Source organism: Moschus berezovskii, chromosome 22, assembly GCF_049115385.1.
Source record: "Moschus berezovskii isolate FMDL1 chromosome 22, NW_MosBer_1.0, whole genome shotgun sequence".
Taxonomy (NCBI): domain Eukaryota; kingdom Metazoa; phylum Chordata; class Mammalia; order Artiodactyla; family Moschidae; genus Moschus; species Moschus berezovskii.
Window position 1 is genome coordinate 61,548,444 of NC_142481.1, and position 67,059 is coordinate 61,615,502.

The 67,059-nt window shown below is 58.3% G+C and overlaps 4 protein-coding genes across 6 annotated transcripts; 2 read left to right on the plus strand and 2 right to left on the minus strand.

The window, feature by feature from the left end:
• Positions 1–310: 310 nt before the first annotated feature.
• On the plus strand, positions 311–34,606 carry BCAR1 (BCAR1 scaffold protein, Cas family member). 3 transcript variants are annotated; one of them, XM_055413116.2, is made up of 7 exons: positions 311–388; positions 22,422–23,009; positions 27,397–27,558; positions 27,915–28,031; positions 29,020–30,120; positions 30,967–31,056; positions 33,652–34,606. In XM_055413116.2, exons 1-7 carry the CDS (start codon positions 326–328, stop codon positions 34,162–34,164), a joined length of 2,634 nt encoding a protein of 877 aa, XP_055269091.2. In that variant the 5' UTR covers positions 311–325; the 3' UTR covers positions 34,165–34,606. The 3 variants fall into 3 exon arrangements, with proteins under 3 accessions (XP_055269091.2, XP_055269093.2, XP_055269092.2); XM_055413118.2 differs by lacking the exon at positions 311–388 and adding an exon at positions 1,375–1,538; XM_055413117.2 differs by lacking the exon at positions 311–388 and adding an exon at positions 13,144–13,301.
• A 937-nt stretch (positions 34,607–35,543) lies between these two features.
• LOC129547367 (chymotrypsinogen B-like) lies at positions 35,544–39,328 on the minus strand. Its single transcript, XM_055413246.2, has 7 exons — positions 39,262–39,328; positions 38,144–38,247; positions 37,979–38,058; positions 37,519–37,597; positions 36,989–37,169; positions 36,160–36,293; positions 35,544–35,705 (listed from the first exon to the last, which is right to left on the minus strand). Exons 1-7 carry the CDS (start codon positions 39,311–39,313, stop codon positions 35,544–35,546), a joined length of 792 nt encoding a protein of 263 aa, XP_055269221.1. The 5' UTR covers positions 39,314–39,328.
• Positions 39,329–39,843: 515 nt separating this feature from the next.
• Positions 39,844–43,196, minus strand: LOC129546278 (chymotrypsinogen A). Its single transcript, XM_055411146.2, has 7 exons — positions 43,034–43,196; positions 42,152–42,255; positions 41,954–42,033; positions 41,349–41,427; positions 40,813–40,993; positions 40,601–40,734; positions 39,844–40,005 (listed from the first exon to the last, which is right to left on the minus strand). The coding sequence occupies exons 1-7, from the start codon at positions 43,194–43,196 to the stop codon at positions 39,844–39,846; spliced, it is 903 nt and encodes a 300-aa protein (XP_055267121.2).
• Positions 43,197–50,238: 7,042 nt separating this feature from the next.
• Positions 50,239–54,829, plus strand: LOC129546279 (chymotrypsinogen B). Its single transcript, XM_055411147.1, has 7 exons — positions 50,239–50,290; positions 52,268–52,371; positions 52,483–52,562; positions 52,664–52,742; positions 53,002–53,182; positions 54,070–54,203; positions 54,668–54,829. The coding sequence occupies exons 1-7, from the start codon at positions 50,239–50,241 to the stop codon at positions 54,827–54,829; spliced, it is 792 nt and encodes a 263-aa protein (XP_055267122.1).
• The last annotated feature ends 12,230 nt before the right edge of the window (positions 54,830–67,059 follow it).

Genomic DNA, 67,059 nt, shown 5'->3' on the forward strand with positions numbered 1-67,059 from the left:
TGCGCCTGTGATGGTCTTTCCGGGAAAGCAGTCACAGCGGGTCAGTTGGAGGCACGGATGGTTTTGGAGATTGTGGCCCAGCCGCACCCCTCTGCTGGGTTTCCGTTTCCCAGTACCCAGGCCGGGAGAGGACACAGGAACAGTGGGCGATAAGAATTCAGACAGAGTGGGAAAGAAAGAAGGGGCGGAGCCGGGCTCCAGCAAGAAGGCGGGGCTGGGGCAGCAGCGGGGCGGCGGGCGGGCTGGGGGTGCACCTCTGAGACAGCGCGCGGCCGGGCACCACACTGACCTGCGGCTTCCAGCTCAGGAGCCCCGAGCCAGCTGGATGCGGGCGGCTGGGCGCAGACAGGACCGCCTGCCAGAAACACACAGAAGGCCCTTTGAGGAGGTGGCAGCTGTCACCCCAGACCCCCCTCTGCTTGCTGTGGCCCTTCCTGCCGCCTCTAGTCCGGGAAGGGCCCCCAGGGAGCGGGGACAGTTTGTATGTGGTGGGCAGCAGAACAGAGTGGTCAGACCGCCGGTACTGCCTTCTGGTAGCTGAGGGGGCTCAGAGCCTCAGCCTGTTAGAAGTAACCGGGGGGTGGGGGGGACAGCAAGGCCCACCTTGCGGGGGTGGGGGTGGGCAGCTAGGATTCTCAGGTATGTGCCCAGACTTGGGCTTGGGCACCAGGGCAGCTGTGCAACAGCTGAAGAAACTGGGGGGTTAACCCAGAGAAAGGAAGGCTCAGACCCTGGAACGTCTGTCTTCGGCGTCTGAAGCCCGGGCTCCAGGGCAGGGTTGGCCCTTTAGCGGGGATAAGCAGGAGGCAGGATCCTCCCCAGAAGCCAGGCCAGCTCTGTTCGGTGACCTGGATCAGCCAGGCTGTTTCCGGGGGATCGGGCGCTCCGCATCCTTGGGGAGGAGCAGTCAGGGGGGCGCAGCGCCAGCAAGGAACGTCGGGCCTCGCAGCCTGGGAGCGGGGTGTACGGAGTGGGGGTGGGGAGGGGGCCCAAGGCCTTCAGCGGGAAGAACAGGAAGGGTTTCTAGGAGCCCTGATCCGCTGACTTGCAATCGTCCTCAGACACAGGGGCTGGGAGCCCGGCCAGACAACCGGGCAGGCGCCCAGTACCCTGGGCTGGGCAAAGTGGGGGTGGGGGTGGGGTGGGGTGGGCGTTCGGGCTTCCAGAGCCGGCAGGCAGGCAGGAGATGGTGCGCCTCGAGATGGTCCCCGACGGATGGGTAAAGGGCGGAGACCGAGCCCCGTCGCCGCGTTGGGCCGACAGAAAAACCCCGGGTCCGGGGTCCTCTCCTTTAACGCGGCCGCGGGCGGGGGAGCCCCGAGGGGGAGGGGCGGCGAGGGCGGCGCATGCGCGGCGCGGGCTGGGCGGCCGGACGGTCCGGCGGCCGGGAGCGCGCAGGAGCCGGGAGAGCGCCGGGACCGCGCGCCGGGACCGCCGGGACCGCGCCGGGGGCGCTGAGCGCGGCGGACCGAGCGCCCCGCCTGCCGGCGCCGCTGCCCGCCCGGGCCGCGGGAGCGGCGGCCAAGATGTCCGTGCCGGTGAGTACCGACCGCCGGCTCGGTCCGCTCCTGCCCCCGCCGGGCCCGCGGCCTCGCGCCGCCCGGGGCCGCCGGGCTGGGGCCCCCCGGGCCCTCTCGCGTCGGGGACCGGGGGCAGCCGGGGGCGGCTCCCCGAGGCCGGCCTCCGGGCCCCCGCCTTTCCCTGCGCCCTCTCCCTGGGGACCCGGGTCGGGCGGGGTCCGCGCTGGCCCCCAGGAGTGCCCCCCGCCAGGGTGGCCAGGCCCGGCGGGGAGAGGGCCCGGCCGCTCCCCGGGACGCACTCCAGGCGGCCGGGCCGGCTGAGGGGGCGGGGTCCGCGTCCCCCAACCGGGGGTCCGCCTGGGACCGCCGCCCTGCGGTGCTCAGGGCCCTGCCCGGCTGTTCCTCTCGGAGACCTCTCGCGCCCGGGCCGGCTTAGCGGTGGCGATCTGCGACCACCCTTCAGAACCCGAGGATGCACTCTCTGGGAAGCGTACCTCTGCCCCTGAAGCCCCCAAGGGTGCAGGGCCTCACCTCTTCTTCCCCCCTAGCCGTGGGGCTTCTTTTCTCACCTGGCACCCCCTCCTGCTAGCCCAGCAGGCGGCTCTGGCGACCCCACCCCGGGCTCCACACAGGCCGGTCACCTGGAGGCCTCCGAGCCCCGCCTGCGCGGGTGGCCAGTTGTCCCGGCCACCCTTGGTCACCAGGCCTCAGGTGCAGCCCCCAGCCCGCTTTGCAGAGGCACCCACTAAGGTTGGGGCTGCTTCCCTGCTTCCTGCCGGGAAGAGGGCCTTGTGCTGTAAAGCCCTGGCCTCCAGCCATTGTTTCTCTGCGGCCTTCAGGGGTTTTCCCTCTGACAGGAGGGGGCAGTGGTCCCCGGGTGCCTGTCCACCTGGCCTGTCTGTGGAACTGCTTCCCACTTGGGGGACCCCATCTTCACGATGAGGCAGACAGTTGGGGGCTTCTTGGCAGGGCAAGTGGCCTTTTAATTAACTACCATAGAGTGCGTGGAGATTACCGGAGAAGAGATGCTGTGTAAGAGCAAAGCATTGTTATTATGGAATTAAAGATCCCAGCTCCTGCCCGCCTCCAGAAGCGGTTAATGCAGAGTTACAGATGAAAAAATTAGGGCTTCCAGACCGTGCTGATGTGAAGCCCCCACCCCCGTCTGTTCTGGTTCCGAGCATAATTGCCTCATCTTTAGGAAGAAAGAAAGAAGACAGAAAAGGCCTGCCAAGTCCTTCTCCTGCTCTGCCTTCCTGCAAGGCTCTGGGTCCTTTCTGGCTCAGGGCATCAGGGCACCTGCCCTCACCCTATTGGACACTGACCGGAGAGACGAGGTGGACCACCTAAGCCTGCCCACGAGCCAGAGTCTCCAGGGCACGAATGAACAGGGAATGGGACTTTTAGGCCACATCAGAGCCTGGATGGCCTAAGTTTGGGAGGTCCGTGCTTGATTTGGTGTGGTTTTCCACAGTCACAGCAGAGGTCTGGATACAGGGTCTGGGATGGCACCCAGACCCCTCGCCTGAGCACTCTGGGCAGCCCTCCTGGGCTCTGTGCCTCCATGGCCCCATCTGTGAGAGGAGAGGGCTGGTGGGAGGGCCAGGCTCTGAGTGTGACTTGCATAGACAGGCACCGCCCTGGACACCTGCGGTCTACCTCTGCCCCGTCCATCCACACTGCCAGCTCCACATCTTTTCCCACACTTTTGCCTGCAGCCGCAGCCCTCGGAGGTTCTGCAGGGGGAGTGGGGGCCTCACCCTCTGTGCGCACATCCTGGGCTATCGGGTCACCCTGGGCCTCTCCTGGGCCCACTGGTGATGTGTGAACTGGTGGCAGTGAGAGATGAAGTTCATTTTTGGAGCAGCCATGACATGTTCCAAAAATTGCTTTCATGTGCTGGTGAGTGGTGAGGCCAGCCTCCTGCTCAAGCCCTGCTCTGGGAACCCAGAATGATGACCGCCCACGTGGTGCTCACAGACACGTTTGGGTTTTAAGCATACCCATTCATTTGGGCAGTCTTTTCCTGGATAGGGCTGACGCAGGCACTTTGGCCCACAGCAATTACCAGATGCTTCAGAATGGGATGGGAGGCGATGGGAGGGGGGCGGGGGGGTGAAGAGGTTGGGACAGGCCAGATTGGACCAGGAGGGACCTCCTGAGAGTCAGAGCAGGGGACCTTCCAGGGATCAGCTGGTCTCACTCCATCATCTAACCCACATGCAATCTGGGGTTTCCCTGGTGGCTCAGACAGTAAAGAATCTGCCTGCAATGCAGAAGATCCGGGTTTGATCCCTGGGTCAGGAAGATCCCCTGGAGGAGGGCATGCAACCCACTCCAGTGTTCTTGCCTGGAGAATTCCATGGACAGATGGTGGGCTATAGTCCATGGGGTCGCACAGAGTCAGACACGACTGTATGACTAGCTGGGGCCCAGAGAGAGGACGGCATGCAGGGTCCTCCCAACTCCTTGCCTCATATCCCACCTGTGCCCCGAGCTGAGGGCAGAGTTCACACAGAGAGGTGCTTCCTGGATGTTCTCTGACATCTGCCTTCCGTTTGGGCATGGCTGCTCAGCGCCCAGGCCTCCTCCTTTCTGTGGGCAGGCAGGAAGAATTTGGTAAGGGAAATGGCTACCTCACTCACCCGAGACCCCTGGTGGGCACTGGCATGATCTGAATTTAGGAGTAATACTGCCCCCCAGCACTGTCAGGTAGGAAGCCAGCTTCCAGCTGGTAGAGAAGTTGTCTGCTGCCTGTTCCTGCCTCTTGTGCCCTGTCTGTGAAATGGGCACAACCGCTCCAGCCTCTCCTCTGCTCCTGTATTAAGTGAGGGACAGGTTCTTTCAAGGAGCGAGGTGCTGAAGTGTGTAGAGCATTCCCTGTGCCGGGTGCTGGGCTCGAGGAGGCCTTGTTGTCCTGCCAGGTCGCACGGCCACTGGGGGATGGGGCTAGGCTGGGAACCGAGTCGGGCGGCGTCCAAAGCCAGCCAGCAAGCGTGGCCTCTGTAATTGTGGGGGCTGTGGCCTGCTGAGCTGTGCAGAGGCCAGGGCCGCTGAGAGAGAGCCCCTCCGCTCGTGGCTTTCTGAACATGAGTTCGAGTCAGCCCTTCAGCACCCATGGGATGTGGCGCTTCTGGGGCTCCGGGTGGCCAAGCAGCTCTCTGGGGCAGTGCGACAGGGTGGGGTCAGCCTGTCGGGAGATCCACGGAGCAGGAGTGGCACCTCATTGAGCCTCTGCCAATGGTCCCAGGGTGCCCTTTGTACCTGGCTCTGTTGTCAGTTGCTGCCACCGCTGGAGAGCTGGCCAGGGGACCAGGCAGCTCCGGCCTGGGCAGCCAGGCCAGTAGCGGCGGGGACCTGGGAGAACGGGTGCAGAATAGAGCAGTGGAGCTCGGCAGAGCCCAAGTTCAAGGTCCTTGATTCAGGCTCCAGAGTGCCAGGCACTTCCCTCCCGCCCCGCCACTCCCACTGGCCTGGGGCTCTGCGGGAAGTGACCTCCGACCCCGCCTTGCTCCCGTCCCTCCTCTCTCAGCAGAGGGCCCCCTGTGGGAAGCCCTCCAGGATTCCCAGCGGTGGTCTTGCACTCATCAGGGGGTTTGCCTCGTTGCTGTCAGGCTCCTGGGGCAGGACTCGGGCCCACCTGGCTTCTCTCTGTCCAGCTTGCTCTGATCGCCTGCCGAGGAGGTGGTCCCAGGAACACCGATGATCCCCGGCCAGCCCCCACAGCCCAGGGTCTGCGTCTCTGCGCAGGCCCTGGAAGCCCGGCTGGGGGCTGATGGGGCCCCAGAGAGTCACTTCTGGAGGGATGATGTTTGGTGGGTCAAGGGCCGGGGCTCCAGAATGATGGGGCAGGGTCGTCTGTACCTTGAGCGAACCCCTGAACCTCCCTGAGCCTGTGTCCTCTGTGTTCTGGGGATTATAAGGGCATTGAGTTCTTAGGGTTTTATGAGATCTTGGTGAGGTTTGCAGAAAGCTTTCGATAAGTTATAGTAGCTACTGTTGTTGAGGTTATTATATTTATCCTGCCACTGGTGGCTGGTATGGTAGCCAAGACCCACTCCTGGCTCCTGCACAACCAGTCCCCTGCCCCCGTAATTCTCCTTGGCCTGCCCAGTCTGCCTCCAGTAGCCCTTTTTTTGTGACCTGTTCCTGCCAGGGCTTAAGCAGTGGGTTGACCCTGGCCACTCCCCTGCCTACCTGTGGGACCCCTGTCTCTTAGCCTTGGATGGACAGGTACTTGCCCTCACCCGGCAGATGGAGTGCCCTCCATTGGGGCCAACAGTGGGCCCACCATGCCCCAGGCTGGCTGGATGCCCTGCCCTGAGTGCCCCCAAGAGTGGGTGCCATGTAGCAGGAGGTGGAAGCTGCTGGATCGGTGGGCGCTGGGCTGATTTCAGATGTGGCTGGAGCAGCCTGCTCAACATGGGACAGGTGGGGTCCTGGGTGGGAAGGAGACACGTGGTGTGGGTCCTGGCCCTTCAAGGAGGGGGCTCTAGTTTGTAGGTGAGGCAGGACTGCAAGGCTAGGAGGCGGCCCCTCCTCACCCCCCTCCCGTGGCCCAGCAGGCGGTGTGCCCCCTGCCCTCAGCTGCGCCTCCCCAGCCTCTGATGGGGCTGCATCACAGCTGCTTGCTTTGATTGCGTCCTAGTCTCACCCCGTTGTTGCTTCGGCTTTCTCTTAGTTTTCTGGACCACTGTCTCCCTCTCTTCAAGACAAAGATTTGAGGACATGTCAGGGACCTGGGAGGTGGTGATGGTGCCTGCTAGGAGAACTGGTCACAAGTTACGGCTTTCTAAAGTTAATCCCTTCTCTAAGGGTGTATTTTTTTTTTTTCAGTAATTCAATTTTATTATTTAAACCCTACCAAATTCCAGTAAGGATTTGAAACAGAAACTCTGAAGGACAGAGTTTGGGATCATCACAAAATCCAGAACTTTGTAATATATGAGGAAGGTAGGTATACAAATTTAACTTGAATGTCCCTGATGGCCAGGGCAAAAAGGGTAATGCGGTGGGTTTAGGATTGCTATACCTACTTTTGGGTGTTCCTAATGCTCTTTATTGTTTCCTCTGTGATTTGTATTATTTTTCCAGTCGAGACTCTCTTAACTGAGAAGGTTTTCTGTGTAGTGAAATGGACAGACGTTAGGGGCCAGTTGGATAAATTTTGACTAATGTAGACCCCGTGTAGCCATCAGTTGAATCAAGGTGATGGGACTCTCCATCATCTCAGAAAGCTCACAAGTGCTACCTCACTGTCCAGTGTGCCCCACCCCTATAACACGGTCAGCATTCTGGTTTGTTTTGTTTTTCTTCAAAAGGAAAAACTATGATTACCCCGTGGCCTTTCTTAGGAGATGCATTTTTTATTGGCGTGCAGTTGGTTCACAGAGCTGTGTTAGTCTCTCCGGTGGTCAGCATTGAGATTTCTCTCATCACGGCAAGGTTTCACCTATTCTTGAACTTGATGCAAGCGGAAGCATATTATAGTGTATACTCTTTGGGGTCTGACTTCATTCAGCAAAACGATTTTGGGATTCTCACCCACAGGGTATGTATCAATAGTTCTGTCTCTGCTGCTGTGCTGAGCAGTCCACTTCTGACTCTGAGTTTATGTCCTGCTCTCTTGCTGATGGATATCTGTCTCTAGTCCTTGTGTGCTGAGGGCTTTTAATACTGGAACATACTAGTGGTGGTAGTGGTATAATACCCTATTTCAGTATTTCATAAAACCTGATATCCAGGCCTGTGTGCCTTGAGGCCTGCCCAGAGGTGTCTGTCTTCCCTAAAATGCTGAGTTCCCCAAAGTAGCATGATTGTTCAGAGCGGTGTGACGTGTGCCTTCTTGTCCACAGTCCTCCCCAGGTATCTGGGGCTCGAATCGCCTCTTCCCAGGTCCGGTACCCGCCAGAGCTCCTGGTGGGGAGAGGCTTCTAGGAGGAGATGGAGCTCTCTCGGGAGCGGCCCCTGTCTCTCCACCCTACCTGGTCTGGACGGATTCCTGGGCTCCCCACTTTGACCCTGGCTGCCCGCCAGGGTACCCTGCCAGGAAGTCACTCTGCAGGTCCTGAGGACACCCGGCCCCTCAGGAAGCTGCAATGGGGGAGGCTGGCCTGAGAACCGCTCCTACTCCGCATGCTGCGCTTCACACCCAGGGAGTTGTTGGCATGCCTGTGCTGTTTTTTTCAAACCTTGACTTACTTTTCTCTGTATAATGAGCCTGAGCAAAAAAGTCACACGCTGCTCAGATGCCACCTCGTCCGTGAGGACCCCTGGCATCTGTATGAAGAAGCCCCTCTCTGTTCCCTGCTGTCTGTGTCGTTCTCCCCCAGACATTCCTTGTCTCTCCGCTTGCCCCCTGCACCCACCCTGGACATTCCCCAAGGACCAGGGCTTGTTTGCTAGCAGTGGTGTCCCAGTGGGGAGTGGGTGCTGGAGGATGTGTCCTGATAGACCCTGTTACAGCCACACCCCAGTCCCTGGGCTGAGGGGAGACTTTGCCCGCCTCTCCACAGTGGCTGTAGGGGTCTGGGGGCACCTGGGCTTTGTAGAAAGGATTTTGCTGCAGAACCATTCAGGGGATGTGGAAACGCAGGGCTGGGGGCGGTGGGGAGTTTTACTAGAGGGCACTTGTGCACGAGGTGTGGGTGGTGCCCGGGAGCGTGCCTGGTGGGGCAGGGCTGGTGTGTAAGGTGGAGGCATGAGTGTGCCTGCAGCCTCCTGGCCAGTGGTTACATTAAACATCTGCCTCCCAGAGGCTCTGAGAGATGCAGTGACCCTGGAGGGCCCCACACCGTATGGAATCAGAGCTCCTGGCCTACAGGCCAACCTGGATGAAGACTGGTGGACCCGGGGCGCGTGGAGCCCCCTGTAGGCTGGAGCAGGTGCAGGCGGAGGCGGGGCACCCTGTGCGGCCCCAGCCCCGGGGGCCTCCGTAGCTGTGCTTCTCTGCGTTCCCGCTGGCCTGGGCTCCCGGGGTCCCCTCCTGTGACCCCACCGGCCCCCCGACCCCGACTGATGTCGGGGCCATACCGCTGCCTCTTGGGGGCCACGGTGGGTATCGGCACCTGTCCTCCAGCAGAAGCAGGTGGGGGCGGCAGATGGCATGTGCAGTTGCCCCTCCCCTTGCCCTCGTGCTGGGGCCGGTTGCCATGGGAGAGGCAGGCAGATGGCAGGCTGGGGCTGCTGACCACACCCTGGCCCTGCTACCCAGGCTTCCCGCCAGAGCTCAGCCGCCCAGCTTTCCCTCTGAGGACAGGGGCTTGTCCCCGGCCCTCCCTTTCCTCACCCCCGCACTCCCCGAGGCAGTGTTGAGGGGCTGCTGTGGGGCAAGGACCGGGGACTGGTGTCCCAGTGCCAGCGAGGGGCGAGGGCCCGGGAACTGGGGTCCCAGTGCCAGCGTGGGGGCGAGGACCCAGGGACTCATGTCCCAGTGCCAGCGGGGGGCGAGGGCCCGGGGACTGGGGTCCCAGTGCCAGCGTGGGGGCGAGGACCCGGGGACAGGGGCCCCGTGCCAGCGGGGGACAGGCCTCTCTTTGTGCACACGGAAGTGCGGGAGCTGGTTGTTGGTTCTCTTAGGCACACGGGGAGGGGGTTCAGAAGAAAAGGGGGCACTCAGGCTACTGGGGTCCGCACCCAGGGCTGGGGCAGAGAGACCCTGGGAAGCGCCCCAGTCATGTGAGCAGAGCCCCCTTCTGAAGCCAGCACCTCCCTGCAGGTGCCTCTGCGCCTGCTTAATTTTCAAATTAGAAAAGCAATTAAAAGAATTAGGAGACTGTGCTGCCCTTGAAAGAGCCTGAGATGGGGGAAGGGAGCTGCCAGAAGGTGGGGCGCAGGATTGGCAGGGGTCCAGGCCGTGCACCCCCCAGCCCTGCGTCTGCCCCCACCCCTCTGCCCTGGTCCCGCCCTTGCACCCAGGCCCCTGGGGGCTGACCAGGGGCCCTCTGGGGGGGCTGGAGCCCGCCCCACAGCTGGTTACCACCATAATGACACATGGATGCCCATGGTTTCTCCACCAGAAGCAAGGCTTCATGGCTCCAGCCCCCAGGGTCTGCTCTGTCTGGGGTCCCCTGGGGTGCTCTTCTGTGGGATCACGCCCTGGTAGCAGGTTTGCACTTTGTGGCTCTGTCACTTCCTGGAGGTGTGACGGGGCAAGGCCCTGCCCCTGTCCATGCCTCTGGGTGGGGATGGTTCTGTCCTGGCCCCGGGAGGGCGGTGTGTGGGGCGGCAGCCATGTAATAGCGGTTCTTGGAGCAGCCGGGCCCCCCGTGGGGTCCTGCCCCCTCGCCTGCAGGGCTGGCTCCGGCTCTCAGGCTGCCTTGGAGCCTGCTTGTGTGCGTGGCTAGCCTAGGGCCAGGCATCCACCGCGGCCTTCCAGAGGCATCGTTTCTTCCTGTCCTTGGCGGCTGGCAGCCCTTACCTCCGGCCTCAGGAAATCCTTCCCTGCTTCTGCGCCCGGAGCCGGCCAGCCCCCCTTGGTGCTGCTGGGAAAGCCCAGGCTTAGGAGAAGGTGGCTGTCCGAGCCACTCGGAACTAGCCATTTCAGTCCACGCTTCACTTGGCATCAGCATTTTCTTGCATGATTTTAGCCTTTGAAAGTGGCCATCTTAATAGCTGCACAGGATTCCATCTAGAGGTTCTGGTGGCCCAACCAGTCCCCTGTAACTGGGCATTTACGTTATGTCTCTCTTTGTTTGCTATTATAAATGCTGCCACAGACTTTGTTGGGGCTAAAGTAAGAACTGTTCTTTGTGCTGTGGGTCTGACGTGGAGAATAAGACCCCCTAAAACCCAGAGGGCAGGTGCCAGGTCTCCTCACTCAGGGCCTAGGATCACCAACAGTGCCTGCCCCAGCGGGCCCATGATGGACGCACAGGAACCAGCGGCCTGGGGTGCAGGCCACCATTGGCCCTGAACAGACAGCTGTTCCCCCGGGGCCTGGGGGGACACCCCAGCTGTGAGCTCGCCCACAGCCTGGCGGAGGGGCAGGCCACTAGGATGACCGCGGTGCTCTGGGAGGAGCCTGCACTCTGCCAGCTCCTCCCAGCCCGTCCATCCAGCAGGGTCCTCTCCTTCCTGACCACGTGGTGTGCTCACCCTGCCAGGCTGGCCCTCGTGTGGGAGGGGCGCTCCCTGCCCATTCTGAGCTCACTTGTGTCTGAGGATGGTGCTTGGGTCTCACATGCTTGTCCTTTGGGGCCTCTTGAGTGTGGCAGGGTCCTCAGCTTCCCTGGGCACCCCTGCTCCGCGACCTCCTTTCTGCCCTGCAGGTTCTGAAGGTGCCACAGGGGTTCAGGGTGCGCAGCCCCACTGGCCGTCCCTTCCGGGACTGCAGTCTGGGGGAGGGCAGGGTGGCGGGAAACCGGGTCTCAGCCTCTTCATCTGGAAAATGGGGCGAATCGGGAAGCCTGTTGTGCAGGATCACTGTGGGCACGAGATGAGCATGTGATCATGGAGGCCTTGGCCCAGGGCTGGCCTGAGCGCTGTCCTAGGGGCTGCGTCCCTTGGCCGTGGGCCTGGGAGGGTTTGCTCCCCGACAGACCCCCGGAGCTGCCCAACGGGCTCCCCTCCCCCAGGCCTGGGAGGGGGCACTCCGCTCCCCCTTCAACCCCTCCCCTTCCAGCACAGTGGGGCACAGATCCCGGGGCCTGGATTCCAAAGCGGAAATGCCATTCTGGGAGGCACAGTCTTGGGGGGGGGGAGTTTAAGTGGAAAAGGAGCAAATTTTTGAAATGCCTGGGCCAGAGCTGGGTTCTCCTCCCCCGCTTGCCCGCCCACTTGAGCAGCCCCGCCCCCGTGCAGCCTTAATCCAGCCCCGCGGAGGGAGGGTCTCCGGTCTTCTTCCAGGCCGCTTCCTTGCTCTTCTAAGGCCGGCTCGCACAGGGTAAGGCCGGCTCGACTGGGATGTCCCTGCCCATCTCTGGAGACCTACTGACTGGGTGTGGAGCCTGGTCCCCACCCCACTCCCCACCCGAGTGGAGACCCCGGGGTAAACCTAAGGACCCCCTCCACTCAGCATGGACAGATGGTCACTCACCGCCGGCTGTTCTGATGTTTCCTTGGAAGCCGAGGTGCCAGTCAGGGTGAGGGCAGGGCAGGCCCATGGCTTCCTTTCTGACTTTGGGGTGCCGCCTTGGGAACGAGCAGGAGGGGACATCCTTGGCAGCATTTCCCTGAGAGCTGCTCTTCTGTGGGGAACTGGGCTGTTTTGAAGGGTACGGGGGGCCAGTCCTAAGGCAGGCATAGGGTGGCAGCTTGTCCCGTTCCTTCTTGAGGACTCTGGGTCCCCCTGTGTCCAAACCCTGCTGCTCTTTACCCACACCCTGTGCTGAGAGTTCTGTCCAGTGGTTCCCCAAGCAGTTTTGGGGGAAATGCAGATGTTCGGATTCCCCCCACTCCCAGTTTTTCTGGAGGAGGGGACCTAGGAATCTGTTTCTTAACAAACTTTCCAAGGGATCTATGACCAGCCAGACGTGGGGTGTCCTAGCCCAGCTCCTTCCTTTTATAGATGAGGGAGAACCTGCCCATGGCATGGGCTATGTCAGCCTGAGTGTCGGTGGAGGGGCACTTTTGGGTCTTCCTCGGGCTTGTAAGTGTTTTATAGGCCATGCCCGAGGGTTCTCTACAGGATATGCCCCGCTGCTTCGCTGGCATTCCGAGTTGCCTGATGGTGTCTGCACACTCAGCAAGTGGCTCGAGAAGGCAGCCTGTGGGAGAACCCGAGATGTGAGGCGCAGGAGCGTCCAGGTCTGGAGCCGGTTCTCCTAGATCTCCCTGCAGACAGCCATGCAGCCCTGGACCACGTTCAGGGCTGGTCACAGCTTGTCTCCTGGGGAGGGAAGTTCAGAACCGCGGTGCCCTCCACTCAGCGTCCCTGTAGTGCTTCTCCCTCCCAGTCATTCCCATCAGCATCGCTCCCAGCCCCTGCTGCTGAAACAGGCGAGTTGTTGGGCCAGAGGTGTCAGCCCTGGACATGGCTGACTGAGGGATCTGGGTGGGGGCAGAGGTCCTGGGGCAGCACTAGGAAAGGTGGATTCAGTTCGGAGAAGGGGGTAGATGGACAAGCTTCTTGTCTCGGGTGTGCTGGAGCCTCCCACACACTGTGGTTGTTAGAACACGATGCGCTCTGGGCCTTCTCTCCCCGCATCACCCACAGAGATAGCTGCCGTCCCCGGATTCCCTGCCGTCCCCGGCGTGTCTTCACATCCTGGGGCTCTTAAGACACCACAGGCCTGACCAGAGTCGGTGCGGTGGTGGTCGGAATCTTAGTTTTCTGCCAGATGCGGCATACTCCTCCGGGTGCAGATCTGAGTAGGATTTGTTGGATGGACGCGTGTGAAATGACCCGCGCTGGCTGGCGGGGAAGGCTGGTGCCTCCCGGGCTGTCACGGCCGCAGAAGAGGAGGGCAATCCTTGCAGTCTTCCCGAAAGAGGAAGGCCTCGGCCTTTGAGGAGGGTGCGTGCTCGCCCTCGGTGGACGGCAGGGACAGGCCTTCGGAGCGCCGGGCAGTCCCGGCACCGGGGGCGGGTCCTGCTCGGTGCCCCGCCTCCGGGCCGGCGGGTTATTTGCATGGGAGCCCGAGTGGCCAATGGGTGCGCGGGGCCGGGCGGGGCGAGGCGGGCCGGCCCTGGGCGGCGGCAGTGGCCGGGTAGTCGCTGAGGCGGCTGGACCGGGAGCCGGGCGGCTTCGGGGCGCTCGGGACCCCGCGAGCGCGCGGCGTGGGCGGTTCGCTGTGCGCCCCCGCGGGGAGCCCAGGCCCACCGGACACCATGAACTACCTGGTGAGCGCGGCAGGGGCGGGGCCCGCGCACTCGGGGCAGTCGGCGGAGGCCCCCCGGCCCTGCCCGCGCGCCCGGGTGGACCCGGCGGGCCCGGGCGGGGAGGGGTTAAGTGAGCGGCATTTCCTGCCGGACCCGCGGGTCCTGGGAACGGCCGCCGCGGGGGCATGGGGCCGGGGTCCTGGGAACCCCCTCTGCCCAGCCCGGGCTCGCGAAGGCTGGGGCTGGGGGGGACCGCAGGCCCCCCGCGCCCGCGAGCTGCTGGAAGGACCGTGCTTGGGCGCCGCGGGCCGCAGGGAAGTTCCTGGATCCGGGAAAGTTGCTGGCCGGAGGCCCGCTCCCGCCTGCCGGGTGACCTTGGGCCTGAGAGCCGGGTCTCCGAGCCCCCCCCCCCCCATCGCCTGGAGCAGCGACCCGGGGCCCCTTGGGCCGTGAATTTCCAGGAGGCGGGGTGGTGCTCCGTGTGTTTTGGGGTTGCCAAACACACTCCGTGTGTTTGACGGTTGCCCCTGCCCCACGCTAGGGATCGAGGGCCCCGGGAGCAAGTGCGTGGTCCGCGGAGAAGTTAATAATTAACCTCCGGGTCGTCAGCGTTGGATTCCGGGATCCGGGGCGGGCTCCTCTCGGTTATGGCCTTCGCTCGCTGCAAAAGCGTTGTAGGAGCTGGACGGCGGGCAGGGCAGTCCAGGCCCGCACGGCGGTCCCATCCCGGGCCCTCGCCTCCGCGGGTGGAGCGTGTGAGCCGGGAGGGGTGCGGCCGCCGCTCGCGTGGCCAAAGCCCGGGCTTCCGTCCCTGGGTTGCTGCTGCTCTCGGCAGAGCCCCGGGTGGTGGTGACGGGTTCGGAGAAGCTGAGGTTTGCCGAGCCTGGGGGAGGTCCGGGAGCGTGAGGGGTTAGAGCCCGGGAAGATGTTAGGGTCTCCCATCTCTAGATGGTCTTGAAAACGGAGCTTTTCTCCCCAACCTTAAGAGTCTCAGCTGGGAGGTCCTCTCCGGGTTTGCTGTGCCGGTTTCAGCCTGGCCCAGAGGTGTTCCTCATCCCTTGCCCCCCCAACCCGCCCCATGACCGTTTCCTTTCCAGGGTGGGGAGCTGATGCTGGGGTGGAGGGACGTCAAGGGCTAACAGGCCTAGAAAAGAAGGAGAGGGGGCCCGGGTGCAGGTGGAGCCTGGTAGGAAGGGAGTCTGGGAGGAGCTGTTGGCAAGCCTTCCTGGCACTGGCACCCGCCACCCACTTGACCTCGGCGAGGGGAGAGTCCAGTGGGTGCAGGGTGGAGGCGGGCTAGGGCAGTCTCCAACTCTGCCAAGACAGTCAGCCTCAGCTCCGGAGAGCTGTATGCTTGTGCTATCTTCCCAGGCTTGGGCAAGGGACTGAAGTGAGGGGAGTGCCCCGGGAGTCCTGCCTGAGAGGGAGAGGCCCCCAGACAGCTGCTCCCCCCAGGTGCAGATGGGGGCACTGAGGCCAGAGAAGGACGTTACTGTCCTCAGAGCTGACCCAGGGCATAGTCTCCTGGTGTGGCCCAGCTTGTCCATGTGCTCCCCTCACTCGGGGACTGGGGGAGCTGCCAGCTCTGTGGGGTCTCTCTCTGGCTCCCGCACTGTGCCTTAGTGGCCCCTACCTGGCCTCCGTCATTCTTTTAGGGGGTCCCAGCGCCCGTTTTCTCTCAGCCTGGAGAGTTCTCCTCCATCCCCCAGGAGCCCACGGCCGGCTGGGGAGGCCAGAACCAGCCAGCAGGTGGAAGGGAGTGGGGACAGTGCTTGGCGGGCACTGGGCCATTCTGCGGGAAGATACTGTCCAAGTTCCTCCTCTCTGGGCCCTGAAGGCCCCACCCGGAGCTCCAGGGTGGTCTCCCTCCAGGGGGCGGGCGGGAGAGCCCCTGACTTGCTTGACCTGCTCCCCGTCTCTGCGTGGGGAGAGGGATGAAGTGCTGGCTGGGCTGGCCGGGGGCTCAGGGCGGGGGGCAGGCCCGTCGCGCGCACCCTGGGGTCAGGCCGGGCCTGTTTTGAGCTGGAGAGCTGTGCTCTCTGTGCCAGTGTGTCTCCCTCTCGGCCGCTGAAGCAGGTGCTGCTGCTTTAAGGGCCACTGAGAGTTACCATTCCAGACTGCAGAGGGGGCTTTGAACAGGCTTCATAAGGAGCAGCGCCTCTGCCGCCCCACCTGGGCTGTGCCTCTGCCTCGGCCCTCCGGTGGCAAACCTGGGGGGTGGCCATGGTGGCTTCCCAGGGCTGATGCTGTCCGTGAAGTCAGGGTCGGCCCGTGCCGGCCCTCTGCCGAGAAACCGAATCCCGAGACTGAACAGGCCGGTCTGTCCCAGCCAGTCTGGGGTCTGGGTCACTTCCCTGGGCGGGTGGCAGTGGAGCGGGGCTCAGGGCACGAGGACCATTCCCAACTATCAGCAGGTGGGGTGGGCTCTGGGACAGCAGGCTCTACTCTTATCCCTCCCTGGAGGGCTCCTCAGTGCCCGGGGCCAGGCCCACCTCTCCCTACCGTCTGCTGTGCTGGAGGCTGCAGGCCGTGTCCGCGGCAGGAGGGCCCTCCCTGCCCAGCCTCCAGGGTCCATGCCCAGGACTCCCTGCCCACGGCCTGCTTCCCGCCCAGGACCTGAATGTGGAGGCTTCTGCTCTTGCCACTGTTAACCAAGGCCAGGTCAGGGCACCCGCTGGTCTCAGGGAGCTGCTGGTTGTGACTCCCCAGAGCCGGGTTTCCAGTCTGTGTCTGTGGGCCTGTTCTGGCTGCTGTCGTTAGACGTGGGGCTGAAGGCCCACACCTAGCCCCTGCTCTGTGTCCAGGGCTCGGGCGCTGCCCAGTAGGCAGGGAAGGAGGCACGCCTCCCTTGTTCCCTAAGGGTGGCTCTGGTGTAACGGGCTCACCCATGCTCCTCACGCTGAACATTGAAGACCTGAGCCCAGACCCTGATCCCTCAGTTGTCCTGGGCTTCGCCAAGGCCAGCTGTTCCGGAGTTCCGTCCTAGATGAGGCTGTGGGGACCCCTGGAAAGGGAAGAGGCGCTGCCCTCCCGGACCCCCCAGCCCAGAGCAGAACGGGGGCTTGTCAGGGCTCTAGGCAAGGGGCTGCCCTCCTGGGGGCGTCCCAGGGCACGGGTGAGCTGTGGGCGTGGGCTGCCGTCGGGGCACACACACGTTTTGGCTGTATCCACTGGCCGCAGTCTCCCTGGGACAAGCAAACAGAATACCCCAGAAATAAACTTGGCCCACATTTGAGACGGCCGTGCATGAAGAGAACTAGTGTTTGCTGAGTGAGTGCCATGTGTAGGGCTCTGTGCTCAGGGCCGGGGTGTGTGTCAGGGGTGGGGACAGAGGGGTGGAAAAGGCCTGTGAACTTTTCGCCCCGGCTTCTGTGGACCTGAGCAGTGCCCTGGGGCCTCCCGGCTGCGCTTTGCCACACAGTTGAGGGCTCCTCTGTCACGTCCTGCCCGTGACGCTGGCAGATCAGGTAACTTTTGTGCGCCTCAGTTTCCCTGTCTGCAGGATGGGCGTAGTCCTGGTGTCTCGGGGTGAAGGAGACACTGAGCGTGCAGAAGAGCCGTGTCGTCAGGTCGTCACTGTGAGCATATCAGTCTCTCAGCCGCCAGGTAGCACCACCCCCGAGTCCGGGTTTGGGGACACCCAGAGCACACCCTGGGGCAGCAGGTGGAGGGCACACCCGTCCAACGGCTACTGATCTCCCGGGTGCCTGCCCAATGGTGGCCATGGCCCAGCTGCTCCGTGACTTAGCTGGGTGGGTCTGGTACACACAACGAGGGCCATTCTCAACACCAGGCCGGCCTGCAGGACAGCCTCTCAGCTCCCTGTGCAACAACCAGGCCGTTGTTCTTGGGGTGCTGGCTGCAGGCTGTTGCCCAGGGAGTATTGCTTCGGGCTGGGGGTGCCCCTCTGTCTCCTCCCTCTGGGGCGAGGCTGTGTCAGGGGGCCAACCTGGCTTCCTCTGGCGGCTCCCAGGGAGGCCAGGGCACCGCCCCCTCCTGCGCCCGGCAGGTCAGCAGCCCCAGGTTCAGCCCTGCTTGTGCAGTGGGGGAACCTTGCTGAGGGGGCAGGCCCCCCTGTCCTGGATGCCCAGGTTGAGGGACATGAAGTGGGGGTGTCGATCAACACTTCAGGGAGGGTGCAGCGGGCAGTGGGTGCCCAGGAAAGGACATGGGAACCTTCCAGGGGGTGGTGACACCTGAATGGCATCCTGAAGGAGTAGGATTTAGCGAGGGGCTCCCCAGGTCAGGAGCGAGGGGCCAGAGGCGTGGGTGTGGCGGCTTTCGTCTGCGTGGTGCCTGGACATGGGTGGGTCCCTTTGCTCTGCCCTCGCGGGGCCCAGCTCTGCGCCCCTGGGGCTTGTGAGGTCCGGCAGTGACGGAGGATGGCAGGCTGGGTGCTGTGCCTTCCCGGGGGCCCGGCTCTGCCCCCCTGGGGCTTGTGAGGCCCGGCAGTGTCGGAGGATGGCAGGCTGGGTGCTGGGTAGATGGGCCCCTCTTCAACCTGGAGCAAGGTCCCAGGCCCTGGGGTGCGCGTCCAGTGCAGGAGTGCTCCAGAGCAGTGGGTCTTGCCTTGTTCTGCCAGTCCAGGCCGTGCCCCCGGCACCCCCCCGGCCTTCCCCGCTTCATGGTCATGTCTTGTGTGTGCCCTCTGTCCACACGCCCTTCCCCACACGGTTTCCTGGCCACCTGTTTTTTGTCCTTTGTGAGTCGCCTGAGACGTCCCTCTTGGGGAGGCCCTCAGCCCGGCCTCTGTGAGGTGGCCCTGTCACGTTAGTTTTGCATCCCACTCTTTGCCCTGTCCTGGCAAACCGTGGTGTGTCTTCTTGGTCGAGCTAGGCTTGCGCCGCCTTGCAGAGGCTGGCCCAGAACCTGGCCAGGCGAGCCTCTCATTAAACTGAAGCAGCGTCCTGGGAAACCGGGCTCATGCCCTGAGCGCAAGGGATCCAGGTGCTCAGAGAGGCCGTGGGGCCTGCTTGGGGTCCCCAGCAGTGGGCGGAGGGCAGACCCAGGTCAGTCTTCGTGCTGTTGCTCAGACCAGGGAGGGGGGCGTGATGAGCAGCTGGAGCAGCTGGGAGGCCCCGGGGTGGTGCCCGGCCAGCTGGCACGCGGCAGTGCCCGGCCGTGGCGAGCCCGCTACTGGGGCTCGGGGTGGGGCGGGGGGCACCAGCTGACGCAGGCTGAGGCGCTCCCAGTGCCAGGCGCCTGCTGCCGTGTGCCCGCCCGAGAGGCACTGCCCAGCCCGGCTTGGGCCTCCCAGACCGTACGGTCGCCGCAGGATTGGCCTGACTGCTCCGCGCGCTCACACTGCCCGCCTGTGCCTGTGCCTTCCTGGGTGCAGCGGCCCTGGTAGCTCCCTGGGCGCCCTCCTGGGCCTGGGGGATCCCTCCCACCCCATCCCCCTTTCCCGCTGGCCCTGGCCCCGGGTGGAGCTCTCCAGCCGCCCGAGAGGCCAGCGCTGCCCAAAGCCCCTCTGCCGGGGCCCCACCCCTGGCGGCCCTCCTCCGAGGTGTGGGGCATCCGCGGGGCATGCCCCTGTCTACACCCGCCCCCTTTGGCTGGAGGGGTTTTCCTGTGACTCACTCTGCTGGCACTTCCTGTGGTCACGGGGCAGGGGCTGAGGGGACCCAGCCTGGTGGCTCCGTGTTCTGGGGTCACTCGCTGAGGGAGGGTGGGCTGGGCATCCCGCCCCTCTGACAGAATCTGAGTGTGCTCCGTCAGGCGGACTGCAGGCCATATTTGGGAAACTTGCTCTTCCTGCAGGCGGCCGGGGCTGGGACCCAGGGATCAGCAGGCTGTGGGGCTCCTCCCAGGTCTCTGCTCTCTGACCCTCCTCAGCCTGGGCCATCTCATCCTGCCATGGAGCCCAGGAGGTTGTTGAGAAGTATGTGTTTTCAGCCTCTAAGCCAAAAAATGCTTATTAAATACAAATTGCAGATTTCTGAAAAACAGGAGGAAAAAAAGCATCCTCTCGTCATCTCAAACGTTATCCTTTCCCCTTTTTTCAAGTTCGAGTGACTTTTTATTGAAGAATCATGTACACCTCTTGTGTTCACAACTGACCTGATCTAACGAGCTGTGGATGGTGCCGTGCAGGGCCCGAACCCTGGTGCTCCCCTCGGTGCGGGTGGGCCTCTGCTCCGCGCCTGGGCTGACTTCCCCAGCCTCGTCCCCCTTGGCTCCCAGCTTCCCGGCCTCCAGCTCTGCAGGGATGCACTCCCCGCCAACACTCTGAGCCTGGAGTCTTGAGTGTGCGGTCCTGGGGCCGCCTGCCTGGCCAGCCACCTTGACAACGTGTCCTCCCTCCAGACCCCAGCATGCCAGGGCTCAGAGGGGCTCTTTCCAGCCCCCGAGGCCGACGTGGAAGTGGGTGAGACCCCGTCCTCTCTCTTCTCTGCCCGCTGATGAATCCAGGGGACAAGATGCAGGCCCCAGTGGATGCGGGTGGTCCCGCCCCGGGTCCCACTGCCAAGGCAGGTCCAGAGCAGGCTCTGACTCTTCAGGCCCCAGGAGACGCAGAGGAGGGGCTGGCGCCCAGCCGACCTGGCACGGTCCTGGCCTTGGGCCTGGTCTCCCTGCCAGCGAGGCCTGGGCCTCTGCTGTGCCCTGCCGAGCTCTCCGCCGCCCAGGAAACTGCAGTGGCCCTGGCCCTCTCAGCCAGAGCTGGCTTTACTCCTGCCTGCGGCCTCACCCCTGCCCACTGCCCTCACCCCTGCCCCCTTCCTGCCCGCTGCCCTCGCCCCTGCCTCCCCCCTGCCCACTGTCTCCCCCCTGCCCGCTGCCCTCACCCTTGCCTGCTGCCCTCACCCCTGCCCGCTGCCCTCACCCCTGCCCGCTGCCCTCGCCCCTGCCCGCTGCCCTCGCCCCTGCCCGCTGCCTCTCTCCTGCCCGTGGCCAGGCTGGCCGTGGCCCTCCCGCCGGGCCCTTGGGGCATCTCTGGGCCCTGCCCCCGTGCACGCAGCAGGGCTGAGGACTGAAACCGGGCCGTCTTCCCGGTTCTCTGTCTCCAGGGAGGTTCTGGGCCTGTCGGCACGCTGTCTGCCAGGACTGGGGTCCTACCGTGTGACCCCAAGGCCTGCACAGGCCACTGGGCCATGGGGCATCTGCATGGGGCTGACTCATGGAGAACAGAGCAGTGCCCCAAGTCGGCGGTTCTGGGGCGACTGTGAGAACTAAGGAATTACTAGAGTAAAGAGCAGGGCTGTGGGGAGCGGGGCTGCGGGGGACGGTGGTGCCCTTCTGTGGCCTTCCTCAGCCTTATGGGATGCCTTCCCGTTTTGCTGTATTTTCCCCATTTACTCCTCATTCCTATCCCTTCTCCAGAGGCGCCCATGTGAATGTAACGTGTCTGGAATCTGTCCTCAGACAAGTGTCTGTGAAAAACATGTAGAGTTGTTCTGTAGGTGCCTGTGACATCTGCATAAAGCGTTCCGGGCCGTAGGGTGCCTGTTCACAGCCATAACTTGGGAGGGCATGGCTGGCATTCTTCACCAGCCCCCGGGCCCTGCCAGAGATAAAAGCAGAATCAAGAATGTGTCCCGCTTCGCCAGCTGGAGCCCTGGGCATCCTTTGTGGCTGTCTTGGCCAGTCTGCTTTCTCTTTCAGAGAACTCGTTGTGTTTTGTGGGTTTTATGTTGGTGTTCTTGCCTTCTCGCTGCTTATGTGTCGGAGCCCCTCCAGACTCCAGATCTGATCAGCTTGTCATTGGTGACCTGCTACCCCATCAGCTTTCTGTGATTCACCCATCTAGCTGAAACCATTCACGTCAGTGAGCTTGAATCCATCTTTGCTTCTGTTGTTGGTACCTTAGATTTTGTGCTTTTGTGGTCTTTTTTCCTGGAGTTTTGTTTTACAATTTTTTCCATCCCAAAGTCCCAGAGATAGTCTCCCACAGTGTTTTCTTCTGTTACCTATATATAAGCTCGTACCTTTCACAGGTGGGTCGTTGTTTGTAACGTGAGGCAAGTGTCCAAGTGGACTTTTCTTCCTGCAGCGTGTGAGCATGTGGGTTGTGTCCTGCCCTCGCCATCGCCGCGGGGTTCCCAGTCATGGCCCAGAGCCGCGACCCATCCTCATGGCAGGAACGCAGTGCCTCTTTGCCTTCCATTTTCAGAACCAACCTGCCTATTTGCCGACCTCTATTTCTCCGCTTAATTCTAGAAAGATTCTTTGTTTTTGATTGACTTCTTCCCTCCCCCCAAAAATTCTGCTGGCATTTTTATTGCAGTTGTAACATATTAAGTAAGCTTGGCCCAGTTGGTGCATTTTCTCCTCCAAGGTCTCCTGGAGTCTGTGCTTGCTTAACTCTTAGATAACTTGCAGCTTTTGTTACCTGCTGACGTCTTTCCCGTGAGGCTGGCCCTTTGCGCTTGTTGGGCTGTTTTCATAGACGGCGTGTGCTCTGCAGACGATGACTGTTTTGCCCCTGTGTGTTGTCTGGTTTCTCCCTCCTGGCTGATTGCACCGGTGGGGCAGCAGGCAGGGCGTGCATCCTGTTTTCTCCGCAGGACGTGCTGGCCATTACTGTCATTATCCCTGCCCTCCCTGGCCTTGGGTCCAGCCTGTAGCGTGACTCCGCGAGTATTTGGTTGTGTTTTTTTTTTCAGTAGCTTGGGTGCCATCCTGGAGTGTGGGTGGAGGCTGTGGTCGCGAGGGTTTTGAGGCACTCTGCTGATGCTAAAACTGAAACTCCAATATTTTGGCCACCTCATACGACGAGTTGACTCACTGGAAAAGACTCTGATGCTGGGAGGGATTGGGGGCGGGAAGAGACGGGGACAACAGAGAATGAGATGGCTGGATGGCATCACCGACTCGATGGACATGAGTTTGAGTGAACTCCGGGAGTTGGTGATGGACAGGGAGGCCTGGCGTGCTGTGATTCATGGGGTCGCAAAGTGTCAGACACGACTGAGCGACTGAACTGAACTGAACTGAAGAGGCTCATTTGAGGAAGCACCAGCATCAGGGGCTGTTCTGACAGGGGCGGTGGACACAGAGTCACAGGGATCCCGCCAAACCCTGTGTAGTTCCTGCCTCGGTGCCAGAGCCACATGCCTCCCCAGTCCCGAAGGGGGTGGGAGGCAGGCCGGCCGCGGGCGCCCAGTGCCGCCTCTGCCCTCACGCCCCGTGTCCTCTCCCCAGAACGTGCTGGCCAAAGCCCTCTATGACAACGTGGCCGAGTCCCCGGACGAGCTCTCCTTCCGCAAAGGCGACATCATGACGGTGCTGGAGCGGGACACACAGGGCCTGGGCGGCTGGTGGCTCTGCTCACTCCATGGCCGGCAAGGCATCGTGCCCGGGAACCGCCTCAAGATCCTGGTGGGCATGCACGACAAGAAGCCGGCGGCACCAGGCCCGCCCCAGCCCAGCCTCCTGGCCCCCGCGGCCCCGTACACGCCCATGCTGCCGGCCGCCTTCCCGCCCCAGCCGGACAGCGTCTACTTGGTACCCACCCCCAACAAGACTCAGCAAGGCCTCTACCAGGCCCCTGGGCCCAGCCCCCAGTTCCAGTCCCCGCCGGCCAAGCAGACCTCTGCCTTCTCCAAGCAGACGCCTCATCACCCGTTCCCCAGCCCAGCCCCTGACCTCTACCAGGCGCCCCCAGGGCCGGGGAGCCCCGCCCAGGACACCTACCAGGTGCCGCCCTCCGCCGGGATAGGACAGGACGTCTACCAGGTGCCCCCATCCATGGACGCACGGCACTGGGAGGGGACGAAGCCACCAGCCAAGGTAAGGCCTCCCTGGCAGCCTTTCCGGGGGGTCTCGCCCAGGCCTGATTGCTGGACACAGCAGGGCCCAGACAGTGATCTCTGGGACCACAGGGGTTCCCGTAGCGGCTCCGCATTTGGTCTGGGGCTACGGTGGGAGGTGAGTGTTTACCTGTCTGCTGGTGTCAGGGTGAGCTGCCCAGGAGAAGATATGGAGCTGGTCTTGGGCCATGAGGTGTCCTTCAGCTGACAAGCCCCAAGGGGAGGGTGTCCCCAGCAGAGGACACAGCTTGTCTAAGACTGGCGTTGCAGCTGGAGCTGGCCCAGGAGGCCTGAGAGTAGACCAGGACCCCGGGAGCCTGGTACCCTCCTGAGGACAGAGGGTTTGGGGTGGGAGTGACCTGCCCAACCGTGTCTGGGTAAAGCCATTCTGCGCACAGGGGAGGGCACAGGGAGCCCAGGAAAGGGGAGTGGAGGTGGTTGATGGGGGTAATTGGAGTATGGAGCGCAAGGCCGGAACGGCCAGGATCCCAGAGGGACGCACTGGCTGGCGGTGACGCTTCTCTGCCCAGTAGCGGTGCGGGGCTGGCGGGTGCCTCCCAGACCATCGGGGCCCTCAGCTACTCCATCTTGCTGCTCTGCCACCTCGCCCGGGGCCCACAGGCCAGGACGGCGGCTGCATGAGTGCCAGGTGGCAGGGCACAGAGGAGGGACTGGGGGAGGCCCACCAGCGAGTGCCTGGGGGTGCCCAGGGCCCCCTCGGTGGTAAGCTCGTCCCCCAGGCACCCGACCATCTCTCAGGCCATGGCAGCGAGCTTCAGAAGCCGCAGGGTGGCCTGCCTGTGACTGCTGGACTGAGGGGCGGACACTGCCTGCTGAATTGTATGGTTACCCTGAGAGGGCCTCTCGTTCCAAGTCCCTGGCGGGCTGTTGCCCATGGGAGGCGGGAACCCAGCACCCCAGCAGCACCCCGACCTGCCCACGCGCCCCTCACCCCAGGGCCGTCTGCCGCGGAAGGAGCGGGACTGGAGTGCGTGTCTCGCCCAGAGCCGCCAGTCTGAGGACACTCTCCCCACAGCACTTTGCCTCTGTGCTCTGCCAGCGGGGCAGCGGTCCAGCGTGTGGTGTTGCCCTGGCCCTGCCACAGGCAGAGCTTGACAGCCGGGAGGCCTGGGTGGAGGCCCCTCGTCTCTGCCTGCTCCTTCTGCTGCCTGGCCGGGCAGGCTGGGGGCTGCACTGGGGCAGCCCAGACAGGGACTGCTGCACGGTGGCTGGGGGGGGTGTGGCGGTAACTGGCTGGTGAGCCTGGGGACAGGCCAGAGTCCCCCGCGCACACCCACACAGCTCCATTCCACACACTCCCCAGGCAGGTGCCATCCCCGCCCGCCCCCTCCTTTCCAAGCCTCTGCAGGTGGGCCTGTCCTGGCACAGCTTTGAGGCCAGATATGGTGGAAGCCCCCCTCCCAGAGGTGCAGTGAGGCCCCACTGCGGGCTGTGGACTTGGGCCCATGTTTAGCTGTGGGTCCTGTTTCCCTCCCATGCATACGGCTTGCTCCTAGACTGTTCTCTGGGTTCCCCCAGCTGGCAAGCTCCCCTCACGTGCCCACTGAGGGGGTTGCCCAGAGCTGGTGTCCCTAAGGGCCCCGACCTGGCTGGGGGCCCAGGGAGTAAAGCTCTGTGTCCAGGAACCTCGCCCTCCCCTGAGAAGCCTCACTCCTCCTGGCCTGGGCAGACTCGATTGCATTTGCTTTTATTTCATAGTCATGAAAGCCACGCTTGCTTGTTACGGGCAGGTATGTAATATATGAGAACACCTGGAGAGGAGCTTCCCCAGTCGAGACGGGTTCACTGGGGGATTTCAGCATATTTTGTCTAGTGAACTGCTCATCTTTTACAGATTGGTACAGACTTTCGCCTTTGAGGTTATAAATCTGGCATTAGATACCAGAAGCATTTCCTTGGGTCCCTAAGCGTGATTACAACTGCCCCCAGTTTTGCCTGTCACCCCCTCTTTGGGGGACAGGCTCCAAGGGGTTTTTGATGGCGAGTGTCTCTGTGACAAACTGCAAGATGGTAAACATCTTGCAGCGTTCATATGTGCCCATGTTTCAGGCTGTGCTTTCAGAAGCCTGGGAAACTGAGGCCCCTGCTTCTAGGGCTGTAGGTTGGCTGTCGTGAGGGGGACCCTGCAGAGTGTCGGTGGGGCCTTGGGTCCAGGGAAACAGAAGGCGAGTGATGAGGCAGGCGCCTAGGAACAGTCACCTGCCTGCAACCTGGAGCAGGGCGGCCTGTGTGGCTCGGGGGAGGTCAGGGCCACCTCGGGAGTCAGCACCCTTTGGGGCTTGGGCATGGCTTAGGAAGCCGAGGGCAGAAGCCAGGGGGCCCCGGATGGGGAGGCCAGTCCTGGGGGAGCACCTCTGGGTCAGAGCTGCAGACACAGCTCAGCTCAGCCTCGCTCCTCAGGAGAGGGGGACCCATGTCAAGCCTGGGCCTCCGTCCCCAGAGCAGGAAGCTGAGGCTCTTAGGTGGGGCTGGGGCCGGAGGTGCCAGATGGGCTGGCCTGGGTCGCGTGGGGTGACGCCCATTGCCCAGAATGGGGACAGGCTGCCCGGCAGTTGTCGGCTGGGGCAGAAGGCAGGAGGGCGCTTGCCGGGTCCTGGCGTCTTGGGGGCCTTCAGCCTCACTTCTATCTCCTGAGGGCGCCTGTCCGGTCCCTGGTCCGTGTCTGGATGTGTGGCTGTTGGGCGTGTTTTCTCGGCCTCTGCGTGTCTGTCTCCTGCGCCTTGAGATATGTGCGTGAGGGAGCGTGTGGGCCACGGGCTGGCCGCTGTGTCTCCTACGCCCAGGGCGCCAGGTCTGCTGATGGGGCCTCAGGTGTGGAGCTGGCAGCCTGTGATTAGGGGCTCCTTTCTGGGGCGCGGGTCTCCCTGACAAGCTTTCCCCCCCAACCCCCCTCCCCGTGGCCGCCTGCTCTGCCCTCTAACAGAGACATCTGTCAGGCAGCATGGCTGCTCACCGTCCCTGACTCAGCTGCAGGCCCGGCCCCGCGCCCCCCGCCCTCCCAGCAGCGCGGGCGGAGGCGGTGCTGGCCGGCGCGGAGAAGCTGGGGCGCACCCCTCGTCCCGGGGTCCCCTCGGGCCTCTCCTCAGGGCCCCGCCGACCGGCCACGTCCCGCCAGCCGCCCCCCCCTCCCCCGCCCAGCCTGCTGCTGGCCGGGTCCAGCGTCTGAAAATAGCCCTGGAGGAGATTCAAGTCTAGGGCTGGAGGAGAGGGACGGGCCTGGGAAGGACCGCCCGCTCTGCGCGCAGACGCGCCGGGGGCGGGGACACGGCGAGCGAGCCGCCCGGCCGCGCCTCCGACCAGAGGGCCGCGCTGCCCCGGGGCGTCCAGCGCGTGTGCGCTGGCTGCGGAGGGGACGCGGGGCTCTTGGGGCACAGGGCTCTGGGGCGTGAGCGCCGAGGCAGGCCTGCCTCCGCCCCGCGGTCCTGAGGGACGTGTTTTGGGGGCGCCTGAGTCACCGCGTCCCGGACCTCCCGTTTGATTAGGGTACAGAAGGGCGTTTTGTCAAGAGGGCTGAGCTGGGAGCCGTGTGGAGGATGTGTGCCCTGCCCGGTCAGCAGATCCGGGGCCCACCAGTCCCGCAGGGCCGGTGCCCGCAGGGGGAGGCTGGCCGCTCAGCCCTGCCCTGCCCGCCAGCTGGCCCAGGTAAGGGCACCAGGAGGGGAGACGTCCCCGCCGAGGCCCTGTCCTTTCGGGTGCGTGGAGGGTGGTCTCCGCACCCCAGGGGTGTGGTGCTGTGGGGAGCAGGGGGCCTGGTTCAGGTCTCCGTGGATCCTCACACCCACACGCAACTTGCCAGAACAGCGTCTGTCCTGCTGTTTGCGACAGAACTGGCTCTGGGCGCTGGGAGTTCTCGGTGGCCCCCTTACCAGGAATCCCCCAAGGGTGTGGGGGTGAGGAGGGCAGGAAGGCCCTGGGCCCTGACCCCTGGGATCGCCTGCAGGCCCCCTCCTCCTCCCGCCTGGCACCACCACCCCCATCGTCTGGAGCCCGAGGGTGATTGCCGGGCCCTCTGGTGGGGACAGCCCTGCGCGTAGGCTGCCCTGTAGACAGTGCGGTTGGGAGGCGCCCTCGGCAGGAGCACCCCAGCAGGGGCGGCGCGCGCCTCAGCCCACGTGTAGGCACCTCTGGAACCTTGCGGTTCGCTGGGCTGTGGACTCCGCTCCTGTGTCCTGCAAGGTCCTCTAGTCTCCACGCGCTGTTTCATCGATGAGAAGGCCAGGACTACAAGGGACTCGCACACCTCAGCTCTGGGGCCCCTTGTGTGTGTCAGGCGGTGGCATCTCCCAGAGGGGGTCGTGGAGGCCGGCCTCCAGGGCCGGAGGTGACAGTCGGCCGTCTGCCTGCAGGTGGTGGTGCCCACCCGCGTGGGGCAGGGCTACGTGTTCGAGGCCCCCCCGCCCGAGCAGGATGAGTACGACATCCCGCGCCACCTGCTGGCCCCCGGGCCCCAGGACATCTACGATGTGCCCCCAGTGCGTGGGCTGCTGCCCGGCCAGTGCAGCCAGGAGGTGGGTGTCCGGGCTGGTGGTGGGGCACTGTGCTTTCCAGCCCCAGCCGGGGAGGCCCTGGGGTGCAGCTTAGGGTCCTGTCCTCTCCCTGCCCGGAGCACTGTGCTCTCCAGCCCCGGCTGGGGAGGCCCTGGGGTGCAGCTTGGGGTCCTGTCCTCTCTCTGCCTGGGGCGCTGTGCTCTCCAGCCCCAGCCGGGGAGGCCCTGGGGTGCAGCTTGGGGTCCTGTCCTGTCCCTGCCCAGGGCGCTATGCTCTCCAGCCCTGGCTGGGGAGGCCCTGGGGTGCAGTTTGGGGTCCCCTCTCCCTGCCCTCAGGTGGCCCTGGCCCCTGCATTACTGTGCCTCTCCTGCCCTCAGGTATACGACACGCCCCCCATGGCCGTCAAGGGTCCCAACAGCCGGGACCCATCACTGGACGTGTACGACGTGCCCCCCAGTGTGGAGAAGGGCCTGCCGTTGGCCAGCCACCACGCGGTGAGCGCGGAGGGGATTCTGCAGCCGCACGGGGTGCTGGGTGTGACTGTGTGCACCCTGCGGCAGGGGCCTGCAGAGCGGGGGTCTCCAGATACCTGCCTCCAGGACCTCTGTGATGGGGGTGGAAACCAGGCGCCCCTCTGAGCCTCGGCTTCCTCCTCAAGGAAAGGGTCCCTCTCCTGCAGGGCGTTCTCGAGGAGGGTCTTGAGAAGGTCACGTGGGATAGCAGGGGGACCACAGGATGCACCATCCGAGCCAGGATTCTTCTGAGAGGGGGAGGAGGAGGAAGAAGAATTGGAAGGGGCCTCAGGCATGAACCAGGACTGTCCTGGGCAATCCAGGGCATCAGCACCCTGAGTGCAGCATGCAGGTGGCTCAGCCACATATTAATATCTGCCTTAGAATAGAAGTAAAGAACCCGCCTGCCAGTATAGGAGATGCAAGAGATGCAGGTCCGATCCCTGGGTCAGGAAGATCCCCTGGAGGAGGGCACAGCAACCCACTCCAGTATTCTTGCCTGCAGAATCCCAGGGACAGAGGAGCCTGGAGGGCTACAGTCCATGGGGTCACAGAGAGTCAGATACGACTGAGAGACTAAGAGTAGACATTGAGTAGAGAATACCCAGTGGTGGTGGTGCTGAGGGTGGGAGTGGTAATGGTGCCATAGCCGACCTCTCCCTGAGTGTTTGCAGTCACACAGAGAATTAAATCGTATAGTCCTCACAATAAACCCGTGAGGGCATTCTCGCATAGGCGAGCGGACAGGCCCAAAGAATGGCACCTAGCGCCTGAGGTTGCACAGCTAGTAAGTGGTGGGGCTGGGATTTTGAGCTCTGGTCTGGCCCGAGTCGGGCTCCGAAGCGTAACTTTTGGGCAGAAGAATCGCAGCTCTCGAGGGCCGGGCTGTGTGTGCGCGGATGCCTGGGTCCACCCGCAGGTCCCAGGAGGGCAGGTAGACGGGCAGCTGTGACCGCTTCTCGGCCCCCAGGTGTACGATGTCCCTCCCTCGGTGAGCAAGGATGTGCCTGACGGCCCCCTGCTGCGTGAGGAGACCTACGATGTGCCTCCTGCCTTCGCCAAGGCCAAGCCCTTCGACCCAACCCGCCACCCGCTGGTCCTGGCCACGCCCCATCCAGACTCCCCGCCGGCGGCCGAGGACGTGTACGACGTGCCGCCCCCCGCCCCCGACCTCTACGATGTGCCCCCAGGCTTGCGGCGGTCAGGCCCCGGCGCCCTCTATGACGTGCCCCGGGAGCGGCTCCTGCCCCCTGAGGTGGCCTGTGGCAGCGCAGCGGATGTCGGAGTGTACTCGGTGCCCCCTGCGGCCGAGCGGGAGGCCCCGGCCGACGCCAAGCGCCTGTCAGCCTCGAGCACTGGCAGCACCCGCAGCAGCCAGTCAGCCTCCTCCCTGGAGGCGGCGGTGCCAGGCCGCGAGCCCTTGGAGCTGGAGGTGGCCGTGGAGGCCCTGGCCCGCCTGCAGCAGGGCGTGAGTGCCACGGTGGCCCACCTCTTGGACCTGGCAGGCAGCTCAGGGGGGTGCGGGGGCCGGCGGGGGCCCCCCGAGCCTCAGGAGCCTCCAGCCGCGGACCTGCGGGCTGCTGTGGCCGCTGTCCATGCGGCCGTCCACGAGCTGCTGGAGTTCGCCCACAGCGCAGTGGGCAATGCCACACACACCTCCGACCGCACGCTGCACGCCAAGCTGAGCCGGCAGCTGCAGAAGATGGAGGACGTGTACCAGACGCTGGTGGCCCACAGTCAGGCCCTTGACATCAGCCGGGGAGGCCTGGGGGCCACCCCCGAAGACCTGGATCGCCTGGTGGCCTGCTCACGGGCAGTGCCCGAGGACGCCAAGCAGCTGGCCTCCTTCCTGCACGGCAACGCCTCGCTGCTCTTCAGACGGACCAAGGCCTCTGTCCCAGGGCCGGAGGGGGGTGGACCCCCGCACCCCAACCCCACCGACAAAGCCAGCAGCATCCAGTCCCGGCCCTTGCCCTCGCCCCCCAAGTTCACCTCCCAGGACTCTCCTGACGGGCCGTATGAGAACAGCGAGGGGGGCTGGATGGAGGACTACGATTACGTGCACCTGCAGGTGGGTGCGCGCGGTTCCACCTTTGCCACCCTGTCCCAGGGGTCCCGATCCCACAGAAGGCTCCCGCGGCCACAGGCAGACGTGGGTCCTGGGGGCCCCAACCCCACAGAAGACTCCTGCGGCCACAGGCAGACGTGGGTCCCGGCGTGGTCTTATTGAGTCCCTGTGCCGTCACTGCAACTTTCCAGGCCAGCTGGGCTCCTGGAGTCCCATCCTACCCCTGTCTCAGGCCCTCGGTCCCATGTGGCCGCACCATCAGGGGTCCTGCAGTGCCCCCCAGTGATGGCTGCGGATCACCTGCAAGGGCAGGGCTTATCAGGCTCCTGCGCCTTGTCCTATTTCGGTAGGTGAATCCCGAAGTACAAGCAAAGGCAAAGATGCTAGCAGGAGAGGGGAACAGCGAGGGGACGGGTGGTGGGCCCGGCTGGGCCTCTGAGTGGAGGCCCGTGTGCCGGCTGAGTGGGCGTCCCAGGGACAGCGGTCAGGGGTGGGCGGGCAGGCAGACCCTGTACCTCAGGGGGCGGCCCGGAAGCTATTCCTGCCGTGGGGGAGGAGCGGGGCAGGACGGCGGGGCCCGACTGCGTGGTGGGCGCCCGCCCTGTTCTCACCCCAAGCTGGCGCATGGCGGCGTGGCGGGTGCCCGTCTGAAGGCTGGGGCTGAAGGCGGCCCGGGGCCTGGCCGCCTCACCCCGAGCCCAGCTCCGTCCTCACCTCCAGCCCAGCCCTGTGCTCACCCCCAGCCCCGTCCTCACCCCGCGCGGGGCCACAGCGCCCCCGGTGGCTGCTGGCCTCACTGCACCGCCTGGCCTGGGCACTGCTCTCACCTCCATCCTATCTCCCCTCCAGGGGAAGGAAGAGTTCGAGAAGACCCAGAAGGAGCTGCTGGAAAAGGGCAACATCATGCGGCAGGGGAAGGGCCAGCTGGAGCTGCAGCAGGTGAGGGCGCTCAGGCTCGCAGCCTCTCCTGGCGCCTTCGTCTTGAGAGTCTGTCTTTCGAGCTGAGCCTCCCAGGGCTCCCCAGACCCGACCCGACCCGCTCTCCTGCATAACTGTCCGGGTGTGTCAGCGGGATTTGTGTAGGTTGTTGTCAGTCATCCTGGCAGGTATCTTAGCACACGCAGAGAAGTGTGAAAGCAGAAAAGAAGCCATTCCCTTGGGGGCGGTCGCCAGGCTCTGGGACTGGTTTCCAGTCTTGCTCCAGCCTTGGAAGGGGCCTCCACCCGGGGCTGAGACGTGAATGAAAACAGTTACATCTGCTTTCATCTCAGGATGTTTCTGTGGCATTAAATATTGACCATAAATTGTTTTTAAAGTCAGCCTACATCAGTTATAGTTGAATGTTTACTTTGTACCCAGTTCTTCTTGTGAAAAACACTGCTGTGTTTATCTGAGGACGTAGAATTTTGCTTATATTTTGGCTTGTTTCCATAGAATAGTAAAGGGATTTTTTTTTAAAGGGAGTTTTATTCTGATTATGAAGATTTTAAAAATTAAAATATAGTCTGATACAAAATCAACACAGAAGATGCCACCCAGAGAGTTCCCCTCATTTCCCGTTCCTTGAGTGTGGGGAAGAGTGGTCTAGGGGAGAGCCCACCAGGTTCGCCCGAGACGGGGGACTTGGGGTGTGGCTTTCAAAGCCACGTTCCCCAGCTGCGAACTAGGGGATGTACTTATAACCATCTTGGGGTCAGTGTGAGAATTAAATGAGTAAACAGTATAATGCCTAGGAGGTGCTGGGCACACAGAACACGTGCAGTCAAGGTATAGACGTTAATGACTGGCTGTGAATGGAATCTCCACTTGGGAAATGGACATGTGTTTTGTCTTCTCTGCCTCTGCCATACTCTTGCAGCGTTTATTTAACCAGCCTCGTGTTGGTGGACATTTAGTTTGTTCCCAGAGTTACTTTTGTAAATAAATCTGTGCTGACTACAAATCTCTTCACATACTTGGTCAGTAACTTAGATAAATTACTAAAAGCTGAAATAAAAGGAGCGTGTTTGAGAAACCAAAGATCTTGAGTTTCTAAGAGAGGGGCATAGGAATATAAAATGTGTTGACAGGAGCGTTTGTTGTTCCATATCCACATCAGTGAAAACTCTGGAGACCCCACCACCACCAAATACCTACCAGTGGAGTGTAGGCTGAATAAAGTGTGGCCATTCGGACAGTAGGATATGATATAGCTGTTAAGAATCTGTCAAAGATTGAAAAGGACTCTCTGGAGATAAAGCTGCAGAAAATGAGCATATTCTCACGCTGGACAAGAGAACCAAGTGAGTTTCACCAAGTAGCCAGCTAAAAGGGCAGGTGAGGGTTTCAAGTGATAGGAAGGGTCAGTGTCACACTGGTTTGCTAATTAAGTAAAGCCTGAAATCAGAGTCTATGCAGGGCTGGTCACAGCCACCCAGTCAGAACCAGCTTGGGGTGAGGATTTGTCAGTCCACACTGCTGACACCCAGGCCAGAGCTACTGCTGGTGGGGATTTTTATCACATGGCTTATGTGTACTCACTCACAGGAAGTAAATGGCCCATTATTGTTAGGTGCTAAAGTTAGGTCATAATATGTGTAGTACACTGTATGTTTCCAGTTTTTATCTTTTTCTGGGGGTTGTGTGGGTGGGGAAAGGGGGGGGCTTTTGTAGGATCTTAGTTTCCGAACCAGAGATCAAACCTGCACCCGCTGCAATGGAGCACTGAGTCTTAACCACAGGGCCACCAGGGAAGTCCTCCAGTTTTCTAATTCAAGAGGGAAAGAGACTATTTGTGTTTAAAGGAAAATGCCTTTGTAGAATATTCACTAGTTATGGGTGGGAATTTTTTCTGAAATAGGCAAATACTATGACCTTTTGCGTTTTGCTTAACATTTTTGTTGTGAGAGATTTAACACATGTATAAAACTGAAGAAAATAACCCACAGGTAAACTCATTGGAGAAAAGGAATCCTGGGCTTCCCCAGCCCCACTCATTCTCAGGGTAGCAACTTGTCTGCCACATCGTTGTGAACACCTTATATCATTTCATCTGCAAATACTTCAGTGTATAGTCCTAAAAGGATAATTCACCAGAGATTTAACAGATTTCAGGGTGCATGAAACTCCAGGTGATAACGCTTCTGCTTCCTGTATTTGAATCTTTTTACACTGCCTATGTTAAGAATTTTTTTTAAAACTTTTCATTTTGAAATACTTAGAGATTGATGGGAAGTTGGAAAGAAAGTGTCGAGTGCATTCCCTTCTCCCAGTCCCCAGGAATGACGTCTGAGGTGACTGGATAGCAGCATCCAAACCAGGAGACTGCCACCCCTCACCCCTCCGCTGCTCAGCCGTCCCCCTCTTTAGCACACACACAGCCTGCCACCTCTTGAGATGAATGGGAAGGTCATCTGGAGGATGTTTGAGGGCAGGCTGGGTGGGTGGGACCGGGGAGGCCAGTGTGGGCCTCTGACCGGGGGCCCTCGCTCTCCGCTGGGCTCTGTCCCTTCTCCTCCGTGGCCTGCTTTTCACTCTGCTGTCCCTCTCCGCCAGCTGAAGCAGTTCGAGCGGCTGGAGCAAGAGGTGTCGCGGCCCATAGAGCACGACCTGGCCAGCTGGACGCCGGCTCAGGCTGCAGTGCCGGGGCGGCCGGGCGGCCTGGGGCCCTCGGACCGGCAGCTACTGCTCTTCTACCTGGAGCAGTGCGAGGCCAACCTGACCACGCTGACCAACGCTGTGGACGCCTTCTTCACCGCCGTGGCCACCAACCAGCCGCCCAAGATCTTCGTGGCACACAGCAAGTTTGTCATCCTCAGCGCGCACAAGCTGGTGTTCATCGGGGACACGCTGTCGCGGCAGGCCCAGGCGGCCGACGTGCGCAGCCAGGTGACCCACTACAGCAACCTGCTGTGCGAGCTGCTGCGCGGCATCGTGGCCACCACTAAAGCTGCCGCCCTGCAGTACCCGTCACCCACCGCCGCCCAGGACATGGTGGACCGGGTCAAGGAGCTGGGCCACAGCACCCAGCAGTTCCGCCGTGTCCTGGGCCAGCTGGCCGCCGCCTGAGCACCACCCGCAGAGGGGCAAGGGCAACAGGGCAGGGCGGCACGGCCCGGAGAGCCACCGTGGTGCGCGGGGCCCGGCGCCCAGACTGCGCAGGGCAGCGTGTGTATTTATGATGGGCCAGGAGGTGGGGCAGCCCTCCCGGCGGAGCCCCAGCAGAGCCGGGCCCAGAGCTGAGGTCACAAGGGCTGGCGGTCTCTCCTGAGTGCACTGAGGGCCCAGGGAGGGGGTGGGCTGGGGTCCACAGGCCCCACCACCCACATGGCCTCAGGGGACCCCTTGGACTGACCACTGCGGGGGCCACGTCCCCCCGACAGGACAGGGCAAGTGTGACCGGGGGTATGTTCTCTCTGCACCAGGAGAACCCTAAGAAACTATTTTTCATTATTGATTTTCCAATCATTTGACTAATAGTCTACATTTAAATAAAATTTAAAAATGAAAAGCATCTTCCTAAGGTATGAGAGGCAAGAAGACCAGGTGGAAGGGCAGGCGTGCCACAGGTGGGCTGGCGTGTTGAGGGGTTTCTGGGGGTTTCAGTCTGAGACTGTGGGAAGTGTGAAGAGAAAGTAGGTCTCTTCAAAAGAAAATGCAGGGCTGGGCCTGGAGAGGAGGCGGGGAGTCCGGGCTGCTGGAAGGAGGCTGAAGAGCAGCGTCCGGTGGAGCCCCGTGGCCAGGAAGGCTCAGCGTGCGTGTGGCCAGCGCTGAGGTCTGATGGAAATCTACCCCGGTCCCCGGCAGTGGCTGAGGGGAAGGCGGGTGCAGGGGCGGGAGCCGTTCCAGGAGCCAGTGAGCCCTGCTGGGGCCCCCACATCTAAAGGCAGAGAGCCCCCCCGAGGGCACCCCTGGGGGACACGGGACTCCATGCAGAGAAATCCTCTTTTACAGCCCTTGGCCAGAACTTAGCCCTTAGAAAGGAGCTCTTAATTTCGGCCTTGTGGAACTTCTCCAGAAGTGTTCCATCTGAATTACACTGAGACTTGGCTTCCAAGTTGGGAGGTAGGGGACCAGTGCGTGCTAAGTCACTTCAGTCATGTCTGACTCTTTGTGGACTGTACTCCGCGTGGACTGTAGCCCACCAGGCTCCTCTGTCCATGGGATTCTCCAGGCAAGAACACTGGAGTGGGTTGCCGTGCCCTCCTCCCGAGAGGGAACCAGCTGTCACCGTGGTGCATGTGAATCTGGGCCTCAATCCCCATCTCCGTAAAGAAGGGCGTAGGGCTGGGCAATCTGCCAGCTCTCTCAGCTCTGAACTCCAGAGCGTTCTCAGGAAAGGTGGCCACCCTCCCACCCCTCATCCAGCCCGGCGAAGACACAGAGGTGAAGATGCAATCAGTTTTATTTGGGTTTTACACAGATGGAAGCTGGGGTGGGACAGAGGCTCAGTTGGCCTCCAGAACTTCAAGAATCCAGGGAATGAACTTAGAGACCCGGGCATACACGCCAGGTAAGAATGGGCTACACCGGCTGCTGCCCCAGGACACGATGCCCGCCAGGGTCCAGGCTCCGTCCTTCTGGCAGACCAGGGGGCCGCCCGAGTCACCCTGCAAGAGGAGACAGGACTTGTGTCCAAGCTAGAAAGAAGATGCCAGGCCCTGATGTGCCCAGACCTGGCTGAGTCCGGGGGTACAGACCAAGGGCAGGTAGGGGCCCAGTGGTTGCACACAGACACTCGAACCTGCTCAGATGGCAGCCCTTGCTCTGCCCCCTTATCTCTGGGGGTCTGGAGCAGGGGCTGATCCTCTCAGCCTCCCCATCACCTGTAAAATGGATGGAAATGTCCATCTTATGGGGTTGCTATGAAATTAAATCCCTCTGGAAGCACCATACCACGCCTGGTCAGAGCCAGCTCTCACCAGGGGCCTCTGATAGTGCTGGTCCATGCCTTCACTGGGACACTGGGCAGGGCGTGAGGATAAGGAGATCATGGCAGAGGGGATGATCCTCCTGGCCTGACCAGGGGGGAACCTGTGAGGGCAGCAGGGTAGCAGGCCATACCATGCAGGAGGAGATGCCGCTGGCCCCTGCACAGATCATCACATCAGTGATCTTGCTGCCCCAGAATTCTTTGCAGTCTGCATTAGACAGGATGGGCAGGGTGGCCTGCTGCAGCTTGTCAGGGGTATCGAAGGCTAGAAGGACAGAGGGCGTGGGGTCAGGGCCCAGGGAGAGGAGACCAGCGCCCGCCGGAACCCTGACCTCCCGCGGCGTGGTCCTCCTCCGTCACGACACTCGTGGGTGCTGAGTGCCACCTTCCAAGAGTCTGGGAGGCGGCTCCTCTCCAGTTCCTGCGTGTGAGTGGCCGCGGTGGAGGAACTCAGGACACGAGGAAGAGCCTCCGGGTGCAGACTTCAGGGGTGCTGGGCGCACCCGCCCTTCTCAGTCTACCTCCATGCAGATTAGAGGGGGCGACACTTAGGTGCTGGAACTTAGGTGTTTCTTCGGAAACTGATAAGGTATATATTGTTAAAGTTCCTTTTTATTTTGCTTGATAGGCTTTTAATTAAGAGGGTTAAGTGGGCTTCCCGGGTGGCTCAGATGGTAAAGTGTCTGCCTACAATGCGGGCGACCCGGGTTCAATCCCTGGGTCAGGAAGATCATCTCGAGAAGGAAATGGTTACCCACTCCAGTACTCTTGCCTGGAAAATGCCATGGACAGAGGAGCCTGGTGGGCTACAGTCCATGGGGTCGCAAAGAGTTGGACACGACTGAGCGACTTCACTTTCACTTTCTTTAAAGAAACCGAAGGTTGATTGTTGCGATTTACAATTGTGCTCAGGACTTGGCGCAGGAGTCTGGGCCCTGAGCAGTCCTCAGGGACACTCACCGTTGTACCGGGTCTTGCCCCAGCCGGTGACGGCGCACAGGGAGCCCGCGGGGAAGCTGGCGTCGGCGCCGGGCAGGCAGACGGGGGCCACGGCCGCGGAGAGGCGGGCGGGCGCCGCCAGCTTCAGCAGGGCCACGTCGTTGCGCACGGCGCGCGGGTCCCACTGCGGGTGTTCGAAGACCTGCGCGGGACGGCGGGGGCTGGGCAGGCCGCGGGGGCAAGGGGGGCGCGGGCGAGCACTTGGGGGAGGGGTGCAAAGGGCGTTGGGGGAACACAGGTGGGGCCGAACAGACCAAATGGGGGGGTGGCATGTGACGTAGTTTGCATTTTCCTAAAATGAGCAAAACAACCTTCGGTGTTTGGAAAGGAGCTGTGTTTGGGAAGGAGAACAGAAAGTCGGTCTAGAGAGGTGCCGGCGGGGTGAAGCGGGAGCCGCCGGTCACGGTCTCAGTCCACGACCCCACCCCCAGCCCCCTCTGCTCCTCGCGCTCCGGCGCTCCCGCTCCGCGCCACCCGCCCACCGTGAGTACCTCCGCGACCCTCAGCACCTGGCCGGCCTCCTCCTCGGAGCCCTGGTCGGACACCCCGGCCACCACGAGGTGACCCTTCCTAGAAAGGAAGCCACAGAGGGAGCGCAGGCTCACGGCCACCCCCGCAGAGGCCCGGGCACTGTGCCAGGCGGGCGAGCCCTCCCGGCCCCGTCATGCGGGGACCCCGGGGCAACCCTGTTCACCCGGGGCCTCGGTTTCTCTGCCTGTACTGTGAAGGTGGAGACCCAGACCCGCTGTCCTGGACCAAGCTGGGGTCTGGGGGCCGGGGTGCTGGCATGGGGTGGGGGGTCTTTTCCTGAAGACTGTTCTGCCTGCAGGTGGGGAACAAGAGCAGTCGCCCCCAGCCCCTTTCCCCCACCAGCAGCCCCGTGCCCACTCCCCGAGCCTGCTTGGGGCTGGGAGGTGAAGGTAGTCCCTTTGAGCAGGTGAAGTGGCTCACCTGACCCCACAGTGGGCAGCGGTGACCACCCAGTCCTCACTGATGAGGGAGCCCCCGCAGAAGTGGAAGCCGGAGCTGGTCTGGGGAGAGGGTGGGAGACAGTCAGCCTTGCCTCTCCCGCCTCAGCACAACCTGTCTAATCTGCCCCTGTCAGCTCCCCCTCACCTGCAGGGACACCTGCCAGGGCCAGGAGCCGGGCACGGCGTCCTCCCCATTGACAATCCTGGAGAGGCCACTCAGCACAGGGTCGATGGCGGGGACCCCGCAGCCTGAGGGGCAGAGATGGGGCGGCTGGACTGCAGATGGTGCCTCAAGGGGGATCAAGGTGCAGACACGGCTCTTCCAGGCGTCCGCGGCACCCTGGCACCCAGAACTTTGTCTGCTGCAAGAAATTTAGCTCCCTCCCGGCTAGCTGACAACTGCCCTTAGGCACTCTTGTGGACGGATACTGAGGCAGAGGGTCTCTGCAGTTGGGGCCCAGGTTCCCCGGCCTGCTGTGTGCCCTGAGGGGAGTGTCCATCCCCTCTGAGCCCAGGATCCTTTCCCAGAGGCTGGGATGTCCTGTGTGAGTCCTGGATGCTCTCATGGTCTCTGAGTCTTCAGGGGGAGCATCTTTGAGTGAAGGTATTACCCTGTACTTTGGCCGCCTGACGCGAAGAACTGACTCACTGGAAAAGACCCTGATGCTGGGAAAGATTGAAGGCTGGAGGAGAAGGAAGCGGCAGAGGATGAGATGGTTGGATGGCATCACCAACTCAATGGACATGAGTTTGAGCAAATTCTGGGAGATGGTGAAGGACAGGGAAGCCTGATGTGCCGCAGTCCATGGAGTCGCAAAGAGTAGGACACGACTGAGCGACTGAACAATTACAATAGGTGGGGTGGCACCAACTGAGGAGTGTGTCCAAACCCAGAGGGTGGAGGGGCCGGGTGAGATGGGTGGACCTGGGGACATTCCTGAGGCAGAATTCACATGGTTTGGTGGCATGTTTGGAGGGTAGAAGAGCCCAGACCACCCCAAGGCTTCTGAGCGAAGGGAGGAGACCAGATCAGGAGTCCAAGGGACCTCCAGGTGGCGGGGGGGCCCCAGGCCCAGTGGAGGAGTGGGGAGCCAGGTGTCGGTGCCCAAGGAGGGTCAGAGGGGCACCTGGAGGGGCAGGTGGCAGGGGTGGTTCAAGGTATGAGGACGTGGACCCTCCCATCCCCTGCTTCTGGGGCTGGGGGCCAGGGCGGGGGCGAGGCTTGGCCTGGGGCTGCCAGGCCTGCCTGAGCCCTGCACTTACCGAAGCTGCTGCCAAAGAGGAAGAAGCCAAGGACAACCCAGAGAAGGGCCATGGTGTGCGGCTCAGCAGGGGAGATGGGGTCTGCCTGAGGGACCCCCAATATATTGCCCCAGCCCACCAATCACAGCCTGCCTCGCCATCCCCTCCTTATCAGAAGACCTTGGGCTGAGAAGCACCTGACTGCTGCGCGGGCTTGGGAAAGAGACAGCCACTCCTGGGAAGGTTTCCTGGAGTCACAAGTGTGTGGGGCCAGCACCGTACTCCACCCCCAGGTGCCCGCTCCCCAGGGTAGGCCTTGAGCACAAGGAGCCAAGGGTTGATGGTGAGGACCCCGCAGTGGGAGGTGGGAGGCCAAGGTCCCCTCTCATCTGTGTCACCACTCGTGGGAGGTGGACTAATGAGGGGCCCTTCTGGACACCCCCTGCCACCTGGTTCATTGAAGGTCCAAGTTCATTGAAGGTCCAAGAATGAACTCCCAGAAACCCCAGCACAGGACACAGACATCATCAACATGCCTTCCACCGGTTTATTGAGGCTACGTAGGAGCAAGGTTGGCAGGGAGGCCAGTGTGAGGCTGGGGGCTCAGTTGGCAGCCAGGGTCTGCTGCACCCAGTTGACGAGAGCAGTGACACGGGCGTACACGCCGGGGGTGGACGTGGAGCACGTGCTGCTGCCCCAGGACACGATGCCCACCAGGGTCCAGGCTCCGTTCTTCTTGCAGACCAGGGGGCCACCAGAGTCGCCCTGCAGGACAAGGAGGAGGGGGCTTGGAGCTGGCAGCCCAGAGACTCATGAACGTTGTTACCAGCACCCAGTCCCAGGCTGGACAGCCAGTGGAAGCTCAGCACGTGCATATTAGAAGGATAACTTCAGCAGCTTCTGTGGTTTTTGCCCCTGGAGGTCTGGGTCACCCCCTGGGGTCCTATAACAGAGGCTCAATAGAGCAGGTTTGATTGACAGGAGGAAAGTACAGGTGGTGCTGGCCACGGGGCCACTGGGAGAGAGAAAGGACTGCCAAACCCCTTCGGGACCCTTTAGGGCCGCCATGCTCTGCTGCCCAGGCTGTGCACTGCACAAGGTCAGGAGGTGCCAGTGCTCAAACGCGGATATCAAGGGGATCTTGTAACACGGCAGCTCTGAGAGCAGAGGCCCCTACTCTAGTACCCCTCTGCTGAGGTCACCAGGGGTTCTCCAGGAGCTCTGTCTTCCCAACTATTCCGGCAGGAATGCTCCAGAAGAGAATGGAAGGCCCCAAAAGAGGGCTGCCTATGGCTTCCATTTCCTCCCTCTTTGCCCAAGCCTTTGGCCTGAACCCCCCCCCGAGGCTGGGAGGCCCTACCATGCAGGAGGAGACACCGCTGGCGCCCGCACAGATCATGGCATCGGTGATCTTAGTGCCCCAATATCTCTTGCAGCTGGTGTTGGACAGGAGGGGCAGGGATGCCTGCTGCAGCCGGTCAGGGGTGTTGGCATCTGGAAGGGCAGAGCAGGTGGTCAGCGACTGTGCTCCCCACCTGCCAGCCAGCGCGCCCGTGGTCACCCCTCACTCACTGGTGTATCGGGTCAGGCCCCAGCCCGTGGTGGCGCACAGTGTCCCGGCGGCGAAATTGTCACTGGCGCTGGGCAGGCACACGGCAGACACGGTCTGGGAGAATTTCGCAGCCGTGGACAGCTTCAGCAGGGTGATGTCGTTGTTGATGGTTAACGAGTTGTAGTTGGAGTTCTTGAAAACCTGTGTGGGGGTAGGGGGGAGACAAACAGCCGCGGTTGGTGTCTGGGGAGAAGCCTCCGAGGGAAGAAGCTGGCGGCATCGGGAGACCCCTCGTGGCGTCAGCGCCCCTGCCTGGACGACAGCCTGCTCCACTTGGCAGCTCCTCCTGTGGCCCCAGGAACCCCAGCCCAGGCTCAAGGTAAAGACCTTCCCTTCCTGGAGCCTCGCACACCTGGCCTTCTGCTTTGCTCCATCATGATGGGGTATCGGGGTGACCGAGGGGAGCTAGAGTGTCTGGGACTTAGTGTGGGCAGCCACTCCCGAGGGACCACCCTACCTGGGGTCACACCTGAAGGACCCCGGGGGGCCACCATACCTTGGCAATCTTCAGCTTCTGGATACTCTCAGAGTTTGAGCCCTGGTCAAACTCCCCAGCCACGACCACATCGGAGGTTCTGCAGAGAGCCAGAGAATAGAGAGGTTCCCGCTGGAGGCGGGTAGGTGGGGCGCAGAGTGCGCATGTGCCTCAGGGTCTGCGTGTCTTTGTGCGCGTGCTCACAGGGGTGTGGTGTGGGTCGGAGCTTGAAGCTCGGAATCTCCACTGTGCAGTCTCTCCTGCCGCGTGTTTTCCCAGCGACCCTGGGAGACCGAAAGGACCTGGATTTTCTGCACATCTCAAAATTAGAACCTGGGAGGCGGGTGGCCGGACGTGGCAGCCACAGCTCAGGCTGCAGAGCATGCAGGGCAGCCTCGGGGCAGGCAGGTGAGAACCTCGGGGTTGGGGCTTGAAGCCTACTGGTGGTCCAGCTTGGCTAGGGGCAGCCTGCCCTCCGCTCCAGGGGAGACCCTCGCCTGGGAGAGAAGGAAACCCCGGGGGAGGAGAAACAAACAAAAAGAAACTGGGAAATGGCATTAAAGTGCAAGTCCTCAGTGCTGGAAGAAACCACCCCAAAGGGTTTCCTGGGGACCCTGGGCCCTCACGTGACACCGCAGTGGGCGGCGGTGACCACCCAGTTCTCGTTGATGAGGGAGCCCCCGCAGAAGTGGAAGCCGGTTCTGTCCTGGAGGAAGATGGGGAGGGTCAGTGCGTGCTGGACACCAGCAGCACTGACCTGGACAGCGGCCCCCAGCCCAGCTGAGCCCCCGGTGCCTCCATCTCATTCACAGAACCCGGCTCACCTGCAGGGACACCTGCCAGGGCCAGGAGCCGGGGACAGCTTCTTCCCCATTGACGATCCTGGCGAGGCCGCTCAGCACAGGCTGGATGGCGGGGACCCCACAGCCTGAGGAGGGAGTATAGGGTGAGGCATGGAGGCCATGGTCTCATCCAGGATCCATGGCCCCAGGAATACCCCAGGGACAGCACAGGCCGATGTGAGTCTCAGGCCCAGCAGACCAAGTGCAGTGTGGCGGCAGCGCCAGAGCATGGGCTAGAAGGCTGGGCTCTGTGGGTTTGAACCCATCCCTATCACACTGCCCAGCTTACTCACTCCGAGTCTCAGTTTTCCCATCAGCAAAATGGGGATCTTACAGTTGGCAACCTCACAGGGTTGGTATATAATAAAGCTGAAAGATGCTTTGACTACTAAGGCAAAGCAGGAACTTATTCTGTTCCTGACACACAGTGAACACAAGTTAAAAAATTTAAAAGGGCTAGTTTAGGGCCTGAAAGAGCTAATGGGGGCCAATCCACACCCGCCCACTTGCTCATCATCTGAGCCTGCTTGGGAGCCACTAACTCTTCACAGAACTTTCTGGCCCTCTGGAATCGCTCCCCCTCCTTGAACAGGGTCCACCCTCCTTGCACACAAGAAGGTCCACCTCCACCCTGGGGACCTCACACTGGATGGTGTGGTCCAGTCTTCCCAGCGTCCTCATTCTAGAGATGTGAGGCTCAGAGAGGGAGAAAGATGTGCTCAGGCTCACACCAACTGTGCATGGCTGAACTAGGAGCAGGGACCCCACTGCCCCTTACTGACCTGGGGGTGGAGCCAGCACCCCGTCCAACAGTGGGTAGAAGGGGAGACAGCCTTTCTGGCCTCTGCCTACCCAGGTACTTACCAAAGGCTGTGCCCAGGAGGGCGCAGCAGGAGAGAAGCCAGAGGACGTTCATAGTGCTGCCTTTAGAGAGGTGTGGGATGCCTGCTGCAGGGCTCCCTATTATATCCCTGTGCACCAGGCTGTTATCTGAAGACTTTGATGTGATAATCCCTTTCCTGGGCATGTGCCCCACTGGGTAGGATGTGCCAGAGCAGGGCTGGCATCGGGGCCTGGGATAGCAGCAGCTGCAACCCTGGCCGAGTTTGGACCAGTGAGAACAGTAAAGGTAGGGCCGAACAAGGTGGCCCTTGACCAGCTAAGCGGAAAGGACAATCAGGTTTCTTCCTCCAGGCTCTGCTTCTGGAGGGGCCTTTCGAGCGGCAGCCAGGTCTGGGCAGGATTTGAGCCCCAGTTCAGTCTTTCATAGTCTGGAGGACCTTGGATAGGCAATTGGGTTGGTCTGCAGTTGTTCAGTACCCCATGGGCAGTGTGGTCAAGTAGGAGGAGGGGCAGGGACCGCAGCATGGTGAGGGCACGGGTGACCGGTGGGCTGAGGATGCTCCCCTGAAGGCTCACTGAAGGCTCAGTTCAGTGTGAGCACAGTCACATGAGCTGTGTGCCGCATGGTTCAGGGGCAAGCCACCCACTGCCCATTCACATGGAGCCAGGCGCCCCCACCAGGTATCTTGCCCTTAGAATTGAGCACATGGCATCCAAAGGCAGAACTGAGCTCAGGGCCAGCCAGGGGGCCCCTGCTGTTGTCCCAGCAAGAGCTGGTGGAGGCTGCACCAAGTGGAAAAGCAGGAGGCAAGGAGGCCTATTTCTGGTGGGCAGTAGGATCCTTTCCCAGCAATTGGGAAACTGAGGAGTGAGAAATTTGAAGGTGAGGCCATCAGGCACAGGGCAAGCCTCAAAACACATGGGTAAAACGGTATCTCATGGCTATTTTCCATTTCTATTGCACTGATGACTGTAGTGTGGTGTTTCACAGGTTTTGGCACAAAACAGCTGTGGGGGCCTTGGGTAAGTTACTTAGCCTCTCTGATTCCTTTTGTAAGTATTAATATGTAAAATGGGGATGCTTAGAGTACAGGTCCTACTTCATGAAAGGCCTGGCTCATCTTCAGCAGTGCTGGGACCAGACCTAACCTAATGCACGTTGGTCAGCCCTGGTATTTTTCCTTCTTGACTTGCCTGTGGGGCTCTTCGTGCTTTCTAAAGTGACAGGAAGGGACAGCCACAATGCATTAGGTGGGAAAACAGGGCATGAAACAGGATGCAGAGTGTGGGCCCCATCCATATGAAACCCGCCACCTGTTCAAGTTCATCCATCTTATCAACCAGAGCTTACCAGGCTGCTGCTGGAACAGAACAAACAAAAGAAAGAAACACAAAGTCCTGCGTTACAAACCTACGTGGGAAAGGAGTGGGGAGTTTATGGAACAGTTTGAAAAAAAAAAGACACACACAGTAAAATATACATTACCACCAGTCAAGGAGTTATCATAATCATTGTTGTTATTATTACTAATACCAAGGCAGGAGGGCCCCACTCCGAGGGAGACATTAAGCTGTGAGCTACCACTGCTAGCTGTCTGGGCGGGGCCGGTGCCGAGGCACAGGGAGCAGGAGGGCACAGGCCTGCTGGAGCGAGCCTGGATGGCAGCAAGCGCCGGGAGGGCACGAGGCAGGGGGAGAGGCCAGGGGCCGCTGGAGGGGGCCCTGGTGAAGCACAGATGCGAGGAGGCAGCCGCCGAGCCTGAGTGGGCTGGGGCGCGGCGGGTGGGAGAGCACGCGGCTGACCCGTGACCGTGACCTTGGGCGCCGCGTCCCGGGCTGCGGCGATCTGGGAAGTCGCGCAGCTGCGGGGCGGGGCGGGGCGGGCGGACCCCTCTGGGGGCGGGACCAAGGCGGGCCGGGGCGGGGTTAAGGTTGGACCCCCCCCTGGGGGCGGGGCTAAGGCGGGCCGGGGCGGGGCAAGCGGTGCCCTCCAGCGCGCGCCCCTGGGACTGCGCGCTCTGCCTGCCCCCGCGCAGAGAAAGGACCCCTGAGGGCGGAGTGTTTCTCCACAGCTCCGACTTCGCGTCTCTGGACCTTTTCCCTCCGCGTGGAACACCCGCTGCCCTCCCGGCCCCGGCCCCAGCGGTGGGCGCCTCCTCACAGGCCGGAGGTTGTACAGTGAAGAGCCGTTTCCTGTGTTCCCTTTGCCGCGAATGCTTGTCTGGCCCGTCCCCGTGTCTGGAACCCTGCGTAGACTCCCAGAGCCCAGACAAACGCCCGGGGGTGGGTACGGCCCCGGCCGCGGGTGGTCTTCCTGTCAGAAAGCCTTCGCTCTGCACCTGTTCGCTCGTTGCCGGCCTGTGGCGTCTAGAATGTTCAGGGGGCCGTGCGGGAGCCAGCCCGCGGACGGGTGTGCCTCAGGGACCGTCCCTCAGGAGAGGAGACGGCCCGCCCGGGAGCCCGCGTCAGCGGGCGGGGCCCAGCCGCCTCCTGGGGTTTGGCCTCGCGCGGGGTCGTGTCAGGGCTCGGGCCCGCGCCTCTGGAACCGTGCCCTCTTCCACCAGGCGGGACCTCAGAAGGCAGTTTCCTCAGGTTGGGGAGCTCCTCCTCTTGAGGGGGTCAAATCCCAACCCTCTTTACCATCAAGGTGAGATATGTTGAATACACTTTGCACATGGTAAAATGGACAGATCCAAAGTGAACAGATAAGTGTTGACATAGGTAGATGATAGTGTAACAAACCCCACAGCCAAGATGTAAAATAATATCATCACTCCCCAGAGCTTCCTCGTGCCGATTTCCATCTTCCCCTTCTCTGAGGCAACCAGCAACCACTGTCCCGATGTCTTTCACCATAGATTAGTTTTACCTGTTCTAAAAATTTATACTGCATGGAACCATACAGTATTCTTTGTGTCTGGATTCTTTCACTCTACCAAATGTCTTCCTGAGTGTGAGAGCAGTGTGTTCCTTTGTGTGGCTGAGTGGTGTTGTGCTTCGTAAGTACATAACACTTTAAAAAAAAAATCTTTTGAGGTATAGTTGCTTTACAATATTGTGTAATACACTACACTTAAAAAAAAAACTTTCTTCTTTTTAATCTTTTGGCCATGCTGCTTGACATGTAGGATCTTAGTTCCCCAACCAGGGATGGAATTCACACCCCCTGCTTTGGCAAGGCAGAATCGTAACCACTGGACTGCCAGGAAAGTCTCACACACCACAATGTATGTACCCATTCTCTTGCTGGGACATTTGGGCTGTTACCCATCCATCGTCCCACTCACTTTTTGCTCCTGGTAATGAAGTGATTCTCAGCAGGCAGGAAAAAAATGTAGATTTCTTTATTTTGCTATTACAGATTGAAATTTGAACTTTGATTCTTTATTCTGCCAGGAGTCTCACTAGCGAGTCTAACAGAGACTTTCTAAAGGTGTAGCGAGGGCTTAGGGAAACCATAAGGAGATGCTGGTGCTCGGGGCTAAGGTCAGTGGGGCTGGAAATGGAAGAATGATTACCTGGCCCCCAGGGAAGGTGACAAGCAAGGAGGAGGCTGCCAAGAGGAGCTTGACCTTTGTGGAAATCAGTAAAGACCACACAAATGAGGACCAGCAAAGATTGTTCATTCAGAACTTGCTATACCCAGGTAGTCAGGCAGCATCACTTGCGTTTGGCAGAGACTCAAAGGCAAGCAAAGGAGAGGAAATGCTTTATAGTGGAGAGCTCCAGATGCACCCGTAAGAGGTGTGGGCACAGGGAAGCTGGAGAAGGGCCAGCTAGAACCCGGGCATCCTTTGGGACTGATTAGGAGTACACACTTAGCTTTCTGCGATTAGTCCTAAATTGGATGCAGGGCCAAAGATTAGGGAATGTGTACCTACGAGTGGAATTGCTGAGTCACATGGTGGCTCTCTGTTTAATCTTCTGGGACTCTGCCAGACTGTTTTCCACAGGAGCTGCACCATTCCCACCAGTAATGTACAAAGATTCCAATTTCTGCACAGCCTTGCCAAAACTTATTTTCCATTTTTAAAATTATAGCTGTGAAGGGGTATCAGTGGTTTTTTTTTTCACTTTTCAAAATTGTACTAAAATATGCATAACATAAAATTTACCATTTTAATCATTTTTAAATGTACAATTCAGAAGGTATGAAGTACAGTCATACTGTTGTACAGCCATCACCACCATCCATTTTCAGAGCCCTTTGTTTTTATTTAATTGATGTATTGTTGATATACAATATTATATAAGTTACAGGTGTACAATATAGCGATTCATAATTTTTTAATGTTATTTATATTTATAGTTGTTTGTAGTTATTGTTAAATATTAGCTATATTTGTAGTTATTGTTGAATATTGGCTGTATCCCTCATGTTGTACAATGTGTCCTTTTGGCTTTTTTTCTTTTTTTTTCCTTCCTGAGGCATGCAGGATCTTAGTTCCCTGACCATGGTTTGTCCAGGGGTTGACCAGGGATTGAACCCATACTCTCTGCAATGGGAGCACAGAGTCTTAACCATTGGACAGCCAGGGAATTCCCTCCTGTAGCTTATTTTATACATAGTAGTTTGTGTCAACCCACAGCAGCCTCTCAGGGAGGGAACCCGGAGAATAAATACTTGACTTCTGTCTCCTCCCCTGTCTCTGGCCTTGACCCCAACAGGAAGCCAGAGAGCCAGGGACGCTGTCATGCAGTCTCATCCCTGAAGGTCAGTCTTGCTGGAGGCCAGCAGGATGGAAAGGGTGGAAAGTAGGTCTGCAGGGAAGACAGAAGACACCCAGGACCATTTTCACAGTTACTCTACGTCACTGAAGAAGCTTTTCATGATAAAACACTAGGCTGACGGTGGCTCAACGGCAGAGATTTGCTTTTTTCACACGGCAGAGATCTGGAGGTGTGCAGGTGTAGTCTTTCGTTCAGCCCTGGGCGATGGTGTGGTTCTGGGTCGGGGTCTTTCCTCTCTAGATCTGAGGACAGCAGCCAAGGCGCCAAGCACCACCTCCACACGGGACTCAGCCAAGGTGCAGGAAGGAAAGGGTGGGGTTTTGCCTCACCTCTGCCTCTGCTGGCTTCTGTTCTTCAGAGTCCCCTCCCCCCATCACCAAGAGCTGAGGTGGGGTGACCTTCCAGGGGAACCGTCCTCGAGGACGAGAAAAGGGAGATGGCTTTAGGCAAGTAGCAGAGACTGTCATTCCTTGTGACAAGACAGTCACCTTCATCCTAGGGGTGCTCACCTCATGGTTTGGAAAATCTCTATGGGCTAGGGAAGCGCCCCTTCCCCTGTGGTGAACACCCCCCCACTGCCCCACTCCTGCTAAGGCCTCATCCCTCCTGAACTCTACTCAGCCAAGAGTTTACTTTCTCAACAGACCTCAGGAGCCAGTGACCTCAGGCTGCTTCTGCTTTCTGCTCTGGAAAAATCCCAGAGGCAAGGAAATCACAAATGGCTTTGCCACCTGCTTGGAATGAGTGAAGGAAAAACAAAACAGCAAATGTTAATATTTCCATAGATTACCTTGGCCTGGAATTCCGTATGGATTATTCCTTATGCTCAAAGCCAGGGCTGACTTTCCTGGACTGAACCCAGCCTGTTAAAATATCAAAAGTGGGTCTTCTCTGGTGGTCCAGTGGTTAAGAATCTGCCTGTGAATTCAGAGGACACAGGTTCAATCCCTGGTTGGGGAACTAAGATCCTACCTGCTGTGGGGGCAACTAGAGAAGCCTGGTACTGCAAATCAAGCACAGCCAAAAATAATAATAATCCTTAAAAAATCAAAAAGCTTCAGACCCAGTTATCAAACAGCTGCTGGCCCCACTCTGTTTGCCCCCTGCAATCTGGCTGCCTCTGCCTCCCCCCAGAGACAGGGTTCAGGGCCTCTGTGGGCCTGTCCCGGCCATGGTCACCATTCTCACTGGTCAGAGTGTCTGCTCAACAGTGTTTAAATACTTTGAACATCCCCCTGCAGAGAACTCTAAAACAAAACTAAATTCACAAGTTGGAACTTCAAAGCTGATGAAGTCCAAATCCAGACCCGTAACACTGTCCTGCTTGCCCTGACCAGCTTCTCTCTAGATGCCCGTGGCCCTGGGACCACAGAGCCCTGGACACCTTGGAAATAGACACAGTTTGCCCAGCTGGCTTATTTTCCTTCTCAGACTGGCTTATCGGTGAGGCTCAGGCTGGACTGTCCAGAGCAGCAGATTCCAGACCCTCTCTTGGTTTCTCGGACTCCGCACTTTCTTTTCTTGTTTGTTTCATGTCTGTGTCTCTCACTGGGGTCTTGGCCCCACGAGGGCAGGGGCGCCCTGTGCTCTGTTCCTGTGGGTTGCCCCCAGGGTCCACACCAGGCCCTGGCCCAGGGGAGAGAAGGACCTTGTGTCCATGGTGCTGGAAAGTCTTTGACTTACAGCAAACACCCCACCGGCGTATTACCTACATCTGTCCTCATCTCATTGTTCTGTGACAATTAAAACCCTTTCTTTGCCATTTCCTCACTGTATCACTTGATGATAAATCAAAGCCCCATCTTATCTAAAACTCAAGTTTTATGCAATCACCAGTTCCTTAAGTTGTGAGGTATCACGGGAGGGGAGAATGTGGGTTTGAGCTTAGCAGCAGATACGGGACAGCATGTCTGCCAACCTGCGACCTGCCTGTGGCCACCTGTGGGCGTGATTCCTTCACGTGCCCTCACACAGGCTCAAAGCAGCTTGGCTGGGCTGCTCTGGATGGCCCAGCATCTCTCTGTGATACTGTGCTTCTAGATGAGTCTCGCATTGAAAGCACTCTTTGCTGAGAACCCAAGGCCCCCCAGTGATGATCAGCTGGGATTCTCTCTACCCGGTGCTGGGACCGCCTGTACTTAGGAGCTGGGAATCCTCCCGGCGCACTGGGAGCAGAACCTGCCGCCCTGCATCCTGGCTGCCCTGAGCTGGGCCCTGCGGGACCTGAGCTCCTAGCCTGGGCACTGGCCCTGCCCTCAGCGCCCTGGCAGACTCCTGGGCAACATTGTGCCAGGGCAGCTGCCCTTTTCCCAGGTGCTGGGATGTCTGAGGCTGAGAACCAGTTCAGGCTTACAGGGGGGCTTGGTCCCCTTTATCGCCCAAGGTTCCTAGATAACAGGAGGGAGGTGGCTCTCTGGCTGGGCGGAGCCCTTGGAGTCCCAGAGAATATAAAAGGAGCTTGGGGCAGGTGCCCTGTATCCCTCGGAGGCAGAAACATGGCCCCTCTCTGGCTCCTCTCCTGTTTTGCCCTTGTAGGGGCTGCCTTCGGTGAGTGCCAGGGTGCATTTGGGCTTTCCCAGGTGGCACTAGTGGTGGAGACTCTGCCTCCCAATGCAGGAAACATGAGAGATGCCAGCTCGATCCCTGGGTCAGGAAGATGCCCTGGAGGAGGGCATGGCAACCCGCTCCAGTACTCTTGCCTGAGAACCCCATGGACAGAGGAGCCTGGCGGGCTGCAGTCCATGGGGTCACAAAGAGCTGGACATGACTGACTGACTTAGCACACAGGGCCATGGCCGGCCAGATCTGGGAGGTGACTGAGGAAGTCCCTGAGTGCCTGGTGGCCCCAAGCCAGGCCTCGTTAGAGGGCTGAGGGGCTCTGTCTGGAGCGAGCCGGGCTTGGCTGGGAGGGAGATCGGAGGCCTGCCCTGCCCGCTTGGGCCTCACACCCTGACAGGCAGGCGAGCCTTCAGGGAGGAGCGGGGGCCTTTGGGAGCTTCCTGAGCCTCACACCCTGTGCCTGCAGCAGAAAAGGCCAGCGGGCCGCACCGAGGTTTGGGGCCCCAGACGTGGCTCAGGTTGGGGCGCTGTGGGCAGAGTGAGGGTGTGGTCGTAAGAGCCTACCACGGCCTCCGCCTGGGGCTACACTGTTCGAGGCACTTTCCAAGTATTTTTTTGTTCTATTAAAAAAAATAGTAGAAAATACAGAAAATAATACTACATCTTTGTCCCTGTCATTGGACTTTAGCAAATGTTATTTTTTTCCAGATTTGCTTCAGGTATTTCTTTTTAAAACATAGAACCATTTGAGCTAAAGTCCCCTCTCTCCTTCTCAGTAGGTGATCCCTATTTTGAACTCACTGTGTATTATTTCTGTGTGGGCTTTTCAAATTTACCACATGTTTCTAAATCCACCAGTGCAGTATAATATATGTAGAAACTTACATGAACTGTATCATCTGCTACATCAGGTTTACAACCTGCCTTTGCCTACCTACGTAGTTTTAGATTTATTCCCATTAATGCAGAGACCCAGCTCATTCACTTTAATCGCTGCAGAGCACTCAGCTGGGTGAATACATCACAGTTGATACTGAATCTTCTTGCTAGTTCAAAAAAAAAATGGGTTCTGTTGATGACATGTATTTTGGTGATGAGGGGCTGGTCTGTCCACACAGGCAGGAGACACTGAACCGGACCTGTAGCAAAGTCCATATGACCTCAGGTGTCCTGGCTGGTCACCAGGGCTATACCTGCCCAACACTCCTCACTGTCACCGACTTGTAAAACCTGTATACAGGTGCCAATAACTCACCTGGTCCTGAAACAGCAAACGTGTCATGGACACATCAAGTACACCTGACTTTTCTCATTGTCTTGTGACGGTTCAGGTCCTCTGTTTTCTGTTTTCCTCAATGCGTCCTTTTACAGCATGGAATCAAAGTGTTGTTTTATTAAATAATTAAAACTTTATACAATGGAGAGTTCCTGAAATCTCTGGGAATAGAGATTTCAGTGTAAAACTTTCTCCCATCAGCTGTCAGTGTTCTGCGTTCCCCAGGGGCTGGGGTTATCAGATTTTAACTTCAGGACCCCCAGACCCCACCAATCTAACAGGTGAGTTTGACTTGTGAGGTGACGTTGCTTGCTCCCCAGCGTCCTGAGGAAAATGGGTATCAGGGATCTGGGGACCGGTGGGAGGCCTCCCAGCAAGGAGCGGCAGGCCTCAGAGTCCAGGCAGGATAGTCCCGTGTCTCAGCCTGTCTCCTGCTCCTTCAGGCAGGGTGGCCCTGGGTGGGGGCGGCTCCATGCCTCTGCATCCAGGCTGGGCTCCTGGGATCGGTAGGCTGTGTGAGGGGATCTTTGAGCCCACAGGGTGCCAGGAGAAGCCGGGAGTGTGGCGGTGGGTTCTGGGTCGGCCTAGACATCTGAAGTAAATGCAACGATTTCTGAAGACTGGCTCTGGGTCTTAGCCAGAGATAAGACCAGAGCTCTGGGTCTTCACCCTCCTGTCACCCTCCCCAGGCTGCGGGGTCCCCGCCATCCAGCCTGTGCTGAGCGGCCTCGCCAGGATCGTCAACGGGGAGGACGCCGTGCCCGGCTCCTGGCCCTGGCAGGTGTCCCTGCAGGTGAGGGGGTTTCCGGGCGTGAGGCGGGAGCAGGTCAGCTGGGCAGGGGGCCACTGCCCAGGTCGGTGCTGCAGGGTCCAATGCGTGCTGACTCTCCCCATCTTCCTGCAGGACAGCACCGGCTTCCACTTCTGCGGGGGCTCCCTCATCAGCGAGGACTGGGTGGTCACCGCCGCCCACTGCGGGGTCACGTGAGGACCAGAGCTAGGGGTTCTGCTTCCGGCTTCGGCCTGAGGTGTGGGAGGGGAGCAGGGCGCATGCTCAGTCCTTAACCACCGCCTGATTCCCGCAGAACCTCCGACGTGGTCGTGGCTGGGGAGTTTGATCAGGGCTCACAGACCGAGAACACTCAGGTCCTGAAGATTGGCAAGGTACGCGCAGGCCTCGCTGGGCGGGCCCGGGGTCAGCCACGGGGCTGCAGGCCGGGGCTGGGGAGGGGGCAAGGGGAAGACCCTTCAGCCTCTTGAGAGACAGGAGCCAAGTGGATCAAGCCAGCCTCAGGATTCTCACTCTGGGCTCTTGTGGGTTCGTTTGTCCTGAACAGATCGCCAGGAAAGTAGATGGTCTAGAAACCCGCGGATCCCTGATTTACCCCAGGGCCTCAGCTGTCTTTCTGGGCCTTGCCTGCAGGTTTTCAAGAACCCCAAGTTCAGCATTCTCACGGTCCGCAATGACATCACCCTGCTGAAGCTGGCCACGCCTGCACAGTTCTCAGAGACCGTTTCGGCCGTGTGCCTGCCCAGCTCCGAGGAGGACTTCCCCGCCGGGATGCTGTGCGCCACCACAGGCTGGGGCAAGACCAAGTACAACGGTGAGCCTTTCCAAAGCCCACCAACTAGGGGTCTGGGGTGGGGGCTCCCTGAGCCCAGGAGTCACCAAGTGGCACACGCATGGTTGTTTAAAGATGTTTTAGTCGTAAATTCCTATACAGTCATCAACCTCCCCATTTCTTTATTTAAAAACACTCGATTACAAACCTATCAAACATGAATAAAAATAAGGTTTAATAATACATACCTGAACAGTCAGCTTCTGAAGAAACACCTGAGTTCCAGCAAGTGTCTCCCCCTCTAACCTGCATGGAGACGGACTGCCCAACTCCCCTCCAGACTGAGGAGGGCGGCTGTGTCCGGCACCCCTGCAGTCTGAACCTGGAGCCCAGTGTTCAGGTCAGGTTTAGGCCTGAGTGCCGGCCACAGCCTGGCGGTCCTTTAACAGGACACAAGCACCTAGGAATGGAGAAGGAAATGGCAACCCACTCCAGTGTTGTTGCCAGAAAATTCCACAGACAGGGGAGCCTGGCGGGCTTCAGTCCCTGGGGCCACGGAGAGTCGGAAACGACTGAGCAACTGAGCACACAAGCAGCCAGGAAAGGGCAGAACAGGGAGATGCTCCCTCTGGGTCCCCAGGCAGAGGAGGACTGGGGAGGAGGGACGGCCCCTCCACTCACACGCAGGGCCCGGCAGGCCTGGGGCGCAGGAGCTCAGAGGCAGGAATTGCTTGACCAACTGTGCTGGGAGCGCAGACACGCTGCCTGATGTGGAACCGGAGAGGAGCTGCCTCCCAGACTCTTGGAAGGTGGCGCTCAGCACCCACGACCGTCGTGACGGAGGAAGACCATGCCGCGGGAAGGCAGGGTTCCAGCGGGCGCTGGTCTCCTCTCCCTGGGTCCTGACCCCACACCCTCTGTCCTTCCAGCCCTCAAGACCCCTGACAAGCTGCAGCAGGCCACCCTGCCCATCGTGTCCAACACCGACTGCAAGAAGTACTGGGGCAGCAGGGTCACCGACGTGATGATCTGTGCAGGGGGCAGCGGCGTCTCCTCCTGCATGGTACGGCCTGCTACCCTGCCGCCCTCACAGGCTACCTGCCCCTTCCCCACCACCACTCTAGGCAGGCCTTGAGGCCCACTCCTCTCTGCCATTCCTTATTTAACCTCAGACCCTGCCCAGTGCCCCAGTGAAGGCAGGGACCAGCACCAGATGTCCCTGACGCGGGCTGGCCCTGACCAGGTGTGGTGTGAGGCTTCCAGGGGTGTTTAATCTCACACCATGCTCACAAAGCGGACATTTCAGGCCGTTTTACAGGTGATGGGAGGCTGAGAGGATCAGTCCCCTGCCCCAGGCCTCCCAGGAGTAGGGGGCAGAGCTGCCCTTTGAGCAGGTCCGAGTGTCTATGCACAACCTCTGGGCCCCCACTTGCCCTTGTTCTGCACCCCCTGGGCTCGGCCAGGTCTGGGCACACCGGGGCCCTGGCACCTTCTCTCCAGCTTGAACAGTCCTGTCTCCTTCCGCAGGGCGACTCGGGCGGCCCCCTGGTCTGCCAGAAGGATGGAGCCTGGACCCTGGCGGGCATCGTGTCCTGGGGCAGCAGCACGTGCTCCACGTCCACGCCTGCCGTGTATGCCCGTGTCACTGCACTTATGCCCTGGGTGCAGGAGACCCTGGCTGCCAACTGAGCCTGGGCCTCCTGGCATCCCACCCAGAGAATCCCTAATAAAATCCTCTGTACATAAGCGTAGTCTGCACATGGCTCCCTGTGTGGTTGGGGCGGCGTGGGGACACAGGGTCCCTGTCAACCACCAAGGGGGTGTTACTGCTCCCTTTCCAGGCTACCAGTACCCCAGCACCCCCCCACACATGCTTCTCAGGAAGCTGAGGTTTTGAATCCTGTTCTCCCTGCTCAGGACTCCATCCTGGGGTAGAACCCAGGTCCTAATTGCTGGAGCCCCCTTGCCCCATTCTGGAAGGCGGGGTCTTGTGCCGTCCACAGGGGCGGGTGTTGGGAGGCTGTGCAGATGGCTTTCTAGCGTCCTTGGTTCCTCACCTGCACGTTTCTGCGCAACCTGTGTGTACTGATGGCACCTGTCCTGTCTGTCACAGAGGGGCCTGGGGCAGAATCCATGGCCCCAAAGCACTGGGTTTAAGGAGAAGCAGAATTACGACAGTTTGTTTCCCAATTTATTCTCCTGGAGCAAGGCCTACAGCCTCCACCATCGGCCCCAGCACACATCAGTCACACACACACATATAGCCCACACCTCAGTTCACATTGTCCTCTCCCACGTCCCATATTGTGATGTTTCCCTCTGGAGTTCCTGCAGATCTGGCCTCGCCCAGGTTAACGGGGCATCTGGGAGGGAATGGCATTGGTCTCCCTGCTGCATTTCCCTGTCAGTATCCTTCCTAATATCTTTCTCCTCCCAGTGAAATTTTAATTGTTCTGATAGTGGGTCATAGTATGTTGAAATTAAGGTTACACACACAATGTAATTAGTCATGAAACAGAGAAAAAGCCCCCAAACAGTTAAACCTGATTTGGAGAATGAACATGTGAAAGGGTGGAAAAGAAACATGAGAAAGAAGGGCTGGGCAGAGGAGAAGGCATTAAGTAAATTATTCAAAACGCTTCTTACAGCCCAGTGTCAGGAACACTGAGGGTTTGAGATGGGGAGACTTGCTCAAACTCAGGAGGGCAAAGTACGAGCATTTTATGGCTACATCAAAACCATTTACACACAAACGGATGTGGGATGTGATTCAAATTAAAATGGAGTAGCAAGCACAAGACTGGTTAAGTTCCTTTTTCACTTAGCAGCAAGACCTGCCTTCGCCTCTGCCCACCATCCCACCAGCCCACCCCCCGGAGTCTGGAAACCTGAATGCCAGGATAAAATTGCCACCTCGTGGCCCGTGTGAAAACTGTGAGGCTGTGTCTGGCCTCTGACTTACTAAAGAAACGTGTGTGCACGCGTGCGTGCTCAGTCACTCAGTCATGTTCAAATCTTTGCGACCCGATGGACTGTATCCCACCAGGTTCCCCTGCCCATGGGATTTCCCAGGCAAGAATACTGGAGTGGGTTGCCATTTCCTTCTCCAGGAGATCCTCCCAATCCAAGGATCGAATCTGAGTCTCCTGCGTCTCCTGCATTGGCAGACAGATTCTTTATCACTGCGCCACCTGAGAAGCCTGACTTAGAAATGTAATGTGAGCCAAATGGATGATTTTAGATGATATTATTTTAGCCTTTCTAAAAACATCAAAAGAAATATGTGAATTAATTTTACTTATGTATTTTATTTAACTGAATATATCCAAATAATATCATTTCAATATGTTTTAAAATTACTAATGTTATATTCTACATTCTTTTTCTCATATTAATTCTTTGAAATCCCATGTGTAATTTGCACTTAACAGCACATCTCTATTAGGATGCTAAATTTTCAAAAGGATTATTTGCTCTGTATTTAAATGTCATAAAAAATTGCAGTTTAAAAACTAGATTAGCATACCCAAGTAGTTTCCAATTACGTGCTAAACTGAAAAGTATAGATAAAAAAAAAGTTCCATTATTGAGAGTCTGTCCCAGTTTGTAAACAGACCCACTGTAGGGAAGGGTCTGCTTGTGGGCCCTGCTGAGGCTGCCTCATACAATATTTTTTTTTTTTACTATTTATTTTTAATTTTTAATTGACATATAGTTGATTTACAATGCTGTGTTAACTTACTGCTGTACAGCAAATGCCTTAGTTATGCATATGTATATTCTTTTTCATCTTCTTTTCCATTATGGTTTATCACAGGATATTGAATATAGTTCCCTGTGCTACTTTGTTTTTTATCCATTCTGTATAATAATCTGCATCTGCTAACCCCAAACTGCCAACCCATCCCTCTCCCACCCCTTGCCCCTTGGCAACCACCAGTCTAATGCCTATGTCCCTGATTCTATTTCTGTTTCATAGATAAGTTCATTTATGTCATATTTAATGTAATTAATTTATTTTTGGCCTGTGCTGAGTGGTATGCAGGATCTTCCCCTACCAGAGATTGAACCCGTGTCCCTGCAATGGAAGCATGAAGTCTTAACTGCTGGACCACTAGGGAAGTCCTGCATCATGTTTCAGACTCCACATATAAGTGGTATCATAGGTTGTCTCTCTGACTTACCTCACTTAGCCCGTTCAGGACTCCTGTTCTGTGTTAGACACAGTGCTTGCTGCCATCCTTTTCCGTCTACAGGTGACCAGGCTTCCTGCTTAACTGTCCAGACAGATTGGAAGGGGATGGTTATCATTCACACGTGGAGGGTCACACCATTCACAGTCATCCATTATCCAGCATCTGTGCCCACAGCTAATGGCCACGGCATGATCTGCCCAGACCCTGCTCTGGGGCTGACGACACCCCAGCTGCAAGGAGAGTTGCCCACGCACAGCCCTCAGCGGTCAGTGCTTGCAGCTTCCTCAGCGGCAGGGAACCCTGACCAAAGGCGTGCCACCTTTCTAGGCCATCCACATCGCCGATTGGTCAGCTCTGTTTTAAAGCACTATCCCTTCCCTTTCTGGTGCCAACTTCTGGCTCAGCCTCTGCTCCCTGGAAGCTCAAACTGTGCCTGCTGCTCCCGGGACCGGGTGGAGCCCAGGGAGCGGACACAAGGAGGGTGTAGGAGCTGCTGCTCTCTGCCGGCTGGTTTGAGGACCCTTCACCCTTGGCAGTGGAGCACCGCCCGTGGCACAAGATGACAATGAAACTGTTGTTAAAACGCCCACCGCGATGGACTGATGGTAATCTGCTGGGGGAGAATTCACTAGTGGGGTCCGTGTGTCAAGAGTTTGAGAAACCGAGAGGAAGGGAGCAACTCCAAGGCTGGTGAGATGGCGGGGCCGTTGCTAGGACAGTTCAGGCTTCGGGGAAAAAGGAAAAGCTGAGAGTGATTCACTGGCAATTAAAAAGCCAGGCCTGAAGGCCATGGAGCCTCCCTGGAACACAGAAAGTGCTGCCCCCCAGCCTCACTGCCCTGGCCACCCAATAAGAAAGCTAAAGGCAGGGGTCCAGGGTGAATGCGCGACCCAGGCAGGTCTGCTCCCCAGTGTCAGGCCCGGCAGGACCACAGGCTCCCACAGCCTCTGCCCGCCTCCTGTCCGTCCACAGAGCCGTGCGGCTCTGATGAGAGAGGAAAGAAGCCGTGTCCTGGGGCAGCGGCAGGCCTGTTGCCACCAAGGCCAGGTGAGCCGGGGTCAAGCAGGGTCAGACCGTGAAATCGGATCCGGGAGAGCTCACTGACTAGTAGCCTTATCCCACGGTATAGGATTGATCACCCCAGCAGGGTCCCCTGGGGGTGGTGCCAACATGCCACCTGGATGGCTCCTAGAAGCTGGAAACCAGCCCCGGACCCAGATGCCAGAGTGACTGTGTCAGATGGTGGGAGAAGGGTGGTGAGGCTGGGAGAAGGGCTGGGTAGGGAGGCTGTGCTGTGTGACGCAGTCCCGGAGTCAGCCTGTTTGGCGGAGGCTTGGGAGCGCATGTGCTGTTGGAGGGGCCCCAGCCTGGCTGAGGAGTTCTCAGGCTCCCCCGTAGGCCGACTGGGGGAGAGCTGCCACAATAACTGCCAGGGCGTGCAGAGCCCACGGTGACGGCAGCGAGGCGGGAGGGGCCGCCGTGTCCTGGTCCACAGGGTCACGGAGATGGTTAGGGGCTCCTGGAAACCCTGGGGCAGAAGAGATGGAGCACTGTTAGGGGTCCTGCTCCGCCTGTGGGACTGAAGGAAATGAAGGATGGGTGACCAACAGCTTAGCATTGTGCAGCTCCTCTAACTGATCAGGCCTCCTCTGCCTCAGCCAGAGTGAGGAGCGGCCTCCTCCGAGTTTGCACGTGGTGCCTAGTCCCCCCCACCAGCTAGAAGCTAATGATGGTCCGTTGGAGTCACCTGTTCACTGCACCTTCTCTAGCTAGACTGTGGGCTTTAGGAGGCAGGAGCCCTTTCTCCACGCTGCAAAGCAGTGCTCTTAACCACCGGCGAGAGTTCCCCGAGTGGGGTCTTCAGGCCAGCAGCTGCAGCGTCACACAGGGGTGGGCTGGCTCTCTATCCAGTCATGTGACTGGCAGTTGTCGTTGAAGTGGATGTCTTGGCAATCCAAGGATTGTCAGACATTTGCATTAAAATTTAAAAAAACAAAATTTATTCTAGAAATTGGAGAGAATTCACTAAGCAGTATAGAGGTTTGTTTACATGTTACTTTGGGATGCTAGTATTTGTGGAATTAAAAAGAATCAGATACTTCTGTACTTTACTTTTAAAATCTGTGTTCTTTAAATTCATAATAAATAGATGCAGTTTGATACTTGGGAACATATAAACATGTAATGTTAACTTTTCTGTTTTGTGTTCAAAGTTTTGGTTTTATAAATCCAGATGGATTGAAAACTTACATAAGCATTTGAACAGTCAGATAAGTCTAATGATTTTCTATTACTATTTGAATTTCTTCATCCTCTTAAATTCATGAAAATTCTGTGTCTCTAAATAAACATATAAAAACATGTTGGTCTTCCTTCCCTCTTCACATTCTTATTTTTGTCCTAAGTAAATAACACTTTTTGTTTTTTATTATAAAGGACATTTGTTGTCATTCAGTCATCAAGTGTGTCCAGCTCTCTACGACGCCATGAATTGCAGCACTCCACGCTTCCTGTCCTTCACCATCTCCCGGAGTTTACTCAAACTCATGTCCATCGAGTTGGTGATGCCATCCAACCATCTCATCCTCTTCATCCCCTGCTCTTGCCCTCAATTTTTCCCTGCATCAGGGTCTTTTCCAGTGAATCGGCTCTTCAAGAACATTTACTGAACTATAAAAATGTACAAGTTAAAATCTTATGTGAATGATATTAATGCTGCTTTAGCGAGCTGGGCTTCCTTATTAATATGAAAACTAAAATTTCCACTTCTATCATTATTTCAGTATGCACGGTATTTTTTTTAAATTTTATTTAACCATGGAACCATATTTAAAATTCTTTTTAACCAGGGAACTGATGTCTTGGAATGTTACCTGTAATATATTTCACTGCTAAGTATAAACGAAAACAACTAGTATACAGTTTAACTTCCCTAAACAGTAGTTTTTGTTTTGCCAAAATTTTATTTCTCTACATATTAATTCAGATTATGTTCTGCATAGCTCAGACAGTAAAGAATCTGCTTGCAATGCAGGAGACCAGGGTTCAATCCCTGGGTCAGGAAAATACCCTGGAGAAGAGAATGGCTACCCACTCTTTTATTCTTGCCTGGAGAATTCCATGGACAGAGGAGCCTGATGGGCTGTTACAGTCCATGGGTCACAAAGAGTCGGACACGACTGAGCAACTAACACGTTAACTTTTACTCCACATTTTTATTCATAATTCATAGTAAAGATGCAATAAATTCAGTGACACACACACATGCAACCCCTGTCTGGCACTTACACTACAATCTACCCTGTGATGCTGAGGCATCGGAGTCAGTGGTAAGACATTAGCAGCCTGGGCGGCAGATTGGTTAAAACTCAGGGATGGGGCAAGTTGTGACCAATAAAATACACCCCTAAATCCTAAATGTGCAAACCCAATAATAATATACAGTCTGAAATGCACTCCATAGCTGTTATCCCAGACTTAAAACATCCAGCCATGAAAACAGGTCAGTGAACTCAGGGGCCCTGGAAATTTGTTCATAGATTTGGGTAACACTGAGCAATATTTCAGCATCTGGGCAAGTGGTGGGGTCTCCGAGGGCTGGTGTGTCCTGGGGGGCCATCTCTGGGGAAGGAGGCAAAGGCACCTCCAAAGGCAAACTCCTGGGCGCGGGCCATGTGGTCTGAGATGGTGTCCTTTCCAGCAATGAGTCCTTCTCACTCGGTGAGGTGCTGTGGAGGGTTGTGGGAGGCGACTCTCCCACATGGTGGGTGACTCTCCCATGTGACTGTCAGTGGGCGTATTGGTCGGGAGCAGGGTACAGGCTACATGGATGTAATCTGGGAGCCTCCCCAAGGACGGAACTGTGCGTCTGCTGCTGCTCCTAGGGACCAGTCGTGAGGAGCCTGCCGGGGTCCTCAGGGCCACGTTCAGCTACGGGCCGGGCAGCTGCCCTTCATCCCCTGAGCACGTTTCATCAGCATCGAAAGCACGTGAAGGTCCTGGGCACACCTCTGCTTGCAGGCCAGGGAGGACCTTATGGATGCTGCTTCCTGGGACTGTCCCTTGAGGCACAGGACAGATGTGGGAGCACAGTGCCTGGAACCAGATGAGTTTTCTGTGCAGGCAACCACAGGGCCAGCTGGTGGCAGGGTTCCACGTACAGGAGTCTGGGGGTGCGCATCACTAGACTCTGCTTCCAGAGGCCCAGTTGCCTGGAAAGGGAGTCCATCCCTTGCTCAGGGCTGGGTGGTCTAGGGCCCTGAGCCCTTCCGAGAGGGCTCCCCAACGCCCCCCGCTCCTCCACCCTGTGGTGCCGTCGCACGTGGGAGAGGTATGTTCCAGAATTGGATCTGCAGGATGGTTGGCCCAAGAATGTAACTGTCATCCTGGCTGTGCAAAATCATTTAGTCACAGCCACGTGGAGCACGGATGCTTGGTGAGCTTGACTGGGGTCCTGGCTGAGCTGACTGCATATTGATGAACGGCTGAGTGTGCCGATTCCCGGGGAGAAAGCTGTGAATCATGGGCTACCACGGCTCTTGTGGGATCTGACCACGGTTCCTGGCTTTCTGACCATACTCTCATCTCCAAGTTTGGCTCATCTCTACCAAGCAGAGAGTTTCCTTCCCTCTTTCAGACACTCAGACTGTGCCAGGGATTGGTCTCCAGGCAATGATTTTTACTTCCTGTGAATTAGTAGAGGGTCTGGTTTCATTTGCCACCCTTGTGGCCTCTGTAAACAGGGAGAGCAGCCAGCCTGAAGGGGGCCCCTCTGTTGTCAGGGTTTTATTTTTTGTATTTTTTTTTAATTAATTAGTTTTGGTGCAGTGGTAAAGAACCCGCCTGCCAATGCAGGAGATGCTGGAGACACGGGTTTGATCCCTGGGTCAGGAAGATCCCTTGGAGAAGGGCATGGCAACCCACTGCAGTGTTTTTGCCTGGAGAACCCCATAGACAGAGGAACCTGGCGGTCTACAGTCACAGACAAAAACAACACTTACTTTTTAGCTTTTTTTGATGTGGACAATTTTTAAAGTTTTGATCGAGTTTCTTACAATATTGCTTCTGTTTTTGTGTTTTTTTACTGTCACAAGGCATGTGGGATGTTAGCTCCCCCTCCAAGGATGAACCCGCCCCCCTGCATTGGAAGGGGGGGTCTTATTCCCCCAGACCACCAGAGAAGCTCCTGTCAGGGTTTTAGAAGAAATGATCTCACACTTGCGCTTACTGAGAGTCTGCTGGGAGCCACACAGCCATGAGGGGTCGCGTTGGACCGTCTGCCCCCAGTCAGGTCCCCAGTTCAAAGCTGACAATGAGAAGATGGAAAAACCAGAGTGGAAGGGAAGTGGAGTCAGAGGACAGAAGAGAAAGGACCCTGTCTTGGAGGGGTAAAGCTTGCAGGTTGCCAGAGGCCACAGGAAGTAGAACTGGTGGGGGTGGTGGGGGTGGCTGGTAACTGGTCTGTGGGGTGTGCAGGCCGGGGTTGGGGACGGGCAGAGAATCAAGCAAAATGGGGTCCTAGCTTGGTCCATTTCAGGGGTCACTTGCTTAATGGTGACCTAAGGAGAGTCTCTTTCAGAAGGCTCTTCTGGTAACTTCCTGGCTGTATGGTGGTTAAGGCTCTGCCCACTCACTGCCAAGGGCCCAGGTTCAATCCCTGGTTGGGGATCTAAGAACTAAGATCCTGCAGGCTGAGCAGCGCAGCCAAAAAGAAAATGAGGCTGTCCTGATGAAAAGTGAGTGCCCAGGTTAGAACCAGTAATGGCTGGCGATGCAGAGGGCACAAGACACACAGTCAGGGAAGAGACGACCTGTTTGCCGGGGAGCCCCAGCCGGGGTGGTGCAGAGGGGCCCAGAGTCAGAGGGCGATGGCTGTGGCTGCGGAAGGGTCAGGGGCCCAGGAAATCAGCCCGCCCACAGGAGCGCTGGGTCTCCAAGGACGCATCTGGACGGCCTCTTTGTTTGCTTCGGAATCAGAAGATGCAGTCCTCTGTGGTAATCGCGGGGAGGCAGGGTTCCCCTCCCTTGAACCCAAGTTGTTAAAGTGTGAATTCTCGATGCGCCCAGCTCCTGGTCCCACTTCTCAAGCAGGTGGGAAGGGCCCCAGCGGGAGGGGCGTGGAGAGCCTGGCGAGTCTGGAGTGGCGTACAGGAGGATTTCCCGAGTGGAACCGTTAGCACGTGCCGAAACGGGGGTAACCCTGAGGCAGTTGCTGCTGCTGCTGCTAAGTCACTTCAGTCGTGTCCGACTCTGTGTGACCCCATAGACGGAAGCCCACCAGGCTCCCCCATCCCTGGGATTCTCCAGGCAAGAACACTGGAGTGGGTTGCCATTTCCTTCTCCAATGTGTGAAAGTGAAAAGTGAAAGTGAAGTCGCTCAGTCGTGTCTGACCCCCAGCGACCCCACGGACTGCAGCCCACCAGGCTCCTCCATCCATGGGATTTGGGTCTCTGCTAATTCCTTCGATATCGGGGTGCCCAGCCCGGGCTTGCCTTTTGTGAGAAAATTGTCCCTTAGCTATGGATCGAACCCCCAGGCTCTTAGCGACAGCCCGGGGGTCTGCGAGGAGGAGGCGGCAGCCACCCCACCCCATCATCACTTGCTCAAGGAGCTCAGGTGAGGGACTGAGAACCGGGAAGGCCTCCAGTACTTTGGAAAAGTCTTTGATGTCAGGCGTAGCCCTCCCCAGAAGGCACCGTTTCCATCTTACCAGAGGGGCTTCTGCAGGGAGGCATCTCTAACCCAGGGCCTTTCAAGAACTTGTGTACAGAGTACATGCAGACTTCGGAGATACTACAGGTCCAGATTATCAAAATAAAGCAAATAGTGCAGTAAGGTGCGTCACACAAATGTTGAAGTTTCCTAGTGCACATAAAAGCAATGTTTTATTTGTATAAAGTTCTGATTGCCAGTTGCTCGGATAACAGGTGACAAAGCAGAGTTCCTAAAAGTAATTAAATTTCCTTAAACCTAAGGCTGAATCTTGAATACATTATTGAATTGTTTAATGTCCTGATGGCTAGCAGATTGACAGCTGCACGTTGGGCATGCTTTTTTTTTACTTTATTTTTCACTGCAGATTTGGCAGTCTACAGTAAATTTGTAAGCTTACATCAAACTTATGAATAAAGAATTATTTAAAATTTTTAAAAAGTTTTCTACCTGAAACTAACACGTTGTAAATTAACTATACTTCAATTAAAGATTTTTTTTAAAGTTATGTTTGCACTATACATAAATGGGCAGTAGCATTATGTCTAAAAAATACAATGTATATGCCTTCCTTAAAGACCTTTATTGCTAAAAAATGCTGAATATCATCTGAGCCTTCAGCAAATTGCAATCTTTTTGCAATAGTAGCATCACAGATCACTGGTCACCATATCAACTATAATAACTGAAAAAGTTTGAAATATTGTAAGAATTTCTGCAATGTGATACAGACACAAGGCAAGCAAATGCTGTTGGAAAAAAATGGCACCAGTACACTTGCTTGATGCAAGGTTGCCATGAACCTTCAATTTGTAAAACAAAACAACACAGTATCCACAAAGTTGCTGAAAACTTCCCTAACCTAGGAAAGGAAACAGGCCTCCAGGTCCAAGAAACCGGGAGAGTCCCAAAGAGGATCCACCCAAAGAGAATCAAGTGTAGCGTTGACAATTTTTGTGTGAACTAGACAGTTACCATGTGTGAACTAGATAACTGCTGGGAAGCTGCCGTATAGCACAGGGAGCTCAGCTCGGTGCTCTGTGATGACCTAGAGGGGTGGGGTGGGAGGGAGGGAATATACACACACACATATAGCTGATTCGCTTCGTTGTACTGCAGCAACCCACACTACACTGTAAAGTTATGTTGTTGTTTAGTCACTGAGTTGTGTCTGACTTTTTTGTGACCCCCTGGAGCCCACCAGACTGCTCTGTCCATGGGATTTCCCAGGCAAGAATACTGGAGTGGGTTGCCATTTTCTTCTCCAGGGGAACTTCCCGACCCAGGGATCAAACCTGTGTCTCCTTCACTGGCAGGCAGATTCTTTACCACTGAGCCACCTGGAAAACCCGTAAAGCAATTACACATCAAAAAAAAACAAAAACAAACAAAAAAAAACCTCCCTGAGAACAGTCTCCACTTGCAAAAAAAGGGGGACAAAAATTAAAGATAGTCTTAAAAGCAGCAAGTTATGTACAAAGGAACTCCCAGAAGGCTGTCGGCTGACTTTCTGGTTAATTGGGGGCAGGAAAAAGGTGAGGTAATGGCTGCTCTGTAAAGCCATATCTGAGTTACATGCTTCTCTGTGAGATGCACATCCAGAGCATGGTCGTGTCAGCCTGATCCAAGGGTGGAGATTTTGGCCCTGACATCAAAAAATTTTGGCCCTGACATCACGTGCATTGGACACCATGCAGGCCCAGCTGGAGGGTCAATACTCCCAACCAGTTTGAACTTGGCAAGACTAGCTCCTGAAAAACAACTTAAGTACCTGTTACCATAACAACCCTTATGTCACAGGTATTATCTGTGGGGGGTGATAAAAGGAGTCTCACTACTTTTTGTGTCTAAGCTATGCAAATCTTGAAGAGTACGCAATTTGCAGGAACATTTAAGGCAAGTTTGGTTATGGGACATTATGTATTAAGCAAATTAGAGTCTAAGGGATCTAACTCTTGACTGCCCTCAGTTTCAACCTCACTGTGGCAGACATTTTCATATGGAATGCTGTGGACTGGATGGTTGTTAATGACTAAATGGGATTCTAGAGGTATGCCAATATCTTTCCACTTTTAAGATCGTTTTGCATAAAGGATCCATGTTTGAAGACCAAAGTGTAGATTGGGTGGAAGGAAAAGCAAAATGGAGTTGCCATTGCTAAGAGAGCCTGGAGGCCCTTTAGGAGTGTGGCTTATGCACACTCAGCCTGGGCAGAATCAGACCTTCTGATCCCTCACCATCATAAAGGAATCATTCAAAACATCTGCCAGAAACTCAGGATACTTATCAGACCCTTACCCTAAAATTACTCACCTCAGCCTTTCTATTTATGTCCCGGACCCTGAAATAATTTGCGATTCCTTAAGGACAAATATTTTCCAGCTTGCGTTTGAGTTGATCACAGTTCTTGCCAGGCAGCTTTTAACCTCATGATTTTTTGTGTCTATAAGTGCCAACTCTCTTTCTGGGAACACTCTCTTGGTTTTACTTGAATGTGTATCTTTTGAATTGGAATTCTTAGAACTCCCAATAAATTCTCTTCTTGGTGCAGCTTCCTGTAGTATTTCTTGGTTGACAATTGTGATACTATGATTTACAATAAGAAATATACATTTGATCTTCATCCCCATTTCTGTACAGAGCTCCTAAGACTTTTTTTTTTTGCTATTTTTTTTAAAAAATGAAGTGTAATTGCTTTACAATATCATATTAGTTTTGGGTGTACAGCAGCACAGCAGTTTTAGATATATGTGTGTGTGTGTGTATTTATCCTTCTTCAGCTTCTTTTCCCTTTTGGTTATTACAAAGTATTGAGCATAGTTCCTTGTGCTGTCAGTAGGACCTTGTTGGTTATCTGTTTTATTTTAATTATTTTGGGGATTCTATAACTTTATTCAACAATCGGCAGTTCTCATCCACATTAACTGCAGATTTTTCAAAGTGGTGACAGGCACATAGGTAACCAACATATAAAGCTTATTTGATGAACTTTCCTTTTCATTATGTTTTCA

Excerpts from the sequence above, each read along its gene's own strand:
- BCAR1 (XM_055413116.2), top strand. The coding sequence starts at position 326 with ATGCGGGCGGCTGGGCGCAGACAGGACCGCCTGCCAGAAACACACAGA. Across the intron at positions 27,559-27,914 it reads CCGGCCAGTGCAGCCAGGAG|GTATACGACACGCCCCCCAT; the intron begins GTGGGTGTCCGG and ends TCCTGCCCTCAG. Across the intron at positions 30,121-30,966 it reads ACGATTACGTGCACCTGCAG|GGGAAGGAAGAGTTCGAGAA; the intron begins GTGGGTGCGCGC and ends TCTCCCCTCCAG.
- LOC129547367 (XM_055413246.2), bottom strand. The coding sequence starts at position 39,313 with ATGGCCCTTCTCTGGGTTGTCCTTGGCTTCTTCCTCTTTGGCAGCAGC. Across the intron at positions 37,598-37,978 it reads GCTGCCCACTGTGGGGTCAG|GAAGGGTCACCTCGTGGTGG; the intron begins GTGAGCCACTTC and ends CTTCCTTTCTAG. Across the intron at positions 37,170-37,518 it reads AGGTGCTGAGGGTCGCGGAG|GTCTTCGAACACCCGCAGTG; the intron begins GTACTCACGGTG and ends CGTCCCGCGCAG.
- LOC129546278 (XM_055411146.2), bottom strand. The coding sequence starts at position 43,196 with ATGCCCAGGAAAGGGATTATCACATCAAAGTCTTCAGATAACAGCCTG. Across the intron at positions 42,256-43,033 it reads CCTCCTGGGCACAGCCTTTG|GCTGTGGGGTCCCCGCCATC; the intron begins GTAAGTACCTGG and ends CTCCCTCCTCAG. Across the intron at positions 40,994-41,348 it reads AGAAGCTGAAGATTGCCAAG|GTTTTCAAGAACTCCAACTA; the intron begins GTATGGTGGCCC and ends ACCCCCACACAG.
- LOC129546279 (XM_055411147.1), top strand. The coding sequence starts at position 50,239 with ATGGCCCCTCTCTGGCTCCTCTCCTGTTTTGCCCTTGTAGGGGCTGCC. Across the intron at positions 50,291-52,267 it reads CCTTGTAGGGGCTGCCTTCG|GCTGCGGGGTCCCCGCCATC; the intron begins GTGAGTGCCAGG and ends CACCCTCCCCAG. Across the intron at positions 52,372-52,482 it reads CCTGGCAGGTGTCCCTGCAG|GACAGCACCGGCTTCCACTT; the intron begins GTGAGGGGGTTT and ends ATCTTCCTGCAG.